Source organism: Hylobates moloch, unplaced genomic scaffold, assembly GCF_009828535.3.
Source record: "Hylobates moloch isolate HMO894 unplaced genomic scaffold, HMol_V3 SCAFFOLD_1, whole genome shotgun sequence".
NCBI lineage: Eukaryota > Metazoa > Chordata > Mammalia > Primates > Hylobatidae > Hylobates > Hylobates moloch.
In genome coordinates, this window is record NW_026652276.1 from 135891949 (window position 1) to 135952599 (window position 60651).

The 60651-nt window shown below is 38.9% G+C and overlaps 2 protein-coding genes across 5 annotated transcripts; both read left to right on the forward strand.

Moving 5' to 3' along the window:
• The first annotated feature begins 2524 nt into the window (after positions 1 to 2524).
• On the forward strand, positions 2525 to 52114 carry NT5C3A (5'-nucleotidase, cytosolic IIIA). 4 transcript variants are annotated; one of them, XM_032758367.2, is made up of 10 exons: positions 2627 to 2744; positions 30260 to 30314; positions 39364 to 39462; positions 42151 to 42220; positions 44162 to 44208; positions 44881 to 44966; positions 46511 to 46600; positions 48642 to 48804; positions 50358 to 50558; positions 51409 to 52114. In XM_032758367.2, exons 2-10 carry the CDS (start codon positions 30279 to 30281, stop codon positions 51508 to 51510), a joined length of 894 nt encoding a protein of 297 aa, XP_032614258.1. In that variant the 5' UTR covers positions 2627 to 2744; positions 30260 to 30278; the 3' UTR covers positions 51511 to 52114. The 4 variants fall into 4 exon arrangements, with proteins under 4 accessions (XP_032614257.1, XP_032614258.1, XP_032614260.1 ...); XM_032758368.2 differs by lacking the exon at positions 2627 to 2744 and adding an exon at positions 25358 to 25374; XM_032758366.2 differs by lacking the exon at positions 30260 to 30314 and having other exon boundaries at positions 2525 to 2744.
• Positions 29771 to 30040, forward strand: LOC116812576 (small ribosomal subunit protein uS14-like). Its single transcript, XM_032758373.1, has one exon. It carries the CDS (start codon positions 29819 to 29821, stop codon positions 30038 to 30040), a length of 222 nt encoding a protein of 73 aa, XP_032614264.1. The 5' UTR covers positions 29771 to 29818.
• Positions 52115 to 60651: the final 8537 nt, after the last annotated feature.

Genomic DNA, 60651 nt, shown 5'->3' on the forward strand with positions numbered 1-60651 from the left:
TGATGACATTCCACCACAAAAGAAGTGAAAATGGCCAGTCCCTGCCTTAACTGATGACATTACCTTGTGAAATTCCTTCTCCTGGCTCATCCTGGCTCAAAAGCTCCCCCACTGAGCACCTTGCGACCCCCACCCCTGCCTGCCAGAGAACAACCCCCCTTCAACTGTAATTTTCCTTTACCTACCCAAATCTTACAAAACGGCCCCACCCCTATCTCCCTTCGCTGACTCTCTTTTGGACTCATCCCGCCGGCACCTAGGTGAAATAAACAGCCTTGTTGCTCACACAAAGCCTGTTTGGTGGTCTCTTCACACGGACAAGAGCGAAACGCAGCACCATGCCCAGCTAATTTCTTTGGTTTTGCAGGGATTGTAGAGACAGGGTCTCGCTATGTTGCCCAGACTGGTCTCAAACTTGTGGCCTCAAGCAATCCCCCAACGTTGGGCTTCCAAAGTGCTGAGATTACAGGCACCAGCCACCTCACCTGGCCTGATTTCTTTCATCAGTATTTTGTAGTTCTCCTTGTAGAGATCTGTATTAGTCTGTTTTCAGGCTGCTGATAAAGACATACCCCGGACTGGGCAATTTACAAAAGAAAGAGGTTTAATTGGACTTCCAGTTCCATGTGGCTGGGGAAGCCTCACAATCACAGTGGAAGGCAAAGAGCAAGTCCCATCTTACATAGATGGCAGCAGACAAAGAGAAAATGAGGAAGACGCAAAAGCGGAAACCCTGATAAAACCATCAGATCTCATGATACTTAGTCACTACCACGAAAACAGTATGGAAGAAAACACCCCAATGATTCAATTATCTCCCACCAGGTCCCTCCCACAACACATGGGAATTATGGGAGTATAATTCAAAATGAGATTTGGGTGAGGATACAGGGTCAACCATATCAACATCTTCCATCTCTTTCAACAAGAGTAATTAATATGCTAATTCACATAGAAGCTGAAATGGTCTCCAAACATGGCCAACCCTCTTAGATTCAGAAACACAAAGTTTACACTTACAAAAAACATATGGACCCCCTTTCCTCCTGGAAATTTACTACCAGGGTTTGTAGTCTAATTGACTATACTCCTACAGCTTTAACATCTCATATATATGATAATCAGACCTATGATATAGTATAACTAGTTAAAATAGAAATCATATTTCAGAGTACCCACATTCTTCCCATGTGCAGTTGATGGGCCATATTACAAAAACAAAATTTGGAACTCCATTTCTGTTTTAGATTGTACACAGCTTCAAGACGAGTGTTATTGTCTACAAAATGTTTAAAATCCTGAAATTATAGAAACGTGGCTTTAGTCTCTACCCATTCAAAATAATAGGTAATACATGGAAAAAAAGATGTTTTTGTTGAGGAAGAAAGATAAATGAGACTGTGACCATCTTAGGCCTCACAATCAGACAACATTTAAGTCATATTGCTATTTGGTGCAAAACTGGATTCATAAAAAATTACTTTGGCGACAAAATGACACAGTAATATAGATATTGATAATCAAATATTCTGGGTATTAAAACTCAGTATTCTTCAGGCTATACTCCCAGCTAACTCACTTTGGGACACGTTCTCGGTCTATACTGAGTCTGTGTTCCCAGGCTTAAGTCCTCAAACTTGGCCGATAATAAAACTAACCATGATTTCTTTAAGTTTTGGTGCCTGTTATTTCACCTTTCGGTCGACAAATCGTTTTTCTCATGTTCCTCTGTCTTACATCAATTTAATTTGTAGACCAGCCAAATAACCTAAAAGGCTAGAAGGAAACAATTTTTCCTCCCCCACAACTATTTCCTCTAGTCCTCCGGCTGAAAGTTGTTCCACGTCCTGGGCAGAGAGAGCCCCAACAGGCAGCACCACCAGCTCCACAGAGTTGGAGCGATTCCCCCAAGAAGCTCCCCTGCGCCCCTCGTCACCCCCCAGAGACCAGCAGAGGAAATGGCATCTATCCCTTGGAAGACACTAGGCAGGAGAGAACAACTGCAAGCCCTTCTGCTCACACAGAGGAGGAAAGGATGGCGGAGGCGGCGAATGGGATGTAGCAGAAACCCGACGGCTGCGGCGGAAGGGACACCGCCCCTCTCCAGCCTCTGAGCCATCTTCGCCCTGTTGTCATAGCACTTAGAACGGACGCCACTGCGCAGATCACACCGTGCCGCGCCGCCTTCTGGGGGCCGGAGTCCAGAGGGGCTGAGGCGCAAAGGCGGAGACCGACTTCTCAGCGGGCCGCGGTTGGAATTAGATTTCTATTGGGGCGGGGCTCGAGCGAACCACGGCCTAATCCTCATTAGCAGAGAAGGATAATTACTGCAATACTCTGCCCTGCCCTGACAGCAGCTCCCGAGACCCTGAGTCTGCGGAATGCCCGCCTCCAGCCTGGGCTCCGGGCACAAGCCACGCCCTTCCCGCCTCGTCCCCGCCTCTCCCCTCGGTGGCGTGTGGGTGGGGCTTCGTGGGGGCGGAGCTGCGCGGGGCGGGGCGTCGCGGGCTCGTCCGTGGTGCTCTGGGATCCCGCGCTTCCGAGACTCGCAGTCTCCGCGAGTTGCCTGTTTTTTTCCTGCCTGGACGCGCATGAGGGCCCCGTCCATGGACCGCGCGGCCGTGGCGAGGGTGGGCGCGGTAGCGAGCGCCAGCGTGTGCGCCCTGGTGGCGGGGGTGGTGCTGGCTCAGTACATATTCACCTTGAAGAGGAAGACGGGGCGGAAGACCAAGATCATCGAGATGGTGAGTGTGGAGGCTCGGCGCGCCCAGAGCACGCGAGGGGCCGGCTGGGCCGTCCGCTGGCCTCGGCAGCCTGTGCTGGGCCGCTGCTCGGTCGCGACTGGGAGCTGCCGGCGTCGCCTGTCAGGCTGGGATCTCGCTAGCTCGGGACGCGCAGCTTGGGGGACCCGGCCGCCCCGCGTGCGGCCACTCCGCGGGCTTGGTGACCAGGGTTGGGTCCCCGGCTGCGGCCCTCGGCTGCCCGTGGTCTTTGTTAGGTTTCCGTTTGAAGGAGCAAGGCAGAAAAAGATGAATCGGACACAGGCTACTTTGTGCTGCAAAACCCGTTTCTCTAGAGATAAGCTGCATGCCCTGGGCTGGTCGCTCCTTCTCTCCCTGCCTTGCTCCCGCCCTCCCCCCGGATCCGCGTCAAACCGTTGCCGCTAATCTAGTTGCAATTCCCGCAGAGGACTAGTTGTTTTATGTTGGGGCTGCCATGAGTTCGATTATGAAAATGTGCAATATCTAAAATTTTACAAGAATAACAATCCAGGAGAAATTTAGGATAGTTTATTTTGTATTTGAATGTATTCCTTCTTGTCTCAAAACTCCCACGAAGTATCTTCGTTTTCATCTTAACTCTCAAAGCTCTTGTATAAATTTTCGAATTTAATTTTTTATGGAAGAGGGTGTCCCAAGAATTCCCTTTGAGATACCTTATAAGTAATTGTTTCAAAAATGAGGATATTTAGTTTCGTTTTGTATTTTAGTTAGAACTCCCTCAGGAAGACAATTCTTGCACAAACTTGCATGCTTATGTATTTCCTGAAATGCATAATCCTGGGTATATACGCCTGACCGTGTGCTATACATGTGAACATCTAGGGTCATATGATTATGATAGAAAAAAAATTTAAAATCTACACTAAATAATATCATTTGAGGGTGTAATACTTGGAATTTCTCAGCACCTGCAATATGTTCAAACTGATGAAAGACACGATTTGTCCTGTTGGTTGTATTGACCCCAGGTTGAATACAGACGTATTTGCATAATTAAAATTAGCCAGTGTCCCAGCTATTTGGGAGGCTGAGAGGAGGATCACTTGAGTCTGGGAGTTCAAGGCTATAATCACACCTGTGAATAGCTACTGCACTCCAGCCTGGGAAACATAGTGAGACCCTGTCTCTTAAAAAAAAAAAAGAGTTAATTCCCACTTGTCTCATATTCCAATAATATTCCTTAATTTTGAATTAATTTATTCTTAAAGGGTCTTAATAATTCTAAAGGCTTATTAAAATTCATTTCTCCAATAGGAACACTTTTACACTGTTGGTGGGACTGTAAACTAGTTCAACCATTGTGGAAGTCAGTGTGGCGATTCCTCAGGGATCTAGAACTAGAAATACCATTTGACCCAGCCATTCCATTACTGGGTATATACCCAAAGGACTATGAATTATGCCGCTATAAAGACACATGCACACGTATGTTTATTGTGGCACTATTCACAATAGCAAAGAGTTGGAACCAACCCATATGTCCAACAACAATAGACTGGATTAAGAAAATGTGGCACATATGCACCATGGAATACTATGCAGCCATAAAAAATGATGAGTTCATGTCCTTTGTAGGGACATGGATGAAACTGGAAAACATCATCCTCAGTAAACTATCGCAAAGGCAAAAATCCAAAGACCGCATATTCTCACTCATAGGTGGGAATTGAATAATGAGAACTTATGGACACAGGAAGGGGAACATCACACTCCGGGGACTGTTGTGGGGTGGGGGGAGGGGGGAGGGACAGCATTAGGAGATATACCTAATGCTAAATGACGAGTTAATGGGTGCAGGAAATCAACATGGCACATGGATACATATGTAACAAACCTGCACATTGTGCACATGTACCCTAAAACCTAAAGTATAATAAAACAAAATAAATAAATAAATAAATAAATAAATAAATAAATAAAAATTGTAATAAAAAAAAATTCGTTTCTCCCACTTCTGTATGCCCACAGCAGCAAATGGTTTTATCTCAGAAGTTTCATTTTGCTTTTGTTGCTTTCCTGCTTAGAAAACTTGGCTTTCTTTTGCCCACAACCCAAGGTTAATAATGCCTATGTAGGGGAAAAAACCAAGTTGCCGAATCTCCCTGTCTGTGCTTAAACTGTGGATTGGTCTGTATACCACTTATCTAAGCCAAGTAAGGTTAAAAATCAGTGTGTTCACAAAATCCTTCAATGATACCATCATAGGAACAGTTTGCTATCTTTGTGACAAATAATGAAGACCTATCAAGAATACAAACTTACTGGTGCTAAAGAAATCAGTCAATACTTACATGTATGCGTAGTATATTAATTCAGATTGTAATATATGTGTAGCCTGCTAGTAGCTTTTCAATGGAAAAAGTGAAAAGAGCTTCATGTTAACTTTTTAAATTTTAATAGGTTGCTTCTTCAAGTGGAAGAAGTATTTGACTGGGGGTCAGAAGACCTGGGTTGGAATCCTATTTCTATCTTTCTGTAATAATGTAGGTCTGCTCTGTCCATCCTCTACCCTCCTCCCTCAGAAAAATCTCTGCAAACCCATGATGTCCAACAGACATAGCTCATATTGGTCACAGCTAACGGAGTTAACTACCTAACCAAGTTGGGCCTATCTAACTGGCTAAGAAAACCAGTAACTTCTGGGACTTGGCTCAAAATGATGCATTGTATTGCAAGAGTTTTTAATTGAGAGACATGAGGAAGTTGCTAGTGGGTTGTGTATGCTACAGCTGAAATATCCCATAGGGCAGCAAGATTAATGTACAGAAGAAGCCAGTCATGGCCAGGCATGGTGGCTCACACCTGTAATCCCAGCACTTTGGGTGGGTGAGGTGGGAGCACCCTGTCTCCAAAAAAAAAAAAAAAAAGAAAGAAAGAAGGAAAGCAAGATAGGGAATGGGATCAAGAAACCGAATTGTAAAGGAATTTTGTAAAGCCATTATAAAGAGTTTGCTCTTTATTTTGCAACAAAGGATCATCAAAGGTTTGCTTTGGCAGGGTACGGTGGCTCACACCTGCAATCTCAGCACTATTGGAGGCTGAGGCGGGAGGATCCCTTGAGCCCAGGAGTTCGAGACCAGCCTGGGCAGCATAGGGAGACCCTTTCTCTACAAAAAATAAAGATATTAGTCAGTGCAGTCCACACTTGTAGTGTAGTCCCAGCTACTTAGGGGCCGAAGGTGAAATCTCTTGAGTCAAGGTGGTCGAGGCTGCAGTGAATCGTGATCACACCATTGCACTCAAGCTTGGGTGACAGAGTCACCCAGAGTCTCAAAACAAAGAAACAAAAAACCCAACAGTATGTTTTATGAAGATGAGATAAGGTGGACTGGAAGGGAAGATCCTGGAAAGAAATAAATTCAGGAGGTTGGTAGTATTGCTTGCGAAAGATGATTAGGGACCTTAAACTATGCCACTAGCAACAGGTATGGAAATAAGGGATCAGGAGACAAACATTTCAGAGATAAAATCAACGGGACTTTGTGGCAGCACAGACTGTAGAGTCATACAAACCTAGTTTTGAATCTAGTTTTTCTCATTTATCAAGCCATGTGACCTTGGGCAAATTACTTAACCTCTCTGAATCTCCCATTTTTCATCTATTATTTGGGAGATAATGATAGGACCTACTTCATAGGTTGTGAAGATTAAATGAGATAACACAGTGCCTAGAACATAATTGCTTTCTTTCAGAGCTTATTATTTGTGATCATTAAATAAAGGGATTAATTGTAAGGAGAAATAACTTTAAGGTTATCAGGTAACTGCTGATTCTGGTTATATTATTAGCCAAGATGAAGAGAAGGAAAAGGGCAGGTTTGGACAGTAGCCAGGAGGTAAGGGAAATGTGGAATAACAAGTTCACTTTAAGTCATATGAAATTTGAGATGATCAAGGAATGACCAACTAGAAATGTTCATGAAATAGTTAATATATTTAAAGTGCTTAGAAAAGTGCCTGGCCCAGAGTAACCAATATATACATTAGTTATTGTTATTATTAGCAATAGCAACTGAAAATGGAAGGCTAGTGCTCTAAAGATAAATCGGGACTAGAAATAATATTTTCCCAAATGTCTAGCCTCTCAATGGCAAGTGTGGAGCTGGATATTATTTCTCATCCATAGTTTTACGGCGAGAAGAAAACAGAAAACTTGGCAATGCCAAGTTCAGTAAAGATGCTGAAAGCTGTCAGAGGTGGAATAATAGGAAATGTTTCTAAAAGAAGGGACAGAATTAGCTATGTCCATCTTCTCTAAGGTCAGGAGTTGATGACAAGATCAGAAGTTGGTCTGATCTTAAAAAAAGTTTAACTTTTAACTTATCTTAAAAGTTGGTCTGTAGCAGTGGGTTGAGCCGCCATTGGTAAAACAATGACGTGAAGAAAACTAAAAAATGACTATTGGGCAGAGGAAATAGTTGTGCTGAGGATGGGTATTTTGTTTTGTTTTTCGAATGGTTGGCACATGAGTATGTTGGTGGGCAGAGGAGTAGTGAAAAGCAAATGGTTAAAGATAAGAGGAGGAGAAAGAATAATCAGTCTAGCAAAGTTCTAGGGGAGGTGTGGACAGATGCCTTTTGAGGGAATATGGAACATCTTGTCTTTCTGAAAGAGTGTACTACTCTGGGCCAGGTGCGGCGGCTCACGCCTGTAATCCCAGCACTTTGGGAGGCTGAGGCGGGTGGATCACCTGAGGTCAGGAGTTCGAGACCAGCCTGGGCAGCATGACAAAACCCCGTCTCTACTAAAAATAATTTAAAAAATTAGTTGGGCATGGTGGCGGGTGCCTGTAATCCTAGCTACTTGGGAGGCTGAGGCAGGAGAATCGCTTGAAACCAGGAGGCAGAGGTTGTAGTGAGCCAGGATTGCACCATTGCACTCCAGCCTGGGTGACAGAGCAGGATGTCATCTCAAAAAAAAATAAAATAAAAAAATAAAGTGTGCTACTCATACTGAGTTATAGTTACTTATTCTCCATATTCTTATTATACTATATCTTATTATTTGCAGCCTTAGATTAATTGCTTCCACCTACTTCATTCTTTACTTCTATCCAGTTAATCTGATTTTTCCTGCTAAATGACACCTCTTTCAAATGTTACATACCAACTTCTTTTCTAATTTCTCCTGCAATACCAGAATGTATTCTATTTTTATCAGCAAATTTTCAGTTTTTCTCTAATAAAGCTACCAAAAAGAAGATGAGACTAGAATTCAAAGAAAGAGCCAAAAGGAAAAAAAAAAGAGAGATTGCTTAATCTTATTCAGTTATTCTAATATCTTTTATTAAATTTTCTAAAGTAGAGTATTTATCCAGTGAAGTAAAATGCAAGCACAACACTAGAACGAATGTGTAGTCTTAAGCTTAGCCCCTAAAGAGCAACAGGAAGGGAGGAAATTACTTAGACAGCAGGATAGGGGAGATGGAACGGTCACTAGAACCTCCACAACCAGTTAAAAATGGTTATTTCCAATTTAAACATATCTCAACGATTTATTGCTTTGTTGTTAACGTCAACTATTACTTAAGTAGCTGATGTGGGATAGGGGAGATGGAACGGTCACTAGAACCTCCACAACTGGTTAAAAATGGTCATTTCCAATTTAAACATCTCAATGATTTATTGCTTTGTTGTTAATGTTAACTATTACTTAAGTAGCTGATGTGGTTTTTTTAAAACTTTAGTATACTGTGTTTCTTTCTAGGACATAAACTTCTTTTTTTATTTTATTTTATTTTTGAGGCAGGGTCTCACTCCGTCACCCAGGCTGGAGTGCAGTGGTTGAATCTCAGCTCACTGCAACCTCTACCTCCTGGGCTCGAGCCATCCTCCCATCTCGGCCTTCAGAGTAGCCAGGACTAAAGAATGCACCACCACGCCCAACTAATTTTTGTATTTTTTGTAGAGATGGGGGGTTTTGCCACATTGCCCAGGCTGTTCTCAAATTCCTGGGCTCAAGAGATCCACCCATCTTGGCCTCCCAAAATGCTGGGATTACGGGTGTGTGCCAACTGTGCCTGGTCCTAGTAGATAAACTGTTAACAAAAACTTCTTCCCTTCTTCCACTTTAAGACAATATAGGCCAACTCTGGGTGCATTGCCTATGAGTTAGCCCTGCTCCTCAAGGAGCAGTTAAAAAAAAGAAAAAAGGGCCGGGCGCGGTGGCTCACACCTGTAATCCCAGCACTTTGGGAGGCCAAGGCGGGTGGATCACCTGAGGTTGGGAGTTCGAGACAAGCCTGACCAACATGGAGAAACCCCGTCTCTACTACAAATACGAAAAATTAGCCAGGCGTGGTGGCACACGCCTGTAATCCTAGCTACTTGGGAGGCTGAGGCAGGAGAATCACTTGAACCCAGGAGGCAGAGGTTGCAGTGAGCCGAGATCACACCATTGCACTCCAGCCGGGGGAACAAGAGCGAAACTCCATCTCAAAAAAAAAAAAAAAAGAAAATATCAGATGTTTTCTGGGTATTATACTGAGTGAATTGAAAGCCCACTATTGAGTCTGTATTTTAAAAAGGAAGGGAGAAGCAACCCAAGTTTTAAACAACTGCTTTAGTGAATCAAATAGACTTTTTATTTTATTTTATTTTTGAGACTAGATCTCACTCTGCTGCCAGGTTGGAGTACAATGAAGCGATCATGGCTCACTGCAGCCTCAAACTCCTGGGCTCAAGCAGTCCTCCCACTTCAGCCTCCTGAGTAGCTGGGACTACAGGCATGTGCCGCCACACCTGGCTAAGTTGATGTTTTTTTTCTTTTTTGTAGAGACAGGGTTTCACTGTTTGCCCAGGCTGGTCTTAAACTCCTGGGCTCAAGCAATCCTCCTGCCTTGGCTGCCCAAAGTGCTGAGATTATAGGTGTGAACCACCATACCTGGACAGACTTTTTTTTTTTTTTTTTTTTTTTTTTTTTGAGATGGAGTCTCGCTCTGCCACCCAGGCTGGAGTGCAGTGGCGCAATCTCTGCTCACTGCAAGCTCCGCCTCCCGGGTTCACACCATTCTCCTGCCTCAGCCTCTCCGAGTAGCTGGGACTACAGGCGCCCCCCACCACGCCTGGCTAATTTTTTGTATTTTTAGTAGAGATAGGGTTTCACCATGGTCTCGATCTCCTGACCTCATGATCCGCCCGCCTCGGCCTCCCAAAGTGCTGGGATTACAAGCGTGAGCCACCGTGCCCAGCCCAGACTTTTAAAATATCTCCATATCTCAATTTTTATCTAATTTATATCAGTGCTTAGATTTAAGACTTTTTAGGACCTGTTTTGAATTCTTGATTTGTTTTGTAAAACATTTTCTCTGAATTCTTTTGGCATTTCCTGATGATTTCTCGTAATTTAGCAATTTATACAGTGTCTTGTATTGTTTATTATTATTTATGTTCCTTGAGGGTTGGGATGGGTGCTTTTCTTTTGGTCTTATTTATTTTTGAGACAAGGTCTCATTCTGTTGCCTGGGCTGGAGTGCAGTGACATGATGATAGCTCACTGTAGCCTCAAACTCCTGAGCTCAAGTATTCCTCCTGCTTCAGCCTCCCAGGTAGCTGGGAATATAGGCATGAGCCATTATGCCTGGCTAATTTTTTATTTTCTGTAGAGACAGGACTTTGCTGTGTTGCCCAGGCTGCTCTCAAAATCCTGGGCTCAAGCAATCTTCCCACCTCAGCCTTCCAAAGTGCTGGGATTGCAGGCATGAGCCACCTGACTAGCTGGTCTCTTTAAAAATTAGTTGTACTCGACTAAGAGAAAGAGAGACCCCAAAACGGTGACTTCAATAAACAGTAAATTTTGTTTTTCTAATGGAATGAGAATTCAAAAAAACAGGCAGTTGCTTATGTTAATTAGGGCCATAAGGATACCAAGGCATAGGTCTTTGACATTTCCGTTGTCTTTTCTTCATGGTCATAAGATGGTCGTTGCAGTCATGGCCAATGCGTCCATGTTTCAGGCAACAGAAAGACGGAATCAGGGAAGAAAATACCTGTTTCAGTCAAGCTGAATTTTCTGCTTACAGATAATTGGAGAGAACAAGGTTATATGGCCACCCTTATGTAAGTGAAGTTGAAGAATTGTTTTATGATTGAGCACATTTGCCACCTTCCAACAAAAATGAGATATTATTAGTAAGAAAGAAAGCGAGAGAGTCTATTAATTGGGTACTCATAATACAGCAGCAGAGAACACAAACTCAGAATAGCTTCTATCTTTTTTTTTTTTTTTTTTTCCGACACCAAGTCTCGCTCTGTGCTGGAGCGCAGTAGCATGATCTCAGCTCACTGCAACCTCTGCCTCCCAGGTTCAAGCAATTCTCATGCCTCAGTCTCCCGAGTAGCTGGGACTATAGACATGCACCACCACGGCCAGCTAAGTTTTGTATTTTTAGGAGAGACGGACTTTCTCCATGTTTGCCAGGCTGGTCTTGAACTCCTGACCTCAGGTGATCCGCCCGCCTCGGCCTCCCAAAATGCTGGGAATTACAGGTATAAGCCACCATGCCCGTCAGCTTGTATCTTTTGTTTACCCCGAGTAAAGATATATTCATTCATACTTGAAATATCTAGATTTTAAGTAGCTCTCAACACATAGCCACCTCCTTCATATGTCCTAGTGAGATGTGTCACAACTAGCTTCAAAACTGTAGACCTAACAGTACTCCAAAATGAATCCAGATTGAGCATCCCTAATCTGAAAATCTGAAATCCAAAACGCTTCAAAATCTGAAACTTTTTGAACGCTGACATGATGCCACACAAGTGGCTGAGATATTGACACCTTTGCTTTCTGATGGTTCAGAGTACACAAATTTGTTTTAGTCACAAAATTGTGTAAAATATTTTATAAAATTACTTTTAGGCCATGTATATAAGGTCGATGTGAAACATAAATGAATTTCATATTTAGACTTGGGCACCATCCCCAAGATATAATGTATGTGCAAATATTCCAAAATCCCAAAATACCCGAAATCTGGTCCCAAGCAGTTTCGGTAAAGGATACTCAACCTGTGTAAGGTTATGAGACATAGCAACAAAAGGCTATGTGATAAAGAAACAGGAAATGACATTGGGTAATGATTCATGGCTGTGGTGATGTTTGAAGGATAAAAATCATGATTGCTCCAGTTTGAAAAACAGAAAAATACATTAAATTCTTCTTTTTTTTTGAGGCAGTGTCTCGCTCAGTCACCCAGGCTGGAGTGCAGTGGCACCATCATGGCTCACTGCAGCCTTGACCTGCTTAACTCAAGTGATACTCCTACTTCAACCTCCCAGGTAGCTGGGACTACAGGTGCATGCCACCATGCCTGGCTTATTTTTGTATTTTTTGTAGAGATGGGTTTTTGCCATGTTGCCCAGCTGATCTCAAACTCCTGGGCTTAAGCGATCCTCCTACCTCTGCCTCCCAAAGTGCTGGGATTATAGGTATGAGCCACTGTGCCCAGCCCACTAAACTCTTAACATTATCAAAGTCTATATTCAAGATGATCTTGAATTCCCAAATTTGTAAATATGGAAATGTTTGTACCAGGCATATATGACTTTGTGCTTTCAAATCATGTTTGTCACGTTTCCTGTAGATTATCTGTATGCCACAAGTTAACCACATTTTCAACTTTAATGAAAAGTTGTTCTCTTATCTAGTGAGCTACTTGTATATTAGCTAGAAACAGCTCCTTCCTGAAACAGTTTTAGCTTTACAATTTTTTTTCTCTTTCCTTTTGTTGTGAATTCATTTACCTAACAGATGGAGTCCCCTTTGAACTGGATACTTAATTTTAAATTTATTCACAATTTTTTTTCTGACTAAAAGCCATTACTTTCTTTCATTCATTCATTTATTTTAAGAAATGGGATCACACTCTGTGAGCCAGGCTGGAATGCAGTGGTGCAATCATAGCTCACTGCAACCTCGACCTCCTGGGCTCAAACCGTCTTCCCACCTCAGCCTCCCAAGTAGCTGGGATTACAGACATGTGCCACCATGCCTGGCTAATTTTATTTTTAGAGACAGGGTCTTGTGGCTGGGCACAGTGGCTCACGCCTGTAATCCCAGCACTTTGGGAGGCCAAGGTGGGCGGATCTTGAGGTCAGGAGTTCTGGAGCAGCCTGGCCAACATGGTGAAACCCTGTCTCTACTAAAAATACAAAAATTAGCCAGGCATGGTGGCAGAAGCCTGTAATCCCAGCTACTCGGGAGGCTGAGGCAGGAGAATTACTTGAACCCGGGAGGCAGAGGTTGCTGTGAGCCAAGATTACGCCATTGCACTCCAGCTCTGGGCAACAGAGCAAGACTCTGTCTCGAAAAAAACAAAAACAAAAACAGACAGTGTCTTGTTATGTTGCCCAGGCTCATTACATCTTTAGATCCTTTTACTTTCTTCACTTCAGTTACCAATACTAGCCATTGATTGGCAGGCAAGAGGTGGGCATTTTTTCCTACAATACAGCAATTTTTTACAACCTGGCTAAGGCTCATAAGAGCTGGTTATATAAACTATGACAACTAGAGAAGGATGAAACCTTATTTTGAAATACAGGATCCCATATACTAGTGTTTTACACCAATGGTATTCAAAGAGTGGTCCCAGACCATGGCATCAACATTGAGCAGGAACTTGTTATATATGCAAGTTATCTAGCCCTACTCCAGACAAACAATCAGAAACTTTGAGGTTGGACCCAGCAGTCTGTTTTAAAAAGCCCTGCAGGTGATTGTGATGTGTGCTAAAGCTTGAGAATCATTTAAGTAAACAATTCAAATTCTTACCACAACAAAATGCAAATTTTATGTGTAACAAAACGTCCTGGTTACTTGCTCGCAAATAATAGAATTGGTGCTGCCAGACAATTACTGTATAAAGAGAGAGTGATGAGGATATAGAAAAATAGGTACTTTCATTTACTTTATTAAAGGCAGTATACATTAGTTAAATGAATGATGGTGCATTTGTATAATAAAATATTGGGCAGCTGTGAAAAAAAATCTGTATAACTTTTTTTTTTTTTTTTTTTTTTGAGACCGAGTCTCTCTCTGTTGCCCAGGCTGGAGTGTAGTGATGTGATCTCAGCTCACTGCAACCTCTGTCTCCCAGCTTCAACTCGTGGCTCAGCCACCTGAGTAGTTGGGATTACAGGAACCTGCTACCACGCCTGGCTAATTTTGTATTTTTATTAGAGATGAGGTTTCACCGTGTTGGCCAAGCTGGTCTCGAACTCCTGACCTCAGGTGATCCACCTGCCTCAGCCTCCCAAAGTGCTTGGATTACAGGTGTGAGCTACTGTGCCAGGCTGTGTTAACATTTTAAAAAGCTCAAGAAATGGTGACAAGGGGAAAAGGCAAGTTGCAGAACAGTTGTGCTCCCAAAAGAAATACACATGTATATATCCTTATGCCATTGGAAATTAAAAAAACAAAACAAAACAAAAACTTTAGAAGCTGTTTCTAGTTTTACTAATGACAGTGGACTTGGGAGGATGAGACCGGGAAGGGAGACTTCAACTTTTTCATCCTTTAACTTTTTATATTGTTTGACATATCATGAGCATGTATTGCTTTTATATATATTTTTAAATCGGTTTTTTAAAAGCAACAAGATTTTTTAAAGTGTGTTGGGACCACATTGTAGAACATCTCTGTTAGTATAAGATATTTGCAATTTATTTGCTAGAGAGGCTTTGGGTATGGTTTTTAAAATAAGTGATACCATCTGGAATGTGTTTTGATACAATTAAACCAATAACTGAGCACACACTAAATTAGTATTATTAGAATCTGGAGGTGGGGAGCAGGAATTAAAATAAGCCAGTATTAAAGATAATGAAGTATTAAACTGTTATGGGAGCAGTAGAAAGAGGAAGACAGAAAAGAGATGGATTGCAGAGGTGAAATCTATAGGACTTTATATTTTTTGCACAGTGTTTTGGATTATCCTTAATGTTCATAGTAGTTTGAATGTTCCCTGTGTATTTTATGTTAAATAGTTTCCGTATTTACCTCTTTTGTTTGCTTCAAAAATAGTTCAGTTGGCCAGGCATGGTGGCTCACGCCTATAATCTCAGCACTTTGGGAGGCCGAGGCGGGTGGATCACAAAGTCAGGAGTTTGAGACCACCCTGACCAACATGGTGAAACCCCATCTCTACTAAACATACAAAAATTGTCTGGGTGTGGTGGCAGATGCCTGTAATCCCTGCTACTCAGGAGGCTGAGGCAGGAGAATCGCTTGAACCCGGGAAGCAGAGGTTGCAGTAAGCCAAGATTGCACCATTGCACTCCAGCCTGGGCAACAGAGTGAGACTCTGTCTCAAAAAATAAATAAATAAAAAATAAAAATAAAAATAGTTCAGGCATCACATATTTAGAGAGAGTTATTAAAGAGAGAGATATATAAAGAATCTTAAGTCCTATTTTAATCTTTATTCTCTTTTAAATTAGAGATTGTAGTTTATATCTTCAGCCTAACAACTTGACATGTAATGTCATTAAACCATACCTGATAGGTTTTTTTTCTCTCCTTAAAAACAGCAGTAGGGAAATCTATACAATTCAGTTTTTCCATCAGCAGGTGGCAGACTTCTCTGGCCATTGTGACACACTGCTATTCTATATCAAATTGTCTTTCTCGTGTTACGCACTTTTATGTTAACTCTCAGAGTTGCTTAAACTATTAATCTATACAACTTAAACCAAGTATGACAACCTTCTGCCATTATAGACTTAAATGCCATTTTGTCATTTTTTTCATATATGCTATCTTCCTCATTTTCAAGGTGCTAATAGATTACAAAGTAGTTTAGCAGTTCATTAACGAGTTGCTTCATTTGTTTGCCAAGTTCCTTCTTGTAATTAGGTGGAAGTAAATAGCCAGTGCCTGCAAGATCCTTCCTGTCCCCATTCTGTCTTCTCTACTGCCTTGTCAGAAGGCACAGCCTGCTCCTTTACCTTATCTCCGATATCATTAGTTACGCAGACTTTCCCCAGTGGAAAAGATCAGTTTTTCAGTCTATCTGGATTTCTCTGTCAAATGGTTAGGGTTCTAAGGGAACAAGTTGCTAGATAAAATTCGATGAGACTGGAAAAAGTTGAGAACCCAAGCATTATATACAGCATAGCAAAATGTTGCAAAATAGAAACTCACTATAGTTGGCTTAAGAAAAAAGGAGGCTTCACTGGGACTAGAACTAGAAAGCAGTTAGAAACTGACTCCCATTTGGGTTAATTTGGCACTGTGCTATCGTTCTGTAACTAGGGAAAAACTAAAATTTAGAGGTGTCTACTTTGACCAGGTATACTCTACGCATTTATTTAATCCTTAAAACACAGTCTAGTTGTAGTTACTTTCCTAATTTTCTGTTAACTCACTTAGGAACTAATTAGTTAAGTAGCACAGTCAGCATTCAGTTTGATTCTTGTACTCTGAAGCTTTTGGATAAAGTTTCCCTGTTTGGGTAATTTAAGCAGGTGTAGATTTGTTGCCAATTTTTATGGTTTTGGTTTTTTTTTTTTTTTTGAGACAGAGTCTCCCTCTTTCACCCAGGCTGGAGTGCAGTGGTGCAATCTTGGCTCACTGCAAGCTCCATCACCTGGGTTCACGCCATTCTCCCGCCTCGGCCTCCCGAATAGCTGGGACTACAGGCTCCCGCCACCATGCCTGGCTAATTTTTTTGTATTTTTAGTAGAGACGGGTTCTCACCATGTTAGCCAGGATGGTCTCGATCTCCTGACCTTGTGATCCACCTGTCTCGGCCTCCCAAAGTGCGGGAATTACAGCCGTGAACCACTGTGCCCGGCCTGTCATCAATTTTTAAAATTTTGATGTCTTTCTAAGCTAGATAAATAGAATAAAAATTCTATTTTGTGTATAATATGTACATAAAAGAGATTTTGTCACATGTTCCTAATTTTGGTAAGATAGGAAACTCTAGTGTTCCATAATTTTTGTTCTGTAATTATTTGTGTATGGCTTATTTAGTAATGATATACAGTATCTTTTTCCTTTAACAAGTTATAGACTCTATGGCTTGAACAGAAGACAATCTTGTAAGGGAATGGGGTGGTCTTTGAAAGTTTAGTAGTTGGTAAGTCCTTGGTTCAAATCTCAGCGCTGCCACATTTTAATGGTTTATCCTTGGACAAGATACTAAACTTTTCTAAGCTTCAATTTCCAGTTATCTAGAATGGGGATGATTCACCTAGATACTCTTATGCCTTGTTTACTTCAGGGTATTATATTAAGAATGTATTTTGTCTTTGTCATGCAATGTTGCTGTAAGGCCTAATAATAATAATTAATAAAGAATATGTTCTTAGTGTTTGTATTTTATTTCACTTGATGTTTTAAAATAATTATATTTTGGGGAATTCTAACAGTATACTATTTTAAGTGTCTTCCTGGATTAAGATTGAAAAAGAGATGATATACATAAAGTTGTAAACAGTGCTTACCGCATAGTAGTTATTCAATAAATATTGCCCTTTCTTCTCCCCTCTGTTAATAAAGCTAATTTTGTCCAACTTACTTTTAGACATGATACTCTCTCAAAGTAGGTTTAATTATGTAATGCATTAAAAAATTATCTCTAAACAATATTCCATTTGAGCCCTCAGATTTGGAGATAGCAGAATGTTTAGTGATGTCATACATCTTTCTTAAAGTTTAAAAAGATAGGATATAGGGACATATCCAGCATTATGCCAAATTTTGAGCAACAATTTGTAACCTGAGCACTTAGCACTGTAGAAAACAGGGCCTGATCCCTGAATGCCTGCCATAATCGTTGGAGATGATTAAAGTGACCCAGGGGGTCTCGGAGGCATTGCATATATAATTATTTAATTTTGAGCTACTGAAATTTAATTTGGCTAAAACTATACGAGAAACATAAGTTATTATAGATAATAAAGCTTTAATATATATTTTACTCACTTTTGAATCCCTTCTAGTACACTTATAGCAAGCATAAATCATGTGATTCACTATAGATTTCAGAAAACTAACTTATGAGGTCCACATTCATGGGTTTCCAATCATGTGACCTAACTTTAAAGAAGTCTTAATAATTGGACTCATGAGTACCTGAATTATGACCCAGCTTTTTATAAGGAATTTGTTCATTTTAAACTATTTACCAGGCCGGGCAAGGTGGCTCATACCTGTAATCCCAGCACTTTGGGAGGTGGAGGCAGGAGGATCACTTGAGCCTAAGAGTTAGAGAACAGCCTGGGCAAAATAAGGGGACCTCATCTCTACTAAAAATCAAATACATCAAAAAAAGAAAGAAAGAAAACACACACACACACAAATCAAATATATCAATACCATAAATGAAGACTCCATTTATGTTATTGTCTTACATCCTGTTTTCTTGAACCTGACCTACCTATTGCATCATAAATGTCATTTCCTCTAAAAGTTTATTTAAATACAGAATTTAATCCTGTTTAAGTAAGAAAGTAAAAGACACACACACACACACATACACATATAAAAGCCAGGTGTGGTGGCGCATGCCTGTAGTTCCAGCTACTCGAGAGGCTGAGGCAGGAGGATCACTTGACCCCAGAAGGTTGAGGCTGGTAAGCTAAGATCATGCCACTGCACTGCAGTCTGGGTGATAGAGTGAGACCCTGTCTCAAATAAATAAATAATTTATCTATTTTATTTTGTATTGATTCTTTTTATATCATATAATACACATTGATATAAAAGTGAATCTAGATGAGCAAAAGAAATCTATAATTTTCACCACCTTAAAAGACCCCTATTTTAGTAAGTGTACTTCCTTTATTTTTCTATGTATATAATTAAGTATAGTTTTTTTACCCAAATGAAGTCATTCTGTAATGTTTTAAATCAAGATTATTTACTTAATTTGTTTATAAATTTATACTTATATTTTCATGACTATATTGTATTTATGCTATTATATCACATGGATATCATAACTATTTAAAAATTTATTGAATTGATGCATAGTATTCAACTCAAGTTTCACCCGCCAATCCTTCATATGATTTCAGATAATTTTGCTACTAGTTACTATTAATTCATGAATTTAAATCTCAAAATAATTTGTTTATTGTTCTCTTGCCTTAGTATTTACTTAACGTGTTTATGTGGCACAATAAGAAGGGAGGGTAGTAAGTTAAATCTTACTTTTTACTCCTCATTTAGATGTACTCGATATAGTGCACCAATAATAAAAGCTTAAATTGCATTACCTTTTTGCCATTTTTAATATAACTTATAACAAAATAATGATCTTAAACAATATTGTTTGTTTCTTTTTAAGGGCAGGAATACCAATTGTGAGATGTAGAAGGAGTCCAAAATTAAAACAGAAAGCTTTTTATCTTGTTTCATTTCAATCATAGAGATTCAGCTATAGTAAAATAAAAACATTCGGCAGGCTGAGGTGAGAGGATTGCTTGAGCACAGGAGTTCAAGACCAGCCTACTATGCCCCATAGCAAGACCCCGACTCTTAAAAAAAAAAAAAAAAAAGAAGCCAGGTGTGGCACGGTGCACCTGTGGTCCCAGCTACTCCAGAGGCTGAGGCAGTAGAATTGTTTGAACCCAGGAAGTGGAGGTTGCAGTGAGCCGAGATTGCACCACTGCACTCCAGCCTGGGCGACAGAACGAGACTCCATCTCCAAAAAAAAAAAAGTCAGTGCTAAGCATCTTGAAATATTCAAACATATGGCATTTGAAAGGAGAGCCAGGAAAGACTCCCTTCATTTGTGTTATTGTCTTACATCCTATTTTCTTGAACCTGACCTACCTATTGTAACATAAATGTCATTTCTGCTAAAAGTTTAAAACAGAATTTAATGCTTTTTAAGAAAGTAAAAAAGACATAATGTTCAACAATTTTACTTAAGTTTTTGAAAATTAAGTTACTTGATCTAGATTTTTGCAATTTTTTTTTTTGAGACTGCCTCCCCCTGTCACACAGGCTGGAGTGCAGTGGCATGATTGCACTGCAGCCTCTACCCCCTGGGCTGAAGTAATCCTCCCACCTCAGCCTCCTGTGAAGTTGGGGCTACAGGCACGTGCCACCACACTTGGCTAATTTTTTAACATTTTTTTTGTGGATTCAGGGTCTCCCTATGTTGCCCAGGCTGGTCTTGAACTCCTGGGCTCAAGCAATCCTCCTGCCTCGACTTCCCAAGGTGCTGGGATTACAGATGTGAGCCTCAGCCCTAGGCCTAGATTTTTGCAAAGTTTAAGAAATACATCGAGATGGGAACCATAGGTTCTCCTCAGTTTGCATATACATGTGTCTGTAAATTCATAAGGCTGCAATCAATCTCACTCACAGTCATCTACTAGGATAAGTTTTTGCAGTGATCTTAAATGATTAAAAGCATGAGCCTGGGTGTACTGGCCTAGCGTCTATGGTCCTTGGGAGATTGAGGTGAAAGGATCACTTGAGCCCAGGAGTTCCAAGCTTTAGTGTGCTGTGTCAATCAAGTGTCTGCACTAAGTTCGGCATCAATATAGGAACCTCCTGGGAGCAGGGGACCACCAGGTTGCCTGAGGAGGGGTGAACTAGCCCTGGTTGGAAACAGAGCAGGTCCAAACTCCTAAGCTGATCAGTGGTGGGGTCACACCTGTGAATAGCCACTGTACTACAGCCTGGGCAACATAATGAGACCCTGTCCTTATTTTTTTTTTAAAAAATTTTAATTAAAAAAATGAGGGCCGGGTGCGGTGGCTCACGCCTGTAATCCCATCACTTTGGGAGGCCAAGGCGGGCGGATCATGAGGTCAGGAGATAGAGACCAGCCTGAAAACATGGCGAAACCCCATCTCTACTAAAAATACAAAAATTAGCCAGGTGTGGTGGTGCACGCCTATAGTCCCAGCTACTCGGGAGGCTGAGGCAGAAGAATCGCTTGAACTCGGGAGGCGGAGGTTGCAGTGAGCCGAGATTGTGCCACTGCACTCCAGCCTGGGTGACAGAGTGAGACTCCGTCTCAAAAAAAAAAAAAAAAGGAAAATTTTCATTTGCCATTCATTTTCAAAAAATATAATAAGTGATTGTTTCATCCCTGTTTTCTGCTCCTTATACATTTTAAACCATATTCATACAAACATTTATAGTACCTTGTTTCAGTTCTATATTGAACAGTCATAATATTGAAGTCAGTTCACTATTGTCTTCAGGGAAGTTTGAAGAGAAGTCACATACCTAGACTGATGTTTTGCATGTTTAAAAAAATCATCTTTCTATTTACATCATGCAGCAATTAGCAAGAACAAGTTTCACAAGAATCAGTATAGATACTATTGCATCTCATCTTCTACTAAATTGTCTTCCTTATATGGTGGCTTCATTGTTTTGTTTGGAATAACTTCCTAGGGTGTCATCCGATTTAAGTTTAAAAATACATTCCTTTTTGGGAAGGTAATTGGATTATAGTAGCCCAACTATAAGTTAGTAGGTAAGTCTAGATTGTATTGTTGGGAAATAACAATACTTGCTACAAGTTTTACGCGGGATTATGATGTGATTTCTTTTACATGCAACTTTTAATTAATGCAATGCCTTTGTTTACTTCCCTGTCTCAATGTTAAAGACAAATAATAAGTTATTAAAGCTTAAATTCATATATTTGGTTTTCTGTGGGCTTTTTGTTTTTTCATTATTTGGAATTTCTGAGAAATCTTTTGATGGCAAAATACGAAGTGATAATTTTTAGTTTTTCAAGTTGATTGAGTAATTGACTATCTAAAAAGCTCTTAACTAGTTACTCAGAAATGCAAATGGATATCCCTTTTTCCATTGATAAAGACATCCAGTTTCAGTGTTAAAAGGGGAGGAAAAAAAATCTTCCAAAGATGTGAATTCTGTACAAGTGCTGTGCTCTTTGGCATATGAATTTCAGATCCAGAGTTTGCTGCTAGGAGTGATAGGAGTGATTTCTGTTTCTATGTCAATGAGTAAATAAAACTCCAAGGCAACAGGGCCTAGTTATTGTGTACAGAGGTGAAAGTCCATTGTGCAGTTAAAGAAACTGTCTTTTCAACTTCGTACTTCCATATCCTTTCTATCCCTTCTCAAAAAAAAATTTTTTTAAGTGCCCTAGAGCTATTAGAAACAAAATTCAGTGTCTTTGATTCAGTGCTTTGCTTGTGTCCTTATTCCTTTCTTGTGACATATTTTTTAAACATTCTTACTCATTCATAGACTTCTCAAGCCCTCTCGTGTTATGTGTTGCCCAGAGACAGCCTGATATAGTTTGGTTCAAAATGTGTCCCATACAAAATTAGCCGAGCATGGTGGTGCATGCCTGTAATCCCACCTACTCAGGAAGGCTGAGGCAGGAGAATCACTTGAACCTGGGAAAGCAGAGGTTGCGGTGAGCCCAGATAGCGCCATTGTACTCCAGACTGGGCAACGGGAGTGAACCTCTGTCTCAAAAAAAAAAAAAAAAAAGTGTCCCAACTCTTGTACATTAAGTCACATAAGTAGTGACTTAACTTCTCCTGACTTCAGATTCTTTATCTATAAAAAGGGAGGAAGTATTATTTTTCTCTTAAAATTATACCAATTAAATTACAATGTACATAAAGGGCCATCGCATGCTTCTGGGACTTTGAAAAAGCAAGAAAGTGCTTGATACATGTTAGTCCCTCTTCCAGGGACATCCCACCAGTCCCACTATCTCACTCCCACCCCACTCCTACCACATACACACTGGATGGAATTAAAAAGATGAAGTTCCTTATGGACAGGAAGCGACATCCATATTCCCTCTCTTCTCTGTTCTCCTTAGAATCAGACTAGCAGGACAGGCGCACACACCAGCAGAGCCCAAACCACCTACCCTTAGAGACCAACACTGCTCTTGATAGGATACCAGCCAGCTTTCTTTTCATGCCATAAAGTGTTTTGTTTTGGAGCCGACAAAGCTAGCTGGATTCCTTGCTTCTGTGTCTCCATTAGAAACATTGTTTCAAACAATCCAACTATATGATGTTGACTGGGTTTTTAACTTTCCTTTCTGATTATGGACATGATGGGTGCTACTCCTATGACGTTTTTAACACGCTATTTAAATTTCCCAAGGAGCACATTTATTTTCTAAAACTCAGGTTGTAAAAATGGCCCCTTAATGTCATTACAAATATTGTCTTATGTATTCTATTTTAAACTTTCCTATACTTGTATAAAGATTTTTCCTCCTCAAATTGGACTCTTGCTGTAGATATTATAACTTTTTTCAATCAATAGTAGACCATATGTCTGTAAATACTCAGCTCATGGAGCAGTACTGTGCAGTGATCTGAAACATGGATTCTGAAGTTAGAACTGAGTTTGAATCCATTTCTGCGACTTATCAAGTATAAGGCTTAATTTGCTCACCAGTAAAATGAGAATAATACTAGCACATACCTTCTAGGGTTGTTTATAAGTATTATATGAGACAAGGAATGTCAAGTGCTTAGAGGCATCTGGCACATAGTAAACACAATACATTTTAGCTATTCATAATAATCATTTTTAAGAGCAGTATAATTTTATATTTTATGTATGTATCACAGCTTAGTCATCTCTTCTGTATTAGTGAACATTTAAATATTGGCCATTTAGGTTGTTTCCAGTTTCCCAGAATTATAAAACAAATTTTCAGTATACATCCTGGCAGCTAAAGTTTTGTGTACTGCCTAATTTCTTTAGGAAAAATTTCTAGACACAAAATTGATATGTCAAAAGGAATGTATATTTCTAATGCTTTTAATAGTACTTCTAAATTGCACTCCAAAAAGATTGTAGAACTATCATTTCAATATTCTTGATTGTTGAAAGTGATCTGTGAATCATCTTTCAAAGTGATGTATTTTAAATTCTTACCATTGTCAACTATAGTAATATTAAAGGACATTTAAGTCATCATTTTCATACATAATACAGAAATATTTTAGAAATGGAGCCCTTTGTGGCCCTTGAGTCTTCATTACTGATTAGAGATAATAGGCTGTCCTCTTAGAGAAGTGTTTCATTATGAATTTTATTATTTTATTAAAGTAAGATAGCAGTGTCAAAGGTTTCACGTTTGGTAGATACAAATTTGGATAGTTTTGTATTTTGGTTTTTGGTTTTTTTTGTTTTTGTTTTTGAGACAGAGTTTTGCTCTTGTTGCCTGGGCTGGAGTGCAGTGGCGTGATCTCAGATCACTGCAACCTCCGCCTCCCAGGTTCAAGTTATTTTCCTGCCCTGAGTAGCTGGGATTACAGGTGCCTGCCACCAGGCCCAGCTAATTTTTTGTATTTTTAGTAGAGATGGGGTTTCATCATGTTGGCCAGGTTGGTCTCGAACTCCTGACCTCAGGTGATCCACCTGCCTAGGCCTCCCACAGTGCAGGGATTACAGGCGTGAGCCACCGCACCTAGCCTGGATAGTTTTTTAACACCAATTTTAACAGCAATTTAAAATTTTTTTCATGTTGTTTTTAATAGACAACAACACTTCACAAAATTTGATTACTGAAATATTACCTACACTGGATTTCTCTGAGGACAGTAGAGAGAAAGCCGATAATAAAAATGTATTTACATAAGTGCAGTGTAGCCATGTTCCTAATGATAAAGTTTTCCAGAGCCCATGGCATAACTTATCTATCAGGTCCTGACACATGGTGTCAGCATATTGCCACCCTACTACTCAGGTTAAAAGCAAGACTAGTTCTCTTTTAAAAATAAAAATAAAAATATTTTCTGCATGACAGTTGGACTGCTCTTATTTTTAACAGGAAGGAAATTTTTCCCCAAGTTTTTAAAAATAGAAATTAATTTTTATTTTCAGATTTTATGGCTGGTCTTATTAAAAGTATAGGAAAATATAAAAATTACTTTAAATCCCACAGCCCTTTGATAAAGACTATTAACAGTCTTTTGACTACATTTGCATATATCATGTCTTTTTGTTTATGGACTTTAAGTGAGCTAATCTTTTTTTTAATTGTGGTAAAATATACATAATATAAATCGTACCATTTAAACCATTTTTAAGCATTTCATTTGGTGGCATTAAGTACATCTACACTGCCGTGCAACCATAACCACTGTCCACTCCAGAACTCTTTTCATCTTCTAAAACTGAAACTCTATCCGTTGAGCAATAATTCCCCATCCTCCTCCTCCAGCCCTGGCAACAGCAACCTAATCTTTTTAACTTGTATTAAAATAGAATATACAGAAAAGTTCACATATCAGAAGTACACTGACAAACCACTGACAAACCACGAGGAAGGGAATGTTTTTAAGTGTTAGTGTAGAGGTTCCTCTTTTCTTTCCAGAGCCAGTTGCCAGTTCTAATAGTACAGATTTACCTTCTCTTTAATCCTCACATAACTTCAATTGATAATATTATGTAGATTGACTGGTGACTAGCTCAGAGCTAGCGAGGCTGTAACCAAGAGCATATATAAAGTACTGTGCAGCAGTGCGTCACAAGGTTTTTGCATAGGGCTTAGTCAAGGCTTTTGGAACCGCCCTCAGTTGCACCTTGTGCTATATTAGTACTTCTCAGACAGGAAGAATTTTCTTTTGCTGGTGTAGCTCGTGTGGTTACCTTCAGGGTAAGTGTGTACAGTTCATGTAAATGAGTTTCTCTTGTCTAACTTTATGTGATTCTTATTTGATTCTATAACTTACTGAAATTTTGGGCATTTTGAAATACAAACTTAAGAAATAAAAGAATATTCCAGTATAATGCAAAACTTCTTTATAATTTGTGAAGAAATGAATGTGCAAAACTTTGAACAGTCTTAGGTCTCAGAAATTACATTTTATATGTTCTAATTTTAAGAGCTTCTTGTTTTACATGTAGATGTTGAGAAAAAACAAAGTACCTTCAGAAGTCTCGTTCCAGGTTCAGGGGAAACACTCTAAGATTCAATTTTGTTGTTCATTCAGTTGATATGTGACTCAGTTTTACTGACAGCCACAAGCTTTGTGTTACTAGGATTAGGAACAGTTTATTATGGGTAGTAATAAAGATTATCGATTTTTATTTTGTGCATGTGAGCTTTACCCAGGATTTTGTAGAATGGGATTATCACTGGTATGTTTTATGAATTGATAAAAGCTAGATTACTGATTTATAACAAATTATATATTGAAAATTAAGATTCAAAAATTTATATTACAGTAAAAGCCTAGAATATTATGGCTAAGTTATATTTAAATAATTGAATTCTCTACACTTTACAGTTTTTTTTTCCTTTTAATCAGAGAAGTTAGATCATGCTGCAGACCATTTCTTAAAGCAGTTTGCTTAGTTTTTATTGGCAGCCTGCATCCAAGCCCGGCATCTCTGGGTATTGCTTGTCACCTATGCTGTTGTTCTAGGACAAATTCAAGGACAGAAGAACTCAGAGTGTCTTAAGGGTTGTCAGTATAAATTACTTAGTTTCCATGTGCTGTGTGTGTGGTTTACTTATCTTGAAAAAATGCTATTAGATATTAGAGGCAGTGAGCGTGGGAAGGATAGAGGAATAAATTCTAAACATTGAAATTGTTTATATGCGTAAATATCCACAAAATTCTGACTCAGTAGCTGCTTTACCATTTGGAAAAATTGGTTAAAATTGCCCATTTTTAAATAACTAGCTTTTGAAATCTGTTTTTTCCTCTTTCCTCCTATATCCTCTTCTACCCCTCCCACTCTTTGCTATTTAGTTTCATTTTTGTTTTATGCCTGTATCGAGAAAGTTTCGCTTTGCAGCGTGTGTGTTTCTTTTTCCCCACCGCTGAGTTGCAAATCTAATTAGGGAGAATTATTTAAATGCCCCCCCAAATTATTACAACCATACAGAAAAGATGAACTTACAGTTTGATTTTGCATGTGCTAATCACCCTAAGAAAGTAACATTAAAACAAAACAAAACAAAACAAAAAACCCAAGCTTAAGAAAGTCAAATAGTACAGGTTACTGAAAAAGTGTAGGAAAAATTGATTCATCATGGATGTTTGGTACTGTTGCTGATACTGTGTCCATATTATAGTAATATATGCCTTTTCTTATGTGAGTAATACACAGTTTAGCATTCACAATTTTATTACCTTATCAATGTAGTTTACATGTTTCTGCGAGTATCACAATTAAAGCAGTCACAATTTTTAAAGCTATATTTCTTTTTCATTTTCCTGTAAGACAGAGTCAAGTAGACCTTTAAAAGTAATCAGTTTGCATTCAGGTACTTTAAGACTTGCTTTAAATCAGGTAATTTTTTTTCATGTAGACATACCAATCAATTTTCATTAATTGACTTGTAAACTATCATCAGAATGAAATGCCGTGATAACTAAAGTTTTCAGTTATCAAGTTTGTGTTAAGTTCTTACCTCTTGCTTCAGTCTTTAGCCTTGTCCTACATATTCCTGGTAAAGAACTCTGCTATAGTAGAGACCTTAATCTCATACAAAAAGCACACAAAGTAATTATTTTCCAGTTTCCACATTTTCCAGTTCACATTTAAAGACTCTGAAGACTTAAAATGTTAAAACTTCCTTTGAAGACAGTTCATAGTTCAAGGGCAGTATTTTCTATTTTTGAACACGTCTTCTACACTTGATGTGTTTTTTCCAGCAGCTCTTCTCTTGAAGCATCTGCAACAGATGACCATTGGCAAAGTAAGCCAGAACTTTATATACCAGGTATAGGTTTACAAGCCTATTGGTTTAAAAATACTCTGCCCTAATTTTCAGTGTCTTCCTTAGAATAGTGCCAGAATGCTGACATTTTACACCTGAGTCTTTACACTTTTTAAATGATAAGACCTTAGAGTAATTTTTGTATAAGGACTGCAGTATCACTTTATGTGAGATATCTTTGAACAAAGATAAATTCTGGTCAGATTGCTAGTGAGGACTGGCAAGAATGAAAGATCTTCAGTTGAAATTTGCATAGTATTCATGAATTGTTGGTATACTTACCAAAAAAAAAAAAAAAAAAAAGATCCTAAAGTTGGCCATCAAATTTCTTATCACTCTTTGTTTTTATTTGATGAGACCATGAGAAAGATGATCATTCTTTTACCAACTTATGTTGACTTTTTTCCCCTTTAAACTCAAAATGTATGTTCCAAAAAGAGCCATACTTCAGAGGTAGAGACTAAAGAGGATTTCTACTACCTGAATGTGTAACAAAAAGATCTTAGATTCCTAGATATTAAAATGTATTTAATTCTTCACTGCGTGAATTGTTTGCCCTTGGGCTTTTCAAATGTTTCACAGATTATGCGGTATTTTTATAAACTCTACAGTACTTTTCCACAGTCTCCACACTCTTCCTTTTTTTCAAGCTAATGAGATGGTTTTATTTAAATAGTGCTCTTTGAGAAATCTAGACCACTTTTCACATGTTAAACATCAAAGAAAAGCTGTAAGCATTTAATAATTAGGCTTTGATTGCTATGAAGAAATAGACTTGCATGCAGCTTCTATAATATCTTGTTTGTTAAAAATCTGGATGACTATGACAAAAAAAGTTAGACCAAGGAAATTCTACTTAAACTTGACTATAATCATCTAAGCTAAAGACTACTAATCCCCAAACTACCATTATATTTTGAGGGTGGTGATCAAATGTTTTATGAGTTATATAGTGTATGTGTGTGTATATATATATATATATATATATATATCTGTACAAAGATATATACACATACACATCTTTATATCGATATATATACACACACTCATACTGCAGATACATTCTTTTTCAGATGTGAAAAATTGCAAGTTATCATCTTACTATTTGGAAATCGTATTTACTCAATTCTAAGATGCCATCAATTATGAGACTATCAACTTACTAGCAGGCTTTCTGAGAGAGGGAGAAAAAGACATTTTGTAATTTCATGGACTTAAAATGGAAGGGGGTAGGGACTGAATTTTAGAATTTGAGAAAATTTGATGTATCTGCTATAACACCTTTTAATGATAAAGAACACGGATCTAATGTCCAACTTATATTACTAGAATTTAAGAAAAAGTCAGATATTTTCTCCCTTTCAACTAAGTTGCCATTTTTAAATAGTGCTTTAATTATAAAATTTTACTTATCTGAAATAAAAGTAAAGCCATTATGGAACAAACATAGATTGGTAATTTTCCCTAAGATTTATACTACCAACACAGCAACAACAAAAAACCTTAGAATAATGATGAGAGATATTTTAAAAACTGCTTCCTTTTGTTTGATGAACAGATATGTTTAAACTTCACCCAGACCCTAAAAGGTTCATTCAGTTGATAAACACTGTCACATACCTGTTTTGTGCTAGACACAATGCTCGATTCAAATACAGCTCATGTCTTAGTCATATCATATTAAAAAATTAAAGATTTTAGGCCAGGTGCAGTGGCTCATGCCTGTAACCCCAGCACTTTGGGAGGCAGAGGTGGGCGGATCATGAGGTCAGGAGATCGAGGCCATCCTGGCCAACACGGTGAAACCCCATCTCTACTAAAAATACAAAAATTAGCCAGGCGTGGTAGCATGCGCCTGTAATCCCAGCTACTTGGGAGGCTGAGGCAGGAGAATCACTTGAACCCGGGAGTCAGAGGTTGCAGTAAGCCGAGATCACACCACTGCACTCCAGCCTGGCAACAGAGAGCAAGACTCCATCTCAAAAAAAAAAAAAAAAAAAAAATTAAAGATTTTAATGTAAGAAAATTGAAGGAAAAATTGGACTTTTGTGTTATGTCTTCCCTTACTTTGTTCTGTCTGTATATTCCTGTATTGATTCGGTAGTAGCAATGCATAATTTTCCCACAAACTTCATCCTTACATGTAGAGAAAGTGTTGATAAAATATTCTGGCAATAAAGTGCTCTTTGCAAATATGTACTTCATTTTCACTGTTTATTCAATTTTCTTAATATCATATAAGTTCTTATAGGAAAGCCTCAGATTCTCCATACAAAATGTTTAATCCAAAACTATGCTGGATAGAGTAAAACCCTTGCTGAGCTTCTTAGAAAAAAAAAAAAGATGCTTTATGTGTCAAATATAGGCTATGTTAAATCATAACAAAGCCTTTTTGTCTCATTGCTCTCCCGAAAGCAAGGTGGGTCACCAGCAGCCCTACTGGAGCCACCCACGGAAGTTGGGCCAGGGTTCTCGCTCTTGTCACATCTGCCCAAACCAGCATAGTCTGATCTGGAAACACGGCCTCAATATGTGCCGCCAGTGTTTCTGTCAATACGCGAAGGACACAGGTTTCATTGAATTGGACTAAGTGATCTTCCTTGAATGGATTATCCAAGGCATCCACCCAATAAAAGAAACCATGTTAGTTCTTTGTACATAAAATAAACATTTTTAAAAAACAAAATAAGTCATGCCAAAAATACCACCTTAATATATTATTGGCATAACAGGAAGAACCTGAAATTTATGTGTGTCACGTGTACTTTTTTTTTTCTCTTTTGCTGTGACATCACCTGGGAAAATCCAGAAGATTGGATAACCAAGAAATGACTAATCAAGAGTCTGCCGTACATGTGAAAATGGTGGGTATTTGCCTATTTCCAGTTCCATTTATTAATGGTAAATCTTCACCACTTTTACCTCTGTCTCTAACCAGATAATTATGGGACTGAAATTTTATACAACTCTTTCTTCACAGTGCATCACAAAATAAACCTCAAATATTTATTGAATTGAATTTCAAATTATCTTTAAAATGTTTTTGCTTGAAATCTAATGCACATTATTGTGCTTCTCAGAATATAAAATGTTTCCCCATTCCTTTTTACGCTAAATTTTCTTTGCTCAGCAATAATACACTTAAATCATACAGTGTGAAATACATTATTGTAGGTTTTCAAATTTAAATGACAAGCATTCAGAAATTTTTAAAATACTTACTTGCATGACAATAGAGTTGCATTATATATACTAGGATGAGACAGGAAATGTACAGGCTTTGGAGTCAGAACTGGCTTCATATCTTAACTCATTCTGGCCGGGTGCCTGTAATCCCAGCACTTTGGGAGGCCGAGGCGGGCGTATCACCAGGTCAGGAGATTGAGACCATCCTGGCTAATACAGTGAAACCCCATCTCTACTAAAAATACAAAAAATTAGCCGGGCATGGTAACATGCTCCTGTAGTCCCAGCTACTCTGGAGGCTGAGGCAGGAGAATGGCTTGAACCCGGGAGGCGAAGGTTGCAGTGAGCCAAGATTGCGCCACTGCACTCCAGCCTGGGTGGCAGAGCGAGATTCCGTCTCAAAAAAAAAACAAAAAAAAAACAAACAAAAAAAAACTCGTTCCTTATTAGCTTCTATAGCCCTGAATGAGAGCAGTAATCTTACCTTTAAGAAATGGGTGTGAAACCACCAATTATCTGTTATTATTCATACTAAATGAAAATGTAGGCCGGGCGCGGTGGCTCACGCTTGTAATCCCAGCACTTTGGGAGGCCGAGGCGGGCGGATCACAAGGTCAGGAGATCGAGACCACAGTGAAACCCCGTCTCTACTAAAAATACAACAAATTAGCCGGGCGTGGTGGCGGGCGCCTGTAGTCCCAGCTACTCGGAGAGGCTGAGGCAGGAGAATGGCGTGAACCCAGGAGGCGGAGCTTGCAGTGAGCCGAGATTGTGCCACTGCACTCCAGCCTGGGCGACAGAGCAAGACTCCGTCTCAAAAAAAAAAAAAGAAAATGTGAAGTTCCTAATAACCACAGATTAAGCATTCATTAAATATTAATCTACTCTATTATGTTAGTGAGTGTTTTAACTGTGTAACTGACATTTATTTGCATATGTGGAAAGAAATTACATCTGTGTTCTCCATATTCACAGTGATAAAATCTTAAAAACAACAATTTTAAAAAATCCATTCTTTTAAAGGGAACAACTGCCCCATGATCTCTTGTTTTCTCTTTGTGTTCTTTTTATTGTTGTGCCTCCTCTTCTGTTCCGTTTATTTTTTCAGCTTTCTCTTTCTCTCTAGCTTTTTTCTGGCGTATAAACTAGAGCGTGACACACCAAGCAAGCAGCATTTTGTCACACTTAATAAATCTCTTGTTCATCTTTCCCTCAACCAGTGTAGGATCAGAGGTGAAAGTTGACTCAAAATGGTGATTAAGTCATCGTCAGTTTAGTTATTGCTCTTAGGTTGATGCGTATGAAATTGTTTTTATATGTCAAATATAGTCCAATATTGCCAGTTTTATATGGTTCAACCTAATAACAGCTCTTTGCATCCATTGAATGATTGGCACTTGATTCATTGGAATTGAGCATATCTCTTTGATACACAGAATTAAACCAGTCTAAAACTTATTTTCTTGTTTGGGTTGACTTTTTTTTAACTTAGGTGAACACAAGCAGTATAGGAATTCCCTGACATATAAACAATGTTAATTCTCTTTGTATAATGTTGTTACTTGGGTCCTAGAGCCCTCTAGAAGGTGTCTGTGGAGGCAAGTAGCAGTGTATTCACCCCACAGTTGTTCAGACTGTTGAAGAAAAACAAGCCAAAATATTTTTTTTAACTATTATTGCATTAATTTACACAATTTTTACCTTGGGTTTGCTTTCCTAAAAATATTGATAGGTCTGGCTGGGCGTGGTGGCTTATGCCTGTAATCCCAGCACTTTGGGAGGCCGAGGTGGGCAGATCACGAGGTCAGGAGATTGAGACCATCCTGGCTAACACGGTGAAACTCTGTCTCTACTAAAAATACAAAAAAATTAGCCAGGCATGGTGGCGGGCACCTGTAGTCCCAGCTACTCGGGAGGCTGAGGCAGGAGAATGGCGTGAACCCGGGAGGCGGAGCTTGCAGTGAGCCGAGATCGCGCCACTGCACTCCAGTCTGGGCGACAGCGTGAGACTCCCTCTCAAAAGAAATATAGATAGATAGATAGATAGGTAGATAGATAGATAGATAGATAGATAGATAGATAGATAGATAGATAGACAGACAGACAGACAGATAGGTCTTTTATATTCACAACTTTATAGCATGTTATTTTTAACTTCTCAGCAGGATTGAGATCTCTCTGTCCAGACTTTTTACATGCACACTTCTCTGTGTTCACTTAAGTTCTATACGAACAGAGCTATTTCTCTTTTTCCCATATTAGACCCTGCACTTTGATTCCTCCCTAATCTCAGCATATCTAAATCCTGTTTCTCTTCCAGAGCCTACCTCTGTTGGCTCTTCCTCCTTTGACCCCGGAAGAAGAAATCTTTGTCTCTTCTCCTCCTCTTACATTTTATCTGGACATCTTGGCAATGTATTAATTATTTGGGTTTCTATTTTTTAATCCACATTAGAGAATATGCATCTTGAGTGTAAGATTTATATTTTATGTATCTCTTACAGAGTGGCTTCGCACACTGTCTTATACTTAATATGTGGTGAAGGAATGAAAGAATTTGGCCTACACTATCTTAATGTGGAAACAGACCAAATATGTATGTAATAGGCAAGGGAAATCGCTATTACTAAAATTTAGTAGTGCATAATCTTCCAAATAAATCTGAGAATCATCTATGTGTGGGGGTAAATGTACCAGTTTGAATAGGTGGCTTTAAATCTATACTTTCTGTGTAGTTGGGTAAAAACTCTAGTGCCTACTTCTTTGTACCACTGCAGTAATTAAGTCTTTTGTTGCTACCAAATGTAAACAATGGAAAACCAAGAAAGAATATTTCTCTGAGAACATCTGACTGAAATTTCTTAAGTGATTCAAACTAATTTTTATGTGGGCTATTTCCAGAAAAATGTAGGATAATACTAAGGTGATTTAAAATACACTGAGGCTGGGTGCTGTGGCTCGTGCCTGTAATCCCAGCATTTTGGGAGGCTGAGGCAAGAGGATCACTTGAGCTCAGGAGTTTGAGAACATCCTGGACAACGTAGTGAGATCCGTCTCTACAAAAATTAAAAAATTAGCTGGGCATAGTGGCAGATGCCTGTAGTCCCAGCTACTCTGGAGGCTAAGGTGGGAGGATCTATTGAGCCCAGGAGGTCAAGTCTGCAGTGAGCTGTGATCACGCCACTGCACCCCAGCCTGGGTGACAGAGTGAGACCTTGTCTCAAAAATTTTAAAATAGGTCGGGTGCAGTGGCTGATGCCTGTAATCCCAACACTTCGGGATGCTGAGGCAGGCAGATTGCTTGAGCCCAGGAGTTCAAGACCAGCCTGGGCAACACTACAAAACCCTGTTTCTATAAAAAAATGCAAAAATTAGCCAAGGGTGGTGGTGAGCCCCTGTAGTCCCAGTCACTTGAGAGGCTGAGGTGAGGGGATCACCTGAGCCCAGGAGGTGAAAGTTGCAGTGAGCCAAGATCACGCCACTGCCCTCCAGCCTGGGTGACAGAGCAAGACCCTGCCTCAAAAAATAAAAATAAAAAAACATAAAAGTAAATTTTTTTTTTTTTTGAGACCGAGTCTCACTCTGTCACCCAGGCTTGGAGTGCAGTGGTGAAATCCTGGCTCACTGCAACCTCCGCCTCCCGGGTTCAAGCAATTCTCTTGCCTCAGCCTCCCAAGTAACAGGGATTGCAGATATGTGCCACCATGCCCAGCTAATTTTGTATATTTAGTAGAGACGGGGTTTCACCATGTTACCCAGGCTGATCTCCAACTCCCGACCTCTGGTGATCCGCCTGCCTTGGCCTCCCAAAGTGCTGGTATTACAGGCATGAGCCACCGTGCCTGGCCTTTTTTTGTTTGTTTTTGAGACAGAGTCTCGCTCTGTCACCTGGGCTAGAGTGCAGTGGTGCCATCTTGGCTCACTGCAACCTCCGCCTCCTGGGTTCAAGTGATTCTCCTGTCTCACCCTCCAGAGTAGCTGGGATTACAGGCGTGTGCTACCACGCCTGGCTATTTTTTGTATTTTTAATAGAGACAGAGTTTCACTGTGTTGGCCAGGCTGGTCTCAAACTCCTGACCTTAGGTGATCCTCTGGCCTTGGCCTCCCAAAGTGCTGGGATTGCAGGCATCAGCCACCGTGCCTGGCCAAAAATAAATTTTAAAAATAATAAATAAATGAAACTCATATAGATGAACATACATATTTATAAATTAAAAGTACAAGTCATTTTTTTAGTCTTGGTTAAAATATGAATTGTTTTCTCTGTACATTGTGGATTGTACTAACCCTTAGTTTATTTTGTTTTTTATTTTTAGTTTAAGAATAATCATTGTTATAAATAGAATGTATTTGTGTGTGTTTTTTAATACAAAATCTTTTTATTTATTTATTTTTTTGAGACAGGGTCTCACTGTGTCACCCAGGCCGGAGTGCAGTGGCATGATGTCGGCTCACTGCAACCTCCGCCTCCCGGGCTCAGGCAATCCTCCCACCTTCGCCTCCGAGTATCTGGGACTACAGATGTGCACCACCATGCCTGGCTAATTTTTGTATTGTTTGTAGAGATGGGGTTTCGCCGTGTTGCCCAGCCTGGTCTCGAACTGCTGAGCCCAAGTGATCCTCCCGCCTCGGCCTCCTAAAGTGCTGGGATTACAGGCATGAGCCACCATGCCTGACCATGTTTTCTTTTTTAATCAAAATTTAATATAATTTGAAATCTAGTTCAAACAGAATTAAACTTTGAAGTTGTCATAATCTCATCCTGGAAATTAGGATTATCCCTAGTCTGGAATATTATCATTGGATTGATGATACCAAGCCACACCCAGAAATTTGGTAACTGTACTATGGAGCTTCTTATTTTTATCTTATCCCAGTGTATCCACAAGATCATATCAAATAATCTAATATTACAATTGAGTTGTGGATAAAATGGCGTAACTTTGAAATCCATTTCATCTCTATAAATATATTAAGTATTGGTCAAAATAAATGAATTTTAGATCTTTCTTAATCATTTTTGGTGTTGATTCAGATTTGGCATCAATCAACCAACATACCCTGATTCTTTTCAGGAAGGCATTGCTCCCTCCCCAACATTTTACACTGTGGCTTTACTATAAAATGAGTTTGTTCTCTTTTTATCACAAATGATGGAAATTTTTAGCTTCTTATTTATTTTTCATAAAATTGTATCATAATCAAATTGAAAATTTTTCAGACAATTCAAAATACCTTGCCCTTCAAATTTGAAGTATCATTATTTGTGTGCCACCAAACCGTGTCTGTGTTTTTCTAAGAGGGATATAGACAGAAGGACTTTGTGGAGGTAACAAAAGTATGTGATCTCATGCAACAGTTGGGGCATGTTCAACAACAACCACAACAAAAAGTATGTGATGTATTTCATCATACTTCTACAGTGTGCTTATATTATGATACTCTTTGACATATTCCATACAGGAGTCTTTGATTCTCTTTCTTAGGCTATATTATAAAGTATTTGAGTAAAATACCTAATATCTCAAGTTCTTGTGAGGTATTTCTCATATAGATCAGTGACATTGATTGTGTATTGCAGGAGAGGAGTATAGTATACTGTATAACCCAAGACAGATAGAATGGTCATTTTTATATTTCTTATACCTATTTCATCATTATTTTACTCCTATGCCATTTGTATATTCACTACTTATTTATCCGAAAATGAATGGTTGTATGTTGTACAGGAGCCACCAATGCCTTTAGCTACCGGTTCTCTTTCATCCATTGTGATTTAAGGTAAACCAGTATTGGCTGGGCATGGTGGCTCACACCTGTAATCCCAGCACTTTGGGAGGCTGAAGCGGGGAGATTGCCTGAGCCCAGGAGTTTGAGACCAGCCTGGGCAACACAGCAAGACCTTATCTCTATAAAAATAAAATAAACCAATCTTACATTTGTTAGTGTAGCAGAAACCAGCCTTCTTCGAAGTGGTCTTGGTGTGATTCTTCTATCTGTTATCAAAAACTTGAAACTGATTTGTCTGAGACAAGACATCTTAGTATGGGTACACTGAAATCGAATATTTAATTTTTTGGGTGAAAAAATAGTCTATGATATATATCCTGTGTTGCTTTCACCATAATGGATTGGTTATTGAATCAAACATATGCTGATTGCTGTGCATCTGCCAGTTAAGGCTGAGGTAAGAACAGAAATTAGTTGTCAAGAGATAAACTTACTAGCTGAGGTATTTGTAAGGGAGTTAACAGAAGTGATATTCCAAAACAGCAATGGTCCTTAAAACTCAGCAGAAAAGCAGAGTAAATACTACTCATCATCATATCCCTAGCATTTAGCAAGAGTGTGTGGCACAAAGTAGACACATGGTAAATATTGGTTAGGCGAGTGAATGGGTTAATGTATGAAAAAAAAGTAGGAACCAGTGCCTATCTGCCTTTCCATCTATTGAAAAATCACCATAAAATACATAGATAACCTTTAATCCATTGAAACTCATCCAGCTGAGTTAAAAGGGTTACTACATCAAGGTTAGTTGCATTGCAGGTCATCCTACTTAAATATGGCTTTTTAAAATTAAGTGTATTGTAGGTGGTAGATCTTTCATCCATGCAGAAAATTTTAATGTTAGCACTTTTCTCTACACTTTCTTTTTTTTTTTCAAGCTCCACCTCCCGGGTTTATGCCATTCTCCTGCCTCAACCTCCCAAGAGGCTGGGACTACAGGCACCCGCCACCACGCCCAGCTAATTTTTTGTGTTTTTAGTAGAGACAGAGTTTCACCATGTTAGCCAGGATGGTCTCAATCTCCTGACCTCATGGTCCGCCCACCTTGACCTCCCAAAGTGCTGGGATTACAGGCGTGAGCCACCGTGCCCGGCCTCTTTCCTCTACACTTTCGTTATCATTTTCCAGTCTTTGGAAGACAGTCTATCCTTTTTCTGATTTTTCTACTCTTGCCCATTATGTAGGAACAACACGGCATCTGATAGACTTACATGGTGAGATTCTCTCATAGTAAAGATAGAAGGTCCAGGGAATTTTTGTAACCATGTCCATGACACATATGAACTATGTTAATACTACTAATAACATACCCAGAATAAAAACATATAAATAAAGATTATCCAATACAAACCAGTATAGAACTTGGATTTGAGGTACTATTATTGCCTATACTTTATAACTGACTATAAAATGAGGCATAATTTTCTCCTCCTAGTTGTATTGTACATGTGCTATGAGAGCTTGTACTGATTTTTCCTCTAATCAGTTTCATTCTATTTGTGATAAAGTAGCTAGTAACAAGAAATAATACTTAAGATTAAATTGTTGAGCAACCCTAAAGTCTTCATAACTCTGTAGTACCAGCCTACACCCATTTTTTTAGATGGGTCTTGCTATGTTGCCCAGCTGGTCTCAAACTCCTGGGCTCCAGTGATCCTCAGCTTCCAAGTAGCTGGGATTACAGACATGTGCCACTGTGCCTGGCACAATACTTTTTGGCAGTTATCTCAATTTGAAATAAATCTATTGTAAAATGTGTGCCAAGAACAGTATATTATTTGGGAACTAGTACAATAAAAAGAGCAAAGATCTTGAAGCAGCTTTTCAAATTTAAAATATTTTAAATGTATTTTAATTATACAAAGACAAAGTTTTGGGGGAATAATTGTGATAATTGCTTCCTTTCTGCTCAGGAACATTTTAAAATATAAATATGTAGGCAAGCTAAATGTCTGTATTAAGTCATAAAAGCCAGATACAAAAGTATATAATGAGGATGAGCTAAAATTATGTGCATATATATGCATGTTTCAGAGGGATGTGCTCATTAGGGTGGAAGTTTAGTTACTGTATTATATAAAATGGAGGCTTAATGGGAGTCATCTTAAGATTTTTAGAAAAATTACATCAATCGAGGGGTAGCTGCTAGGGTATTCATGGTTAAAATACGATTTCTGAGCTCTCTCTGGATTGCATCACAACCCAGAAATGAAACTAATAGAAAATCACAGAAATGAAACTAATAGAAAATAAATTTAAATGTTACTTGTTTATCTTCATGTATTTGAACTCCAGGCAGTTTTTATTGTCTTTTTTATATTTTTACTGTCATTTCTGTGGTAAGTGTACATTGCTTTTATACTTAAAAAAAGATATATACTTTCTAATAAAGTAATTGAATCACAAATGTAGTTTTACCTTACTCTGTAGCTGGAAAATACTGATAAGTTTTAAGTATTTTTGTGTGTATAAATGGTAATGTGGGAGCTGGGCTTGGTATCCCACACTTTTAATCCCAGGACTTTGGAAGGCCAAGATGGGAGGATTGCTTGAGGCCAGGAGTTCAAGATCAGCCTGAGCAACATAGCAAGACCTCACTCACCTCTACAGAAAATTTTGAAAATTAGCTGGGTATGATGACGCATGCCTTCTTGCCTACTCAGGAGGCTGAGATGGGAGGATCATTTGAGCCCAGGAGTTTGAGGCTACGGTGAGCTAGGATTGTGCCACTGTACTCCAGCCTGGGTGACAAAACAAGACCGCATCTCTAAAAAAGTAATAATAAAATAAATAAATGGTAATTTAATGTGGTGGCTTGCTTTTTAAAAATAATGCCTTAACATTTTTATGTCTTTAAATAAGACAGGTTTCTGCTTGGTATCAAAGGAACCTGGGGAAAGAATGAAAACTAATTAATTAATTTTCTTTTACTTTTAGATGCCAGAATTCCAGAAAAGTTCAGTTCGAATCAAGAACCCTACAAGAGTAGAAGAAATTATCTGTGGTCTTATCAAAGGAGGAGCTGCCAAACTTCAGGTGAATAATTATCAAGAAGCCTTGGCTGTGTGTGGTGGCTCATGCCTGTAATCCCAGCACTTTGGGAGACTGAAGCAGGAGGATCACTTGAGCCCAGGAGTTCGAGACCAGCCTGGGCAACATAGTGAGACCCCATCTGTATTTAAAAAAAAAAAAAATGGCCGGGCACAGTGGCTCATGCCTGTAATCCTAGCACTTTGGGAGGCCTAGGCAGGTGGACGAGGCTGAGGTCAGGAGTTCGAGACCAGCCTGGCCAACATGGTGAAACTCTGTCTCTACTAAAAATACAAAAATTAGCTGGGCCTGGTGGCGCATGCCTGTAATCCCAGCTACTTCGGAGGCTGAGGCAGGCGAATCACTTAACCCCGGGAGGCGGAGGTTGCAGTGAGCTGAGATCATGCCGCTGCACTCCAAAAATAAAATAAAAGCTTAATAATAAAGGCTTCTTTTTTTCTTTTCTTTTGAAATGGAGTCTCGCTCTGTTGCACAGGCTGGAGTGCAGTGGCAGGATCCTGGCTCACTGCAACCTGCTTCTCCTGGGTTCGGGCAGTGCTCGTACCTCCGCTTCCCCGAGCAGCTGGGATTACAGGTGCCAGCCACCACAACCAGCTAATTTTTTTGTTTTTTGAGACTGAGTATTGCTCTGTTGCTCAGGCTGGAGTGCAGTGGCACGATCTCAGCTCACTGCTACTTCTGCCTCCCAGTTCAAGCAGTTTTCCTGCCTCAGCTTCCAGAGCAGCTGGGATTACAGGTGCCTGCCACCACACCCAGCTAATTTTTATATTTTTAGTAGAGACAGGGTTTCGCCATGTTGGCCAGGCTGGTCTCAAACGCCTGGCCTCAAGTGATCCATCCGCCTCGGCCTCCCAAAGTGCTGAGATTATAGGCGTGAGCCATCATGGCCCAGCCTTATTTTATTTTTAATGTTAAAACCGACTCATTCATCTCCTGTTTGATAAAATCTGAGTACAGCAAGTTTAGGTAGACAGTTTTTGCCTATCCTTTAGGAATATAAAATCCAGAAAATATATATCTTGAGTTGTTCTAAAATAGGCAGAATACCCTATTGGAAAAACAAAAGTTAATAACCCTGAAATACTCTTAAGTTTTTATTAGTCTTAAGTACTAAGCTAACTCATGCTGTGTACAAGCATTAAACCATTTTAAGGATAATATTTAAAAGTGTATAGTTTTATGCTGCTCTTTCATGTTTTAATCATGGTAGTTCAAATTAAGATATAACCTTATTAAGGGGATAATTGAGTTTTTAAGCAGTCTCTGTTTTAAAGGAATGTGTTACATGTAAATTAAATCAACAATCTGGATATTCTGTAAAAAAAAAAAATTACTCCTTTTTTAAAACATTTCTGAAAAATAATATTTAACCCAGTCTCCTAAGTTTCAAGAGCTGGCCAGCTATTTCAATGTGCATTCATTCATTGGTATAGTTTAAATAAGCAAGTTAAATCCAGCATGTAATGGTATCAGTAACTAAGAGCTTCATATAGTTGAATTGCTTCCACTGCATTTTTGTGCATTGACCAAGTTGGTCGAAAATCTCTAGTGAGAAGAGTAACCATATCACCTGCAGTTGCAAATTCCCATACCAATTAATCAGATTTTTTCTAATATTGATTTTTATTTATTTATTTAATTTTATTTTTTCGAGACGGAGGCTTATTCTGTCGCCCAGATTGGAGTGCAGTGGCATGATCTTAGCTCACTGCAACCTGCGCCTCCCAGGTTCAAGTGATTCTCCTCCTTCAGCGTCCTGAGTAGCTGGGATTATAGGCACACGCCAGCACACCTGGCTATTTTTGTATTTTTAGTAGAGACAAGGTTTTACCATGTTGGCCAGGCTGGTCTTGAACTCCTGACCTCGAGTGATCTCCCCACCTCGGCCTCCCAAAGTGCTGGGATTACAGGCATGAGCCACCGTGCCTGGCTGGATTTTTTCAATTTTTGAAGTTGATACATAATAACTGTACATATATATGGGGTATATGTGATATTTTCAAATGTATATAAAATGTGCAATAATCAAATCAGGGTAATTAGGATATCTGCCACTTCTAATATTTATCCTTTGTTTTGGGAACATTCTAAATCTTCTAGCTGTGTTGAAATATACAATAAAATACTGTTTACTATAGTCATTCCACTGTGTAAACACTAGAACTTATTCCTTCTAACAGTATTTTCATAACCATTAACCAGCTGTTCTTTATCTCCCCAACCCTCCCACCCTTCCCAGCCTCTGGTAACCATCTTTCTACTTTGTTTCCATGAGATGAACTTTTTAAGTTTTCACATATGAGTAAGAACATATAATATTTGTCTTTCTGTGCCTGTCTTATTTTACTTAAGATAATGACCTCCAGGCCTACCCATGTTGCTGCAGATGACAGCATCTCTTTGTTTTTTATGGCTGAATTACGAATCAGATTTATTTCGTGACAATGCTAGGGCACTCAAGGTAGCACCTTGTAGTTAAGATTATTCCCAGGACTTTATAAAGGAACCGCATGAGAAAATTCAATGCAAAGAGAATAACTTAACAGCGTGGACTAGAGACTGAGCACAGTCCTATGCATCTAGGAAAGCATGAAGTATGTGTTTGGGTAGCACAGAGAGATTCTCACCATGTGGGCTATGTTTACAATAATGCATTTCACTCTTTTCTTACAGATAATAACGGACTTTGATATGACACTCAGTAGATTTTCATACAAAGGGAAAAGATGCCCAACATGTCATAGTAAGTGTGATATTTGTAAACAAATTCACAAAAGCATGTCATCATTATTTTAAGATCCTCTTTATATTACCTGTGAGATAACTGGGTTTTTAAAATTCTTTTTGGACATTGACAGTGAGGAGACCTGCTTTTTCTTACTATATTTTTGAGGTTTTGTTTTTTTCCCATATTATATAAATGGCTATTTTCATGTATGGTTTTGGTAGCAAAGGGAATCAGAGACTACTGAAATATTTCTTGCCAAATATGGTCTATTCATTATTCAAGAAATATTTAAATAGGTTGTAAACTTTGGGTTAACCTGAAGAACAGCATTTATCAAATACTCTGTTTTCTAGGAATTTTACCAAATTTTAATGTCTTTTTGTTTTCCAACTTGGCCATGAGTTTTTAAAATAACACTCTTCAACCTGACAGGGAAACGGTGAAATGAACTCTCTCATTTGCTTTTAGTACATGTGTAAATTGATAATTATTTTGGGGCCAGGTGCAGTCGCTCATGCCTGTAATCTCAGCATTTTGGGAAGCTGAGGCGGGCAGATCATTTGCAGTCAGGAGTTCAAGACCAGCCTGGCCAAAATGATGAAACCCTGTCTCTACTAAAAATACAAAAATTAGCTGGGCTTGGTGGCAGGCACCTGTAATCCCAGCTACTCAGGAGGCTGAGGCACGAGAATCACTTGAACCCAGGAGGCGGAGTTTGCAGTGAGCCAAGATTGCACCACTGCGCTCTAGCCTGGGCAACAGAGTGAAACTTCATCTCAAAAAATAAAAATAAAAAAGGAAAAGAAAAATTATTTTGATAACTTGTATTAAAAAAATGCTAAAATCACCAGGCACAGTGGCTCACGCCTATAATCCCAGCACTTTGGGAGGTGGAGGTGGAATAATCACTTGAGCCCAGGAGTTTGAGACCAGCCTGAGCAACATAATAAGACCTTTTCTTACAAAAGACAAAAAATTAGCTGGGCATTGTGGCATGCCTGTGGTCCCAGCTACTCACTTGGGAGGCTGAGAGGATCCTTGAGCCCGGGAGGGTGAATCTATAGTGAGCCGTAATTGCACCACTGCACTCGAGCCTGGATGACAAAACAAGACCCTGTCTCAAAAAGAAAAAAAAAAAAACACACTAAAAATCTTCATATCCTTTGCCCTATTAAGTCCTCTTTGGAGAATTTCTAATAATCCCAAATGCAGTTTTTAAAAAAGCTTTATTCACAAAAATAATGGTGACTAAGCTCAACATAAAATTATTACTAATAGCAGATGCTTGGAAGCAACCTAAAAAGTTTAATGCTGCAGAAATGATACAAATTATTTTCTGTTCACATACCAGAAATTTTAATTACATGGAAAAATGCAGACTACAATGTGAAATGAAAAAGAAAATTCAAAATTACAGATTTGGTATGATCTCTTATCTAATTGATATACATGAAATCTTAAGACAAAGGAAATATACTAAAATATTGTTCATTACTTATTATTGAATGCTAAAACTTTTTACCATTCAATTTTTATTTTCTTCTCTACAGTGATCTGGATTTTCCAGATGTTTATGTTAAGCATTTATTTCTTTTTATTATGAAAAAATGTATTTCCCATATGTGTTTCTTATATTTAATTACAAAGGAGAAAATGGAAGTGATCAATACACAGTTCATAGTATTTGAAGATACTGAATTGTCTCAGTGATGTAAGCGAGCAGTCACTGAATCTCAGATTTTAAGCCATTAGCTTCTCTAACAATGTCATGTGAATTATACCACTGAGACCAAAAGTTATAATAACCATGCTAGTTGACATGGCATTACTTAAAAGTATTGGGTTGGTGCAAAAGTAATTGAGTTTTTTGCCATTACTTTATAGCAAATTATTCACAGTAGTGGTAGCATAAATCAGAGTATTTATTTTAATGCTTATTTTGCTTTCTATTTTCAGATATCATTGACAACTGTAAGCTGGTTACAGATGAATGTAGAAAAAAGGTAAACACTAACAATAATCCATAGTCACTCAAAGACTTCATTACCCTTTTTGCCTGAGAATTTCTTCAGGTGCATTCACACAAGTAAGAATGGATGTAAAGTGCTTACAGCCATACCTGGTACATAGTAAGCACTCAGTAAATAGTAGGTTTGCTGTATGAATTACACATTCAAAACATATTTTAAAGATAAAACAAAACTTATATTTAAAACTCTTAAATGATTACCAAAGTATTCTGGTGTTGTAACGTTAACTGGAGATTTAAAACAAAAGTACGTTGGTTTTCTGTAGGTTTTGCTCCTTTAAGTTGATGAGGAAGTTGCTTCAGTACTTTGCTTGAGTATGTGTCTGTGTATATCTTAACAAAATGCAATTTGAAATGTGAATCAAATTTAATACCTTTATATGAAAACTGAAGTGTTTTTTGTACTGATAATTTTATTGTTGGTTTTTACTCACCTGAAAGTACTTTACAAAAGAAAGGTAGCTTTTTGCAGGTATATTTGATTACATGTCAACTAAGATCAACAAATATTTTTTCAATTGATGCATTAGCTCAACTTTTAAAGCAGTTTGTTGAAAATACTTGTTTACATTGTTTTGCTTTCTATAAAACCAAGCAGATTTATCTTCATGTAATCTTCATGATTAAGTTATTCATATCTTCCTAGTTATTGCAACTAAAGGAAAAGTATTACGCTATTGAAGTTGATCCTGTTCTTACTGTTGAAGAGAAATACCCTTATATGGTGGAATGGTAAGTGTATATTAGGCAGTAGGAGGCTTTAAAAATAAAAAATAAAACAACACTGCAGTTACAACTGATGGCTTGTTTTTTACCTGTATTGCAAACAAACAGATTAATAAATTATGCAAGGTAGAGCATTGAATAACAAAATTAGCTCTAATTATCTAATCTCTCTAACAGTTTAGGAATCCTTTTGTTTATTTAAGGTGAAGTCCAGTAGGAATAAATTAAAAGTCCTACATTTAAGTCTCAAATTAAAAACAAGAATTGTTTTTTAAGTATATGAACAAGATGTGGCTTAATGTGTAAAAAGGTATGAGGATTTAAACTGACTCTGAACTCAGTTAGAGCCAGCAGGTGATATGGTTACCCAAAAATCGACTTTTGGTTGCATTAATCAAAATGCAGTGTTCCAGACAGATCACACTGAAAGCACTGTGTTGGGTTCTGGAAGAATGCTGTTAAGAGAAACCATGACAATAGTGACCAAAAAAAAAAAAAAATAGATCATTACAAACTTAAAAGGAATCAAAGTAGTCCACCCGAATGATCAGAGGAATTTGAGCCTTCCCACTTGAGGAACATTTCAAGGAATAGAAAATGCTTTGATTTGAGAAGGAACAACTTGTTTTAAAATCTTAGGAGACCAGGAATGATTTGTCTTTATTGTCCCATTACCTAACAGTTACATACTTCATCTGTATTTATGGTATTAAATGTTGAAAAGGTATTAGACTTAACTCTACAAACTGGTAGCAGCAGAACTGGAACTAGACTTGGAAGATATAAGAAGATTGATTTCAGCATGAGAAATGAAAAGCCTGTCTAGCAATTAAGAGTTTTCTGGCAATGGAATAAGCTTCCCTGGGAGAATGAGCTTATAGACATGATAGAAGCTGACCCAGTCAGGGAAGAAGGTGACTTAGGAATATTATAGGGGTATTTTTGGGTATCAGATGAAGAGTTAGGCTTTTTTTCTTTTCGTTTCTTTCTTTCTGTTTTTAGTGGCTGTTTGCATAATTGTAATGGGTTAGAGAGTCTAAGGGCCCTTTATACTGAGATGCTATGATTATAGGTGTTTTTTACATAAAGCAGGCTAATCTATATATGACACTTGGCATAACAAAGATTTTCTCTCTTGCTTACTAAATAGCATCTTCAGTATGTAGAAAATTCAAACTATAAACAAATTTAAAAAATAGGTTTGCTCTAATTCATTTTACTGCAAACAGAGAAAGGATTATGCTTCCATAGGTTGGGTTGAGTTTTTATATGTAGAATTAGGAAAGGTTTATAGCTAGTTTCCTTTCATTACCTTACTAACATATTTAAGCTAAGTCTGGGTTTGGGAGGACTGGGAAACTCAGTAAGAACATGCATATCACATTTTGAGACATGAGGTATACATTCATTAGTGATGAACTTCAATCTCTAAAATTTAAATCCAGATATGAGGAACAGATTTTCTCACATGGAAGAATGCTTTGTAATAAAGATAATAATTTTAGTTTGTCTTAATTGATAGTCTTTTTTCCTTTGGTCATAAACTCCAGGTATACTAAATCACATGGTTTGCTTGTTCAACAAGCTTTACCAAAAGCTAAACTTAAAGAAATTGTGGCAGAATCTGACGTTATGCTCAAGTAAGTTTCTTGGGTGTTTTTTGCTGTTATTGTTCACAGACTTGAATTATTGCTATTTATGTAGTCAGTTGTACTTTTTAAAAATAAGATTGAGTATTCCTTATATAACCATATCCAAAATATGCCACCCATCCCAAAATACATAGTGGTAAGATAAGGAATTTAGAATGACATATTAGATCTTGGTGTAGGTAGTAAGAGCCTTATGAGATTTAAATTCTAATTTGTATTTTGTTTCTCCAGATTAAAAATGTCAAGACTTACAAATTTTTGAACCAAGGCCATTTAAAAATTTTTTAGCAAAATACTTAGGAAAGACATATGAAAGCAATGTATAAATCAAGTTAAAAGGGATTTAAGTGTACTTTTTTTTTTTTTTTTTTTTTAAAGACAGGGTCTCTCTCTGTTGCCCAGGTTAGAGTGTAGTGACATAATCTCTTCCTCAGTCCAACCTCTGCCTCCTGGGCTCAAGCAATCCCCTTGCCTCAGCCTCTCAAGTAGCTGGGACTACAGTCATGCACTACCATGCCTGGCTAATTTTTGTATATTTTTGTAAAGATGGGATTTCACCATGTTGCCCAGACTGGTCTTGAACTCTTGAGCTCAAGCAATCCCAAAGTGCTGGGAACCACCATGCCTGGCAGTATACTATGTCTAAATTTACATAAGCCTACTTTTTAAATTCTCAAACTTCTTTGAAAACTATTCCTAGGAAAGATTAGTATGTTTTAGTACATAATTATATATGTATGCATGAGTTATAAGATACAAGAGGCTTTTTTTTTTTTTGAGACGGAGTCTCACTCTGTCGCCCAGGCTGGAGTGCAGTGGTGCAATCTCGGCTCACTGCAAGCTCCGCCTCCCAGGTTCACGCCATTCTCCTGCCTCAGCCTCCCAAGTAGCCAGGACTTCAGGCACCCGCCACCACACCTGGCTAATTTTTTGTATTTTTAGTAGAGATGGGGTTTCACCGTGTTAGCCAGGATGGTCTCGATCTCCTGACCTTGTGATCCACCCATCTCGGCCTCCCAAAGTGCTGGGATTACAGGCGTGAGCCACTGTGCCCGGCCCAAGAGCCTTTTTAATACTGTTTATTACCTCCTAAAATTTTCAACTCATTAGGCAAATATGATGATGTTACTTTTTTTATGATGATGTTATATTTTAAGGTGATTACTTCTAAAAAGGAAAGCAATAAATTGTCAGAAAAAGTGTGAGGACAGCTAGTAAGTGTTTCATTCCTTAGTAGGCAACATTAGCATTCTTTAACCTATAGCCCAGGAAGGGTAAAAAAGGGAAAGAGGGCTTAAGATCTTATAGTAAAGAGACATGCCAGATGTCGAGAATACAGCTAAGTTCCTGCCACTCTGCTTTTCTTTTCAATTTTATGGATTTTGATGAAACTGTGAGAATATCAAGTCATTCTTCATAATTTTAAAATCTGAAAATGTTTTAATTATGTAAATGTATTTGTTGTTGGTCAGTATATATCCATTAAGTTAGACCAAGTTGATAGGCCCACTATGGGACTCCATCCTTCTCTGTGTTAATATATCCATATTTTAACCCCTAAGTGGGGTTTTCAAGGTGTAGCTTAACTATTGTTTTCTCTTTTTAAATTTCATTTTAGAGACAGGGTCTTGCTATGTTGCCCAGACCGGACTAGAACTCCTGGGCTCAAGCAATCCTCAAGCCTCAACCTCCCAAATAGCTGGGACTATAGGCATGCACTGCTATGCCTGCCTATTTCTTTTTAAATGGTATAAATTGTGAACTGTAGGTTTATATTCATATTCAGTGAAAGCTTAAAGACATCTAGTTTATAGTATTAGAATTGATTAAAGGGAAAGTAAAGAGTTAACTGTTGTTTGAAAAACTCACACTATTGTAGATATCAATAATGGCCCTCTTGGGCAGTATATTGAAATGAGAATATGAGTGAGCCATAGAATTACTAGGAATATTTCACTTTTTCAGCTTCTAAGTGAAAAGGAACTATATCTTGCTCTTTAATAATCAGTTTGTTATCTCCATCTTACAGAGAAGGATATGAGAATTTCTTTGATAAGCTCCAACAACATAGTATCCCTGTGTTCATATTTTCGGCTGGAATCGGCGATGTACTAGAGGAGGTTATTCGTCAAGCTGGTGTTTATCATCCAAATGTCAAAGTTGTGTCCAATTTTATGGATTTTGATGAAACTGTAAGAATATCAAATCGTTCTTCATAATTTTAAAATCTGAAAACATTTTAATCATGTAAATTTATTTGTTGTTACTTAATATATATCCTATATCCAGTAAATTAGGCCAAGCTGATAGGCCCACTGTGGGACTCCATCCTTCTCAGTGTTAATATATCCATATTTTAAAAACAATGTGCCCTTCTTAAAGTTTCATTCTGCAAGCTATAGATTAACAGTAAAAGTAGTAAAACTTTTTTTTTTTTTGAGATGGAGTCTCACTCTGTTGCCCAGGCTGGAGTGCAGTAGCACGATCTCAGCTCATTGTAACCTCTGTCTCCTGGGTTCAAGCAATTCTTCTGCCTCAGCCTCTCGAGTAGCTGGGATTACAAGCGTGTGCCACCACACCCGGCTAATTTTTGTGTTTTTGGTAGAGATAGGGTTTCGCCATGTTGGCCAGGTTGGTCTCGAACTCCTGACCACAAGTGATCCTCCCACCTTGGCTTCCCAAAGTGCTGGGATTACAGGCATGAGCCACCACACATAGCCTAAAACTTCCTTTAAAATATTTTAATGCAGCAACTTTGAAGCCTTAACATTCATAATTGGAAAAAGAAGTGAGTTAGAACTGACATTATTTGAATAAGGTTTTCTAATCAAGGCAATATATTATGAAATACATAAAATAGGATATTTTGGTTAGAAACAAAGTAAAAACTGAAAATTGAATTTTGAACTCATTTTGTTTTACCTTTTTTTTTTTGAGAGGGAGTCTTGCTCTGTAGCCCAGGCTAGAGTTCAGTGGGGTGATCTTAGCTCACTGCAACCTCCACCTCCCAGGTTCAAGCAATTCTCCCTACCTCAGCCTCCCGAGTAGCTGGGATTACAGGTGCGTGCCACCACGCCCAGCTAATTTTTGTTTTCTTAATAGAGACAGGGCTTCACCATGTTGGTCAGGATGGTCTGATCTCTTGACCTCATGATCTGCCCACCTCAGCCTCCCAAAGTGCTGGAATTACAGGCGTGAACCACTGTGCCCGGCCCTTTTTTTTTTTTTTTTTTTTTTTGAGACGGAGTCTCACTCTGTCACCCAGGCTGGAGTGCAGTGGTGCCATCTTGGCTCACTGCAACCTCCACCTCCTGGGTTCAGGCGATTCTCCTTCCTCAGCCTCCCAAGCATCTGGGACTACAGGTGTGTGCCACCAAACCTGGCTAATTTTTATATTTTAGTGAGGCGGGTTTGCACCATATCGGCCAGTCTGGTCTCGAACTCCTGACCTCGAGTGATCTGTCCTCCTTGGCCTCCCAAAGTGCTGGGATTACAGGCATGAGCCACTGTGCCCGGCCTTTGTTTTACCATTTAAAATAGTCTCTAAAAAATCATTTACTTCTCCGAGCCCTTCCTAGCTATGGTGAATGCGATGGACTTAAGTGCTTTGAGATCTCTAGTATCAAAGATGCATTTACAAATATGATGAAATAATAGTGACATCAATTAAGAGCTCCAAAATATGAAAATCCAACAAATAGAATTTTTAAAGCCTGTTATTTCAAAAGATTTATATTTTTCATAGGGGGTGCTCAAAGGATTTAAAGGAGAACTAATTCATGTATTTAACAAACATGATGGTGCCTTGAGGAATACAGAATATTTCAATCAACTAAAAGACAATAGTAACATAATTCTTCTGGGAGACTCCCAAGGAGACTTAAGAATGGCAGATGGAGTGGCCAATGTTGAGCACATTCTGAAAATTGGATACCTAAATGATAGAGTAAGTATACAAGTCTGTAATTTTCTTCGAAGAAAATATTAGGATGAAACTTGATAGGCAATTGTTGCCATAGTCACCTGAGAAAGTAGTTATTTTAGAGACTTTTTTTTTGAGATGAGCCTCTGTTACCGAGGCTAGAGTGTAGTGATGCAATCACATCTCACTGCAGCCTCGACCTTCCCGGCTCAAGCAATGCTCCCACCTCAGCCCCTCAGGTAGCTGAAACTGCAGGCGCACACCACTACACCTGGCTGATTTTTAAATTTTTTTTAGAGATGAGTTCTCCCTGTGTTGCCCAAGCTGGTCTCAAACTCCTGGGCCCAAGTGATTCTCCAGGCCTCTCAAAGTGCTTGGGAGAACAGGCATGAGCCACTATGCCCAGCCAAAACATATTGTGATCATGCATTTTGATTGTTCTTTATACTGGTAATGTTTAAAGGAGTTGATGTTTAAAGGAGTTGAGATGCATGCTATAGGTACTGGGAAAAGGAAGGATGTGTATTCTGCAGGAGGCCTCTGTGTCTTCTACCCACTAGATGCTGGATAGCAGCCGCCTGCCATGAGACTCAAAAATGTCCCTAGACATTACTAAATGTTCCCTGGACAAAATCACCCCATTTGAAAACCACTGGACTGGAGAGAGAGCATTTTGGGGAGAAAAGCTACCATGTGGAAAAATGTCTGTCAGTGGGTCTTAAGAATTTGAAAATATTTCTTCATTTCAAAGATTTTTTGAAAGTGAATTTAATTTATTGCATTTTGCCCAAGAGATCTAACAACGAGATTCATACTGAAATTATTTGTTTCTTTGCCCTGCATGTTAATTTTCTTTTGTTCTTCTCTTGATTAGGTGGATGAGCTTTTAGAAAAGTACATGGACTCTTATGATATTGTTTTAGTACAAGATGAATCATTAGAAGTAGCTAACTCTATTTTACAGAAGATTCTATAAACAAGCATTCTCCAAGAAGACCTCTCTCCTGTGGGTGCAATTGAACTGTTCATCTGTTCATCTTGCTGAGAGACTTATTTATAATATATCCTTGCTCTTGAAGTGTTCCCTTTGTATAACTGAAGTTATTTTCAGACATGGTGAATGCATCGACTGGAAGCTCCTTTTCTCCACCTCTCTCAACACACTCCTCACCATATCTTTTAACCCATTTAAAAAAAAAATCTTAAAGCCAAAATTAGAAAAATAACTCCCTACTTTTCCAAAGTGAATTTTGTAGTTTAATGTTATCATGCAGTTTTTGAGGAGTCTTTTACACTGGGAAAGTTTGTAGAAATTTTAAAATAAGTTTTATGAAATGGTGAAATAATATGCATGATTTTAAGTATTGCCATTTTTGTAATTTGGGTTATTATGCTGATGGTATCACCATCTCTTGAAATTGTGTTAGGTTTGGTTATTTTGTCTGGGGAAAAAATATTTACCGGAAAAGACTAGCACTTAGTGTTGGAAAAACCTGGTGGTGTTTACAACGTCGCTAATCATTACAAAACATTCTATATTGAAGCACTGATAATAAATATGAAATGCAAAGCCTTTTTAATTCTATGGTCAAAACTATCTTTATTGAGTCAACAAATATTTATTGAGCACCTACCATGGTTTTTTGTTTTCTTCTTGTTTCTTTCTCTCTGTCTGCCTGTCTTTTGTGATATATAAATTCTAAAGTCCTTGTCATGGTGGCTATTTGGATTGAATATTTTCAAAAATTACTTAAGTCTAAAGACAAGATATTTCAGGGAAAATTTTGTCTGCCCTTCAGAAAATACTGAGACCTCTGAAAATTATTTTCTCCCATTTAAAACATCAGTAAAAGGTACAAGTCTACAAGTTTCAGAACCCGAGACAGGAAGCAGTGGAGCTGGGTCTCGTGGTGACTGAATCTGAGCAGCACTGCGACATTAGGAGCCAGCATCTCTCTGTACAGTCCAGCTACCCACTCCACATCTCTGGCTCTGCTTCATCATTCGTCTTCAGGATTTAGACCTGCCATTGTGATAAATTTGACCCTGATTCTTACCCTTAATTCCAGATCCTATGGACACCTGATTGGTTTGCTTATAGCACCTAAGCTATGATACACACAAAGTATGATCTGATTCATTCTGGCCATCCAGTGTGAGCAGCAGTCTCTAGTTCAGTCAGGTATGGCTGGAAGGCAAGGTCACATGTTAGAAAACCTTTCTGTCCTGGGAATGCCCATCCTTATCCTCCACCACCACTCCTCCTTTTCATCATCATAAACAATGAAGCAGGCCAGGCACGGAGGCTCACACCTGTGTTCCCAGCACTTTGGGAGGCCAAGACGAGTGGATTGCTTGAGCCTAGGAGTTTGAGACCAGCCTGGGCAACATAGGGAGACCCCACTCTCTACAAAAAATTAGCCAGGCATGGTGATGCACTTGTAGTCCCAGCTACACAGGAGGCTGAGGTGGGAGGATCACCTGAGCCTGGGGAGGTTGAGGCTGCAGTGAGCTGTGATTGCGCCACTGCACTCCAGGCTGGTCAGCAGAGCAAGAACCTATCTCAAAAAAGCATAGAAATAATGAGGCCAGGTGCAGTGGCTCACATCTGTAATCCCAGCATTTTGGGAGGCCAACGTGGGCAGATCACTTGAGCTCAGGAGTTCAAGACCAGCCTGGGCAACATGTCAGGACTCAGTCTCTACTAAAAATACAAAAAATTAGCCAGGCATGGTGGTTCGCACCTATGGTTCCAGCTACTCAGGAGGCTAAGGTAGGAGGATTGCTAGACCCCGGGGGGCCAATGCTTGCAGTGAGCTGAGATCATGCCCCTGTACTCCAGCCTGGGTGACAGAGCAAGACCTTGTCTCAATAAATAAACAATGAAACAAAATGCAATGGCAGAAGGCAGACTAGACCCTGCCTAAGTGTTTCTGAAATCAAACTGAGAATAACTTCTTGCATTAAAGCAGATAGCATGGCATGGGAGTATCAGAATTACCTGCAGGACTTTCACACGTAGAAAAAACAGTTGGGAATCTGATTCAATGATAGCTCTTTACCCCTGTATTGCAATCAGAGTTTATATTGGCTGTTTCCTAAAGGTGTTTATAATATGCTTCCATGAATAAGTATATTGCATGCTGTAAATCTAAAGAACACTGAAGTCATGACCTACATTCTGGTCATGGCTCAGCCCCTTACTAAGAGTACAGGTTCAGTCACCTCCCTATATAGTGAATGCCATAAGAACATGCACTCTCTAAGGCCCCTTCTAACCAATTCCATAAATTGAGTCTCATGCTTTTTCCATTGTATGTTTATTAACCTATCATCTCACTGCCACCTGATGCTACTGAAATTTAAAATATTTGTATTTGAGTTCAGTTTTCAGACCAGTTTAGTATAGCCATTAAGAGTGTGACCAGGAAAAATTATTGAGCCTGTGTCCCAGTTTGCTCAGCTATTAAGTGAAGATGGTGATATAGCTTCTAGATTCATAAGTAGATATGCTCATCTTTTATGTATACATTTGAAATTTACATATGCATTTAAAACAGCCCAAGTATTCAATATTGTTAGGTAGAATCCATCCACAAATGTATAAGCTGTTATATCCCCCAGTACAGTGTTTGGTTGAATCAATGAAATGGAATGATCTTTTGCAGCCCCAGTAAATATTGGTAGTGTATGGTAACTACCATATTGTCCAAAGAGCCTAGCATTAGCCAGTGGTTTTATTCAACTTTAAATTTTACTTTATGAAATAAAGCAATTTTGAGGGTTAGAGCTAACAATTTTGACAAAATGGAAACAAATGGAAACAACCATCAGTAATACTAGCTCATTCCGGAGTGATTTCACGAGAAATCTACCTTCCATGGTCTATTTAATAGTCACCCAAATTTTGGTAGATGACCAAAGGTCTGTTCAACCGGCCTTCAGGTTCAGTTTTCTCTTTGATATACCCTAGGGAGAATCAGCAAGGAAAAGATCAATGTAATCTTGAATTACTAATCCTGAAACTTCTCCAGAGTTAGCCAGAGAGTCAACAGTCATGCTGCTCTTTGTACTTAGTCTGGTGTTTCAGTACCAGTTTAACAGATAAAAAGCGATCAAGGTGCAAGGGACACAGCTTTGAAATAGTCAGACCTGGATCTGAATCTGTGATTCTGTCATCTGGAGTAAGTTTCTAACTTCTCCAAGCCTTAGTTCTTTATCTGTAAAGGTGAGTATTATCTAGAGATGAGGATTAAATGAAAAGTCACTTACTCAACAAGTCTCTATGTTGTGCTGAGTTCTAGGGAAACTAGTTAAATCAGGGCTGGGTGAGGTGGCTCATGCCTGTAAAATCCCAGCACTTTGGGAGGCCCAGGAGGGCAGATCATGTGAGGTCAAGAGTTTGAGAGCAGCCTGACCAACATGGAGAAACCCTATCTCTACTAAAAATAAAAAAATTAGCTGGGCGTGGTGGTGTGCTCCTGTAATCCCAGCTACTTGGGAGGCTGAGGCAGGAGAATTGCTTGCACCCAGGAGGTGGAGGTTGCAGTGAGCTGGGATTGTACCATTGCACTCCAGCCTGGGCAACAAGAGTGCAACTCTGTCCCCTGTGCCGCAAAAAAAAAAAAAAAAAAAAAATCAGTCATGCTTCCTGCCCTCATGTAGCTTCCATTCCTAGTGGGTCAAACAGGAGGAAAGAGTAGCCATTATGAATATGGTAAATGCTATGAAGAAAACACAAATGACCTATTTTATTTTATTTATTTTTTTATTATACTTTTAAGTTTTAGGGTACATGTGCACAACGTGCAGGTTAGTTACATATGTATATATGTGCCATGTTGATGTGCTACACCCAGTAACTTCTCATTTAACATTAGGTATATCTCCAAATGCTATCCCTCCCCCCTCCCCCCATGCCACAACAGGCCCCGGTGTGTGATGTTCCCCTTCCTGTGTCCATGTGTTCTCATTGTTCAATTCCCACTTATGAGTGAGAACATGCGGTGTTTGGTTTTTTGTCCTTGCAATAGTTTGCTGAGAATGATGGTTTCCAGCTTCATCCATGTCCCTACAAAGGACAAGAACTCATCATTTTTTATGACTGCATAGTATTCCATGGTGTATATGTGCCACATTTTCTTAATCCAGTCTATCATTGTTGGACATTTGGGTTGGTTCCAAGTCTTTGCTATTGTGAATAGTGCCACAATAAACATACGTGTGCATGTGTCTTTATAGCAGCATGATTTATAATCCTTTGGGTATATACCCAGTAATGGGATGGCTGAGTCAAATGGTATTTCTAGTTCTAGATCCCTGAGGAGTTGCCACACTGACTTCCACAATGGTTGAACTAGTTTACAGTCTCACCAACAGTGTAAAAGTGTTCCTATTTCTCCACATCCTCTCCATCACCTGTTGTTTCCTGACCTTTTAATAATGGCCATTCTAACTGGTGTGAGATGGTATCTCATTGTGGTTTTGATTTGCATTTCTCTGATGGCCAGTGATGATGAGCATTTTTTCATGTGTCTTTTGGCTGCATAAATGTCTTCTTTTAAGAAGTGTCTGTTCATATCCTTCGCCCACTTTTTGATGGGGTTGTTTTTTTCTTGTAAATTTGTTTGAGTTCATTGTAGATTCTTGATATTAGCCCTTTGTCAGATGAGTAGATTGCAAAACTTTTCTCCCATTCTGTAGGTTGCCTGTTCACTCTGATGGTAGTTTCTTTTGCTGTGCAGAAGCTCTTTAGTTTAATTAGATCCCATTTGTCAATTTTGGCTTTTGTTGCCATTGCTTTTGGTGTTTTAGACATGAAGTCCTTGCCCATGCCTATGTCCTGAATGGTATTGCCTAGGTTTTCTTCTAGGGTTTTTATGGTTTTAGGTCTAACATTTAAGTCTTTAATCCATCTTGAATTAATTTTTGTATAAGGTGTAAGGAAGGGATCCAGTTTCAGCTTTTTACATATGGCTAGCCAGTTTTCCCAGCACCATTTATTAAACAGGGAATCCTTTCTCCATTTCTTATTTTTATCAGGTTTGTCAAAGATCAGATGGTTGTAGATATGCAGCATTATTTCTGAGGGCTCTGTTCTGTTCCATTGATCTATATCTCTGTTTTGGTACCAGTACCATGCTGTTTTGGTTACTGTAGCCTTGTAGTATAGTTTGAAGTCAGGTAGCATGATGCCTCCAGCTTTGTTCTTTTGGCTTAGGATTGACTTGGCGACGTGGGCTCTTTTTTGGTTCCATATGAACTTTAAAGTAGTTTTTTCCAATTCTGTGAAGAAAGTCATTGGTAGCTTGATGGGGACGGCATTGAATCTATAAATTACTTTGGGCAGTATGGCCATTCTCATGATATTGATTCTTCTTACCCATGAGCGTGGAGTATTCTTCCATTTGTTTGTATCCTCTTTTATTTCATTGAGCAGTGGTTTGTAGTTCTCCTTGAAGAGGTCCTTCACATCCCTTGTAAGTTGGATTCCTAGGTATTTTATTCTCTTTGAAGCAATTGTGAATGGGAGTTCACTCATGATTTGGCTCTCTGTTTGTCTGTTATTGGTGTATAAGAATGCTTGTGATTTTTGTACATTGATTTTGTATCCTGAGACTTTGCAGAAGTTGCCTATCAGCTTAAGGAGATTTTGGGCTGAGACAATGGGGTTTTCTAGATATACAATCATGTCATCTGCAAACAGGGACAATTTGACTTCCTCTTTTCCTAATTGAATACCCTTTATTTCCTTCTCCTGCCTAATTGCCCTGGCCAGAACTTCCAACACTATGTTGAATAGGAGTGGTGAGAGAGGGCATCCCTGTCTTGTGCCAGTTTTCAAAGGGAATGCTTCCAGTTTTTGCCCATTCAGTATGATATTGGCTGTGGGTTTGTCATAGATAGCTCTTACTATTTTGAGATACGTCCCATGAGTACCTAATCTATTGAGAGTTTTTAGCATGAAGGGTTGTTGAATTTTGTCAAAGGCCTTTTCTGCATCTATTGAGATAATCATATGGTTTTTGTCACTGGTTCTGTTTATATGCTGGATTACATTTATTGATTTGCATATGTTGAACCAGCCTTGCATCCCAGGGATGAAGCCCACTTGATCATGGTGGATAAGCTTTTTGATGTTCTGCTGGATTCAGTTTGCCGGTATTTTATTGAGGATTTTTGCATCAGTGTTCATCAGGGATATTGGTCTAAAATTCTCTTTTTTTGCTGTGTCTCTGCCAGGCTTTGGTATCAAGATGATGCTGGCCTCATCAAATGAGTTAGGGAGGATTCCCTCTTTTTCTGTTGATTGGAATAGTTTCAGAAGGAATGGTACCAGCTCCTCCTTGTACCTCTGGTAGGATTCGGCTGTGAATCCATCTGGTGCTGGACTTTTTTTGGTTGGTAAGCTATTAATTATTGCCTCAATTTCAGAGCCTGTTATTGGTCTTTTCAGAGATTCAACTTTTTCCTGGTTTAGTCTTGGGAGGGTGTATGTGTCGAGGAATTTATCCATTTCTTCTAGATTTTCTAGTTTATTTGCGTAGAGGTGTTTATAGTATTCTGTGATGGCAGTTTGTATTTCTGTGGGATTGGTGGTGATATCCCCTTTATTGTTTTTTATTGCATCTATTTGATTCTTCTCTCTTTTCTTCTGTATTAGTCTTGCTAGTGGTCTATCAATTTTGTTGATCTTTTCAAGAAACCAGCTCCTGGATTCATTGATTTTTTGAAGGGTTTTTTGTGCCTCTATTTACTTTAGTTCTGCTCTGATTTTAGTTATTTCTTGTCTTCTGCTAGCTTTTGAATGTGTTTGCTCTTGCTTCTCTAGTTCTTTTAATTGTGATGTTAGGGTGTCAATTTTGGATCTTTTCTGCTTTCTCTTGTGGGCATTTAGTGCTATAAATTTCCCTCTACACACCGCTTTGAATGTGTCCCAGAGATTCTGGTATGTTGCGTCTTTGTTCTCGTTGGTTTCCAAGAACATCTTTATTTCTGCCTTCATTTCATTATGTACCCAGTAGTCATTCAGGAGCGGGTTGTTCAGTTTCCATGTAGTTGAGCGGTTTTGAATGAGTTTCTTAATCCTGAGTTCTAGTTTGATTGCACTGTGATCTGAGAGACAGTTTGTTATAATTTCTGTTCTTTTACATTTGCTGAGGAGAGCTTTACTTCCAACTATGTGGTCAATTTTGGAATAAGTGCGGTGTGGTGCTGAGAAGAATGCATATTCTGTTGATTTGGGGTGGAGAGTTCTGTAGATGTCTATTAGGTCCACTTGGTGCAGAGCTGAGTTCAATTCCTGGATATCCTTGTTAACTTTCTGTCTCATTGATCTGTCCATTGTTGACAGTGGGGTGTTAAAGTCTCCCATTATTATTGTGTGGGAGTCTAAGTCTCTTTCTAAGTCTCTAAGGACTTGCTTGCTTTATGAATCTGGGTGCTCCTGTATTGGGTGCATGTATATTTAGGATGGTTAGCTCTTCTTGTTGAATTGATCCCTCCACCATTATGTAATGGCCTTCTTTGTCTCTTTTGATCTTTGTTGGTTTAAAGTCTGTTTTGTCAGAGACTAGGATTGCAACCCCTGCCTTTTTTTGTTTTCCGTTTGCTTGGTAGATCTTCCTCCGTCCCTTTATTTTGAGCCTATGTGTGTCTCTGCACGTGAGATGGGTTTCCTGAATACAGCACACTGATGGGTCTTGACTCTTTATCCAATTTGCCAGTCTGTGTCTTTTAATTGGAGCATTTAGCCCATTTACATTTAACGTTAATATTGCTATATGTGAATTTGATCCTGTCATTATGATGTTAGCTGGTTATTTTGCTCATTAGTTGATGCAGTTTCTTCCTAGCATTGATGGTCTTTACAATTTGGCATGTTTTTGCAGTGGCTGGTACCGGTTGTTCCTTTCCATGTTTAGTGCTTCCTTCAGGAGCTCTTGTAGGGCAGGCCTGGTGGTGACAAAATTTCTCAGCATTTGCTTGTCTGTAAAGGATTTTATTTCTCCTTCACTTCAGAAGCCTAGTTTGGCTGGATATGAAATTCTGAATTGAAAATTCTTTTCTTTAAGAATGTTGAATATTGGCCCCCACTCTCTTCTGGCTTGCAGAGTTTCTGCCGAGAGATCAGCTGTTAGTCTGATGGGCTTCCCTTTGTGTGTAACCCAACCTTTCTCTCTGGCTGCCCTTGACATTTTTTCCTTCGTTTCAACTTTGGTGAATCTGACAATTACGTGTCTTGGAGTTGTTCTTCTCGAGGAGTATCTTTGTGGCATTCTCTGTATTTCCTGAATTTGAATGTTGGCCTGCCTTGCTCGATTGGGGATGTTCGCCTATATAATTCCTGCAGAGTGTTTTCCAACTTGGTTCCATTCTCCCCGTCACTTTCAGGTACACCAATCAGATGTAGATTTGGTCTTTTCACATAGTCCCATATTTCTTGGAGGCTTTGTTCGTTTCTTTTTATTCTTTTTTCTCTAGACTTCTCTTCTCGCTTCATTTCATTCATTCGATCTTCCATCACTGATACCCTTTCTTCTAGTTGATCGAATCGGTTACTGAGGCTTGTGCATTCGTCACGTAGTTCTTGTGCCTTGGTTTTCAGCTCCATCAGGTCCTTTAAGGACTTCTCTGCATTGGTTATTCTAGTTAGCCATTCGTCTAATTTTTTTTCAAGGTTTTTAACTTCTTTGCCATGGGTTCGAACTTCCTCCTTTACCTCGGAGTAGTTTGATCGTCTGAAGCCTTCTTCTCTCAACTCGTCAAAGTCATTCTCCATCCAGCTTTGTTCCGTTGCTGGTGAGGAGCTGCGTTCCTTTGGAGGAGGAGAGGCACTCTGATTTTTAGAGTTTCCAGTTTTTCTGCTGTTTTTTCCCCATCTTTGTGGTTTTATCTACCTTTGGTCTTTGATGATGGTGACATACAGATGGGGTTTTGGTGTGGGTGTCCTTTCTGTTTGTTAGTTTTCCTTCTACCAGACAGGACCCTCAGCTGCAGGTCTGTTGGAGTTTGCTGGAGGTCCACTCCAGACCCTGTTTGCCTGAGTATCAGCAGCGGAGGCTGCAGAACAGCGGATATTGGTGAACAGCAAATGTTGCTGCCTGATGGTTCCTCT

Excerpts from the sequence above, each read along its gene's own strand:
- NT5C3A (XM_032758366.2), top strand. The coding sequence starts at position 2,592 with ATGAGGGCCCCGTCCATGGACCGCGCGGCCGTGGCGAGGGTGGGCGCG. Across the intron at positions 2,745-39,363 it reads AGACCAAGATCATCGAGATG|ATGCCAGAATTCCAGAAAAG; the intron begins GTGAGTGTGGAG and ends TTTTACTTTTAG. Across the intron at positions 42,221-44,161 it reads AAGATGCCCAACATGTCATA|ATATCATTGACAACTGTAAG; the intron begins GTAAGTGTGATA and ends TTCTATTTTCAG.
- LOC116812576 (XM_032758373.1), top strand. The coding sequence starts at position 29,819 with ATGTTAAATCATAACAAAGCCTTTTTGTCTCATTGCTCTCCCGAAAGC.